Below are 72,089 nucleotides of genomic sequence, written 5' to 3'. Positions count from 1 at the left end.
GCCACACCAAACTCGACCTTCAAGCTGTCCTCAAAGGACATAAACACAGGGGTAAAATACCCAACCTACTGAGGCCTATTAAGTGCGAAAAGGTTAATTACATGGCCTCTAAAATGCCAATTTGAGAGGAGGCGATCTGCACTCCTAATACACTTTGTTTAAAACCTAATCTGGCTCTAGGCCGCTAATGCAAGGGCTAATCCCATACTAAAGAGGTGACTTTAGAAAGAAACAATTTACATTACGTTAAGGAAGAATTGGTTGTGAAAAATAAGTTCACCTCAAAACAATATGAGTGGGAGCTCGAGAGGGTTAAGCACTCTCTATCCCAATATGTAGCTTAAAAGAGAATAGATACTAAGAGTCTTTACATTTTAGGGAAAAGTTACATGGTGGAAAAGCTTCGGACCCGCCCCGAGAGTTAAACTGCTGAGCTAGCAAGAAAAGAAGTTATTAAACGGCCATTACCTTATGGATGAACCGCTGCCCGAAGAAAGAGGCGCTTCCCGCCCCCTGCTATGTATTTTACACACTGAAAGATGTTACAGAAGTGGCGCAGAGACCCTAAAATCAGCAGTTTATATACTCTCGCGGAAAGTTCGAGGCGTTTGAGGAATGAGAACACCCTCCCACAAAAACTTTATTGGCTAGGGTTAAGCAATATATCCCCTTTGGGTAAGATACACCTGATTGGTCATAAATTAATTAAAGAAATTCGGGATTGGCTAAATTCAAAACAAGGGGAAAGAAAGGGTTATACAGCCAACTTAAACAATAACAGAAAGAAATTTAACAAGAAACAAACTTTTGAAATCAAATTTTCACCGAAAAACAGTTCTTTCACTTCGCACTAGGGTGCACCGTTGTAGTTCTTCAGTAGTGTCCTCTAGAAGAGAAGGTTCACACTTCTTACTACAGGAAAAACAAAAATATGTCGAAAACGACCCAGTTCAGAAACTCCAAAATTTCCAAGTAGTGACATCTTCTGAGAAACTTGAAAATTAACACCTTAGATAAAGTTCGGACTTCCTCCAGCAGAGGAGTTTCAACCGGCGCAAAGTTTGAATTAGCGGCGTGGAGGTGTACCGCCCGGTACAGACCTCCCCCCCCCAAAAGTCCTTCCAGGGGTGACACATGAAAATTGTTTGAAAACAAGGTCCAAGTTATGATGTTGATATGGAGATTAATTGCTGAAGTATTTATAAAACTTTTCTAGATTTGGTTTGATTCAGTTTCAGAATTCTTGTAGTAACTGTTTAAGTAATGTCTTTATGTTTGTAGAAGTTGAATTCAGAAGGAAAATTTTAGTTTTTAAAGTTGAGAAAAAAAGTTTCGAAGTCCACCAGATATTGCAGTAAAAATCCAAAAAAGGGCAGTAATTTTGAACTGGAATGTCCATATAGCTGGATATGTTCTTTAAACGTCGATAAGTTTGACGGCCAGACCAGCCGCCGCTGCTTGAGTTCAGAGGAGGCCGCTCGGACCCCTCAAGTACCCTGAGATACTGCTCGCCCGCACTATGAGAGGAGTAGTGGTGTAGAAGCACGCCGCGCCCACGGCGAACATACACAGGCTGCGGGCCAGTAGCAGGTTGTGCGCCGCACATCAGCCTTGGCCGGGAGGAGGGCTCCGGCTCGCCGTGCACAGGTCGACCTCGCTGGAGTAGAGGGGGCCCTTCCTCTAACCCAGTCGCGGCACGGCGCCGCTCGGCTGCGGGGGCACTGAAACATTAAAGCTCGACGGCAGAATTTTGTTTGACCAGAATGATTTTTTTTTGAGGGCACAGGCATTGTGGAGAGGTTGAGGGGCCAGCGGCGTGAAGATATGCATGTCATGTATAAGCCACTGTGTGTTGTGGAGCAGGAGACGGAAGCGTGGTAATGGCCGTGGCAAGGACAGGATGGCAGTTTAACAGTGCGGGGAAGGTTTACAATAAATAACACACAAAGGAAACAGATTCCAAGGGCAGAAGGCCTTAAAAGTGAAACCCCACAAACAAAATATAACCTTCATATTTCCTTCAAGATTATATGAAAGAAGTTAGCACAGAATTTATACAGGTTTCACCTGCGACAGGTGAACCCTAAATATCCTCTCGGTGGCTGGATTGCTTAATAATAATGTGACCGGCGTAAGAAAATCGAGAATTATGCACGGCCCATGAAATCTGGGGGCAAGCTTGCCCGCGGGAACAAAATTTTTGACCATCACCTGGTCACCTATCTTCAAATTGGTGGGTCTCCGTCCACGATCATATCTTTCCCTAACCTTTTCATGAGACACCTTAAGATTGGCTTTAGCCTTCTTCCAAAGATCTTTAATATTATCTGGATCTATTGTCTCGGGTAGAATGTCACTCAGAGACCAAAGGTTAGAGAGCGGCGTGTTGGGAACGAATTTGAACATCAAAGAAGCTGGAGTAAACTTATGAGATTCATGAACCGCCGAATTCAAGGCAAAAGCTAACCAATGCAGGGACGTGTCCCACCTAGAATGATCTTCATGATGATAGGCAATAAGCGCGGACTTGAGATTACGATTAACCCGTTCAGCCAGAGATGGTTGAGGGTAATAAGCAGAAGTTGTCACATGAGAGATGGACAGATCGAAGCAGAATTTACGAAATAAATTAGATGTAAAAGCCTTAGCATTATCAGACACAATATATTGACACGGACCAAAAGAAGCAAAAATTGAATTTAGGCAAGTAATGGTGGACTGAGCGGTAGCCAGCTTAGTCGGAAATAACCAGGAAAATCTTGTAAAACCATCTACACATACAAAGATGAACTTGTTGGCATTTCCCTTCGACTGGGGGAAGGGTCCTACATAATCAATATACAGGCGTTCCATAGGGCACGACGCTTGGTGAGAAGACAACATGCCTACCTTGGTGGACATGGTGGGTTTACTAAGCAAGCATGATTTACAAGCCTTTACTAGTTCACGGATTTCACCGTCCATACCCTTCCAGATGAACCTTTCACGAATCATTTTACGAGTTTTAAAGATCCCTACATGCCCCCCTAATGGGGTCTCATGATAGTACTTGAGGATCACAGATACAAGAACAGCTGGGACGACCACCTTCATCATCTTATCATGCCTCGAAGGGCAACATAAAACACCATTCCTCAAGACATAAGGGACAACATGTTCCCCAGAAGAAAGGGTCTCCATAATCGGAGCCAGCGTCGGATCTTCACGTTGGTATTTCTCGATATCCCTCAAGAGCATGGGAGCATCTGTTAAGATGGCATTAACATCAGATAGCATGGACTCGGGAGGAGATGAACTATCGGCCGGTTCATGGGTCTCAACGTCGTTGGAAAACATACGGCTGAGTCCATCAGCAACAACATTTTCGGTACCTCTGATATGCCTGACATCGAATTGGAAGGCAGAAATTCGGATGGCCCAACGGGCTATACGACCAGTACGACGCGGCCTACCTAAGACCCAGCTTAAGGCTTGATTATCCGTCTCCAGATCGAATTTGACATGTTCCAGATAGAGACGGAACTTTTCTAAGGCAAATAAGACAAACAAACCTTCGAGCTCATAGATGGAATATTTGGCTTCTTGAGCCGACAAAGTTCTAGATGCATAGGCGATGGGTCGCCTCCCTAGTTCAGTCTCTTGAAGAAGGACTGCAGCTACCGCCGACGACGACGCGTCGGTTTGGACGTTGAATTTCTTCGAGAAATCAGGCATAGCAAGGACAGGGGCATTACAGAGAGCTAATTTAAGATCTTCGAAAGCGGCTTGTTGAGAAGGTCCCCACTCGAATTTGATGCCTTTCCTACGAAGAAGGTTCAAGGGCGCCGCACTATTAGCGAAGTTAGGAATAAATTTCCTGAAGAAATTCACCATACCAATGAACCTGGCGATACCTTTGATGTCCTTGGGAGGTTTAAAATCACGGATGGCCTGTGTTCTAGAATGATCGACTGCAACACCATCAGGTGACTCAATGTGCCCTAGGAATGACATGGAGGGCTTAGCAAAGGCAAACTTGGACAACTTAACAGTTAACCCAGCCTTACGAAGGCGATTGAGAACTTCTCGCAGATGATCTAGACGTTCTTCAAAGGTCTCCGAAAATACGACGACATCATCGAGGTAGTGATACAAGAACTCAAATTTGATGTCGGAGAAGACCCTATCTAGCAGTCTAGTGAGTACAGCTGCCCCCGTGGGGAGTCCCAAAAGGCACGCGGTTGTATTCATACAAATTCCAAACCGTGACAAACGCTGTAAGATGTTTAGACTCTTCGGCTAGAGGAATTTGATTGTAGGCCTGATTCAGGTCCAAGATAGTAAAGAACTTGGCCTTACGAAACCATGAAAAGCAAGAATGAAGGTCGGGAAGGGGCACAGATTGTAACACCACCTTCCGATTGAGAGCCCTATAATCAATGACAGGCCTGAAGCCCACTTGGGGTTTCGGGACTAGGAAAATAGGTGAAGAATACGCCGACTTAGAGGGCCTAATAATACCATCCTTCAACATCTGATCGATGATTTCTTTCAGAGCCTTCATTTTAGGTGGAGATAGCCTATATGGTGGAAAACGGACAGGAATCGAATCCGTGACCTCAATTTTGTATTCAATAAGGTTAGTAACACCAAGAGTATCCGAGAACACCCCTGAAAACGACTGACACAGCTTACGAATACTATCAGCCTGCTCCTCAGGTAGATGTCTAAGGTCTAACAACATCTCATCCTGGGTAGGAGAAATAGATGAACATGATGCAGAATTACATTTCAATAATGGAATTTTACAATTAGACGAAAATTTGAAAGTGCACGACCTACTCTGAAGATCGTGCACGAGACCAGTGTGAGAAATGAAGTCAGCTCCCAATATAATGGGGCAAGACAAGTGCTTAGCCACAAACAATTTGATTTACCATGTAAATTTAAAAATACGAATTTTGACATATAACGAACCTAGAATTTCTAATGGAGATGAATTAGCCGAAACATATTGGATTGCAGACAAACAATAGTCAGGAAGCTTACAAACAGATTTCAATTTTGAATACCATTCAGCCGAAATAATAGAACAAACACTGCCTGAATCTAATAGAGCTGTTATAGGCTCATTATTTAACTCAATTTTGAGAAAAGGTACGGGTGCGGGGGTATCCGCCGCAATCCTAAGACATTCTTTGGGGCATTCAAAAGATGAATTTGAAGACTGAACTTTCCCTGAATTTTCGACCTGTTTACCAGGGGCTGAGCCTTGGGAAGCAGAATTAGTCGACTCAGCCGAAGCCACTAGTCACTTTTTATTATTGGCATTGGTGGAATTTGCACCAGAGGTTGAGCAGGAGGGGGTGCTATTTGAATTTGGGCAATTCTTGGCGATATGTGAGAAAGCCCCACATTTAAAACAGCCTTGTGATGAACCAGCTCCATTATTTGCCCTACTAGATTTGATCAATGGACACTTGTTCCGAAGATGGTCAGGCGACCCGCAAGCATAACATTTACGGGGTGTGACAGGTCGGCGAGGTAGAGGCCGAGGATTACTAAAAGAAGGAGGGGGTTCTTTCGCGACACGCAAGGAATCGGCGTATCTAAATCCTTCCGCTGAGACGGCCAATGCTTCAAGTTCAGAGAAGGTTTGCGGGCACGCCGCGAAACACAAATATGAGCTATAGGATGGTGAGATACCTTCCACAATAGCTTGTACAATCTGATCCTCAGGAAAGTGAAGAGCAAACACCCTAGTATAGAACTTAATATTACCGGGCGAGTTGGCCGTGCGCGTAGAGGCGCGCGGCTGTGAGCTTGCATCCGGGAGATAGTAGGTTCGAATCCCACTATCGGCAGCCCTGAAAATGGTTTTCCGTGGTTTCCCATTTTCACACCAGGCAAATGCTGGGGCTGTACCTTAATTAAGGCCACGGCCGCTTCCTTCCAACTCCTAGGCCTTTCCTATCCCATCGTCGCCATAAGACCTATCTGTGTCGGTGCGACGTAAAGCCCCTAGCAAAAAAAAGAACTTAATATCTTGGATGAAGGGATGAAGTCTGTCAAGTTTTCATCCAAGCGCTGTACACGATAATAGTACTTCTGAATAAGGGAGGACCTTGCCCTAGCCGGGATGAAGTTAGCTAGCAAGTGGGCGTGGAAGTCTTCAATCGATGATTGCTCGGCAATGGCTCTTACTATTTTGTCTGAGAGAATGTCAACTGCATAGGGATAGATGATTTGCAAAATCTGACATGGAGAAAGAGAAAAAACAAGAGCATGGTCCTGAAATTCAACTAAAAACCTTAAAAAAGAAATAACTTCACTGGTGGTGTTGACAGAAAACTTCGAGATACCTCGGAGCAACATTGCTAATGGATGAGGCAAGCTGCTGAACCCAGGTGACATAGTAGGTAAAGGTTTAAGTGGCAAAGACGTTAATTCAGAACGTACATTATTCAACGAGGTTCGGCGTTCAGCCTCGTTGTCCAATGGGGCAGAGGTTGTTTGAGCTGCAACGGTTTTCCTATTGACGTCTCCCTTAGGAGGCTCTTCCTCGCTACCTACATTCACCGTGGTGGGTTGATCAGTTTTGGGAGGAACTTCCCCAGTTAACAATTGGGTAACCTTACTGGATAATTCAGAAAGATTTTCAAGAACCATACTAGCTTCCTTCCTCTGAACGTCATTCAACTTCAGAGACAACAGATCGTTAACTCTATTAGAAAAATGAAATAACCTGGTTTGCACACGTTTAATTTGATTAGGAGAAGGATCATTTTCTTCAAAAAAGGTAATTACAGATGCCAGCTCAGTAGTATTGTCCGTGATCGTGGAGAGAGAGTCGTCAATTTCTTTCTCTCCCAAAGTGGGGATGGAAATGGGCAAATCAAGGGACTCTCTAAGCTTATTTGTATCTACCGCAACCGTGCCTCCAGATTGCACATTTCTAATAGTTAACTCATAGATCAACTCCTCCTTGCGCAAATAGTTAAGATGGAGAACATCGCGAGGGCCGGGCATGATGACAGAATAATTTTGAAAAAGGAAAAATCAAAAAAATTCCAGCAACTGAGAAAATTGTTAGAGTTCAGATCAAAGCAATGTTTAGCCGTCAAAAGGGGCTAAATTGAGACCCATTCAACCACGCTCTGCTACCACTTGTTCCGAGGTATCTGTGGAACAGCAGAGGTGAAAGAAGGTGCGGGGGTGAACAGGTCTCAGGCTACGAAATTAAAGTTAATTTAAAATTTGACAAGGTTATATTTTGTTTTCAAAATCAAGAAATAACAAGCATGGCAGGTACAGAGTAGCAAGGCAACGAAAGTACAATTATAGTATTTACAGGATTTGGGCTTCGAGCCCCGAACTCACACTTCTTGGGCAATTAGCCCAACTTTACCCCAAAACAAGTTTTAACAGAGGGGCAGAAAACCCCATTCATGCCCAGGAGCACTTGCTCCAAATTACACAGAAAAGCCTCCTCGAGGCATACAACACTCAATTTTCAAGAAAGAGCCACTCGCTCTCAAAATTTAAGCCTATCAATGGCCACACCAAACTCGACCTTCAAGCTGTCCTCAAAGGACATAAACACAGGGGTAAAATACGCAACCTACTGAGGCCTATTAAGTGAGGAAAGGTTAATTACATGGCCTCTATAATGCCAATTTGAGAGGAGGCGATCTGCACTCCTAATACACTTTGTTTAAAACCTAATCTGGCTCTAGGCCGCTAATGCAAGGGCTAATCCTATACTAAAGAGGTGACTTTAGAAAGAAACAATTTACATTACGTTAAGGAAGAATTGGTTGTGAAAAATAAGTTCACCTCAAAACAATATGAGTGGGAGCTCGAGAGGGTTAAGCACTCTCTATCCCAATATGTAGCTTAAAAGAGAATAGATACTAAGAGTCTTTACATTTTAGGGAAAAGTTACATGGTGGAAAAGCTTCGGACCCGCCCCGAGAGTTAAACTGCTGAGCTAGCAAGAAAATAAGTTATTAAACGGCCATTACCTTATGGATGAACCGCTGCCCGAAGAAAGAGGCGCTTCCTGCCCCCTGCTATGTACTTTACACACTGAAAGATGTTACAGAAGTGGCGCAGAGACCCTAAAATCAGCAGTTTATATACTCTCGCGGAAAGTTCGAGGCGTTTGAGGAATGAGAACACCCTCCCACAAAAACTTTATTGGCTAGGGTTAAGCAATATATCCCCTTTGGGTAAGATACACCTGACTGGTCATAAATTAATTAAATAAATTCGGGATTGGCTAAATTCAAAACAAGGGGAAAGAAAGGGTTATACAGCCAACTTAAACAATAACAGAAACAAATTTAACAAGAAACAAACTTTTGAAATCAAATTTTCTCCAAAAAACAGTTCTTTCACTTCGCACTAGGGTGCACCGTTGTAGTTCTTCAGTAGTGTCCTCTAGAAGAGAAGGTTCACACTTCTTACTACAGGAAAAACAAAAATATGTCGAAAACGACCCAGTTCAGAACTCCAAAATTTCCAAGTAGTGACAACTTCTGAGAAACTTGAAAATTAACACCTTAGATAAAGTTCGGACTTCCTCCAGCAAAGGAGTTTCAACTGGCGCAAAGTTTGAATTAGCGGCGTGGAGGTGTACCGCCCGGTACAATTATTACTATTATTATTATTATCATCGAATACGCCAAGGATCATATTCCCATACCGTGTTAAGGCCCTTCCTGTTTTATTTACAGTGAGTGCTCAGCTGACACATCGATCTTTCGCTGGAGACTTGGATTTTCCGTGGAGTTTAAATTCCAAGCGATCGGCGTAAACACTGTACACAAAAACGCCGATCAGCTGCGCGGTCTTCTTCACGTCTTCCACAGTCCACAGTGGAATCTAATCTCGTAGGCTACTGTAAACGTTTAAAACAATTTGGTTTAGATTTTCTACTTTATTTTTCTCCACTTTTGTTAGCTTTAAAGTATTTCACAGGGGACTCAAGCGTCACAGCATCACACAAGCCTTGCTCACAGCTGGCAGCCATTATGAATACTGAACAGTGAACACGCTGTTGCAGCCAGTATTGCCAACAGTTTTCTTGTATCCATCTTCAACATCACACATATTATGCAAACTTATCAGCAGTGGAATGAACTCGAACAAAGTTACTAAGTACACAGTGCAATAAGATATCAATATCATATTAAATAATTATTATTTTGCTACATACACCACTGAGAACAATAACTATTCATAGCCATCTACGTATGAAACATAAGAGTTGGTAACGAACCCGAATAGCACACAACCTGTGATATATTTTCCATATTTATACAGGGCAAGAATTTTAATTCATCAAGTCAGTTCACCAGAATATCTAACCAAACTGAAGAAAGCTCCTGACTTCAGGAACAGGTAACAAATCTAGGGAACTATTTGGCGCTGCGGAAGCCTTTTCACCGACCAGAAGTCTGACTAACATCAAAGGGACCACTTTCGATACGGAACAGTTGGCAGAAGAGGTACTCTACCTTTATGGAAGTTGATGCAGAAAGTAGCGTAGCATTCCTCCTCCAGAGGAGCGGATGCAAAAGATGTCTGTTCTCCATCTGCGGAGCGGCGTAACTACCTGCTGTCATGAGCTCTAAAATGTTTCCTAACAAGCTGCCCGTAAAATAACACCATCACATCATTATGGCAATGTCTCATGGAATCGGAAACAAAGGTTAGGGCGTCCCCTGGAAGGGGCGCGCGTTGGCAGGGCCCAGTCAGCGTGAAAGGTATGCAAGGGTTACCATCGCACGGGCTGTGACGGCTAAACAAGCGAATTATCCCATCCTGTATCGCATCACTTTACTAAGTCTGGAGAAGCCCTTGAGAGAAGGCATGTAGGCATCTGTAAGGTGCAGAAGAAAAGTTGGAGTGGGGACAAGTTTATAACTTATGTGCAAAAGAACACGAAGAAGTGTGACAATCGCTTGATGTAACTCGTCTACGCTGGGGACAGAAGGAAATTCCAATTTTTCAGTGCAACGCTGCATAAACTGGGCTGAGCACGGAAACCTGATGGACACGTCGGATGGATAAAGGAATACCACACAGCCCATGTAATACTTGGGTATGGACAGAAGAACGACGACGGCCAAAAAATTCCCAATTAAGCAGAAACTAATCATCGCGAACAAATAGTACAAAAAAAAAAGATACATCCTTGTTAGACAGAAGGAATCTCAAAGATGTTCTAGATGTTCCTTACGAAACCGTTATAATGCAACATCGACCAGTCACCTGTAAGCTGCGGGTAGTCACCAAGAGCCCAAAAATTCGCAGGAAATGGACCAAACAATCAAACAGTGGCGCCGGAAGGAGGAGGTGGATGTTGTTGCGAACGTTACAGTGCCACAAATGACCATAGTTGAAGTGAGCCGGACTAAACTGAAAGACACCGCATGCTCTGTTCTTGGAACAACTAAGTCAGGGCGACGACGACGAAGGTTTATCTATGACACGTGGCTTCGGAATGACGATGTTAAGGATGCAGTACGGTTGAAGGAACAGCTGTACCACGCGGTTCTTACTCATTGGAATGCCTACAAAGCAGCCAAAAGTATTGTGAAGGAGGTTATTGCCATAGCAAGAGCACACCGGTATGCAGGTGAAATTTGGTACGCCAGAAGACGAGCGGGATATTTAAAGGCTAGTCAAATCAAAGCAACGAAAAACGGAACCCAACGTTTTTACAGCTTCAAAGAGGAAACAGATGATTTGCTACTCGACTGGAAGGAAGTGCGAGAACGCTTGCGGAACTACTTTGACAAAATTTCCATCTTGGAATTTCAGTATCTACCTATCCAAAACACCTCTGCTGTTGAAGGTCCAACGAAGGATAATGTCATCACTGAGGTCCAGGCTATGCTGAAGAAAATGAAACCAGGTAAAGCCACTGGCACCGATGATCTTCCGGCAGAGTTTTGTTTCTCTCAACTACGGGATGCAGAGTGTGGCTAGAATGAGCTTTTCAACCTGATCATCAAAGAAGGTCGAAAACCTGCAGATGGGTAACGGAATATCGATTCAGAAATAAGTGAAATCCTGCCTATTCTTCTAATCACCACCCGATCAGACTCGTGAGCCACGCAATGACAATTTTCGAACAAATCCTCGACAAAAGGATTGGCGATTTAGCCAAACTCAACACGAGCCAAGCTAGATTGGTGTAACATTTTGGCACAACAGGAGCAATCCACGCTGCAAGGCTCTTAGTTGTTAGACATAGTGAAAAGAATAATAACAATCATCTCGACTTTCTGGACCTTGAGAAGTCCTTCATCAGGTACCTCATGACCTTACCTGGTCAGCGCTACAAGAATATGGCATTCCAGAGCACATTATTAAGGGGGCACAATTGCTTTATATAGAACCAAGGAGTTACGTTCAAGCTGCCGCAGGAGCGTCTGATGACTTCCATAGAACGGTAGGAGTCCACCAAGGCCTTGCCTTATCATCACTGCTGTTCATTCTTGAGATGGACACCATTACATCAGACCTGCACAAGCCAACACCATGGACACTTCTCTAAGTTAATGGCGCCATTTTGTCTGCAGAGAATAAGTTTGATATCTGCGTCAAACAGAAGATTGCAATAATCGACTGGCGCAATATGTCCCGCGCCTCAACAAAAAGAAGACATAGTCGAGAAGATGAAACCGTGCGTGTTGCCGGTGAAAATACAGCACAAGTAGAGAAATTTGGCTCCACAATCTCTGATAATGGCGACTTACTGATGAAGTCACCTTAAGGATATAAAAAGCCAGGCTGAAATGGAGAATAACAACGGGCGCGTTGCGACCGTCAGATGAAGGGCCATCTGAAACCTAAGATCTACAAAACTGTTATTATCTGCCTTGTCGTTTCCTACGGCAATAAATGCTGGCCAGCTACAAAAGAAGTAGATCGCAAATTAAGCGTCATGGATACGAAGATGCTTATTAGGAAGGCTGGCATTACTAGACTGAATCACAGTCCAAATGATGTTATTATGAAATGTTTTGGCGTTGCACCGATCCAGAAGAAAATTGAGAAAAGACATGTGCGCAGGTTTTGGAATGTGTTGCGTGCAGAGGACGATATATAGTTAAAGTCAGCGTATACACAGGAAGTCTGTGAAAAGAAGCGCAAGGCACGAACAAGACAGCAAAGGAAGGATACAGTGCACAACGACCCGAAAGCCGAGACTACATACAGACATGGCCCGAAACCTAACTGGAGACAATGAATCACGACAGCGGATCATCCACCAGGCAGGACTAACACTAAAGAAGCAGAATAACAAAAAGCAGACGTGAGTATTCTACTATGAAAAATGGGATATAATGGATATTTTTCACATCCTAGCATTCAACGTAATATGTTCAAATTCTCTCTCCTAAAGCCTACGTCCAATATTTATAAATGACTTAGTGTTTGAATGACAGAGTACTTCTCGATTTGATGTTTAAGCAACTATATGAAAGCATTTAAAAAAATGAATAACTGAACAAAATAAAAATTTCAGAATGATGTGTGTTAATCGGGCGTGACAGAATAGCCGTGGAGGAGTCAGTCAGTGTATTCTGGGCTGAACGGAAGTTCGTCTTAGACAGCAGACAATCAGATTTATCAACTTGGTATTTTAATACGGTCAAGTCCATAATTATGAAGACCGTGGAGGAGAGGCAAAAATGGCTGGTTCAGGACCATGTGTCTCCAGACATGAGTCTCTTCACTAATTATTTAGCACAGGGCAATGTGTCTCTCCACAAACGGAAGGTAACCTTGTCACTAACTGGTGAGATCACGGCCATGTGTCACTACACAAATTAAAGTTAACCTCATCACTAACTGCTCAGCTCAGAGCTATGCTCTCTCCACAACAGGAAGGTAACCTCATCACTAAGAAGTAAGCTCAAAAATATTTGTCTTTCCACAAGTCAGCAATTAGGAAATTTTATTATCTTCATAACCTTTTCTTATGTAATTCAGTACCAAATTAACATGGCAAACCTTTTAGACATTTAAGTTGCTGCATGATATTTGTAGACTGCTGAAATGAGAGTCAGGACAAGATAGCACCAGAGGTTAGATATAAAAAGTGGGAAGCAGTAGATACAGTAAGGCCGGTCGAATGAATCCTTCAGAAGCATCTAAAACATATGATAAACAACGGACTAAACTACGTGGACAATGGATTATCCTCGGCCTTGTATACCAAGGAAAAAGTATACACACAAAATGCTTGCTGCTTTGCTGGTTGGAGAGTGACCCTGCATGATATATGTTTAGGAAGAATGCTAAATTAATCTTCATCCAAAAATAGAAATATGCATTGTGAAATAATTATTTTGTGTGAAAAGTATTGATAAGCAACATTCTTATTGGTGGCCATATTACAAGATTGTTTTCTAACGTAGCCTACTGTGTCCTGTTACACAAGAATTACTCAGAAACCGGAGAAATTCAACCTCAAAGAGTTGACGTATTTGGGCGTTCCTCAGTTGTGTGCATGGTTCTATTCTGACTAATGAGAGAGTGCACTGGGCAGTTCTCAGGAATGAAATGAATATTTCTTGCCACTGGTTGTGAATGTCAGGATAACACAGCGCCAGATGGGAGATGAGTGGGAAGCAGTCAACGCATCACGTAACAGACGAGGAGACTCTCACTACCCACAAAATCAAATAAGCCTTTCAGACTTCATAGTTTCCATCAATAATCTGGTTTGAAGTCAACCCTTAAGCTATGACTAGCCATTGCAGAGGCTGCCAATACAAGGGCGCGGCTAAGAGCACTAACCCGAGCTTAAACAATCATTTCCCACGGATTATCAAAGATCGTTTCACACAGTAACCAAAAAAGGTGTGACAGCAATAAATGAATTAGCAAGTAGTCCATTGGCACACCTACAGTTCAAGAAACACTACTGCATTAAAGGTTATGTCACTGATAAAAATAATTTTGAAATAAATTTATATCATTAGATTATTTTTTACCTACTTCTTAGGCAACATGCACAAAATATAAATCTTCTATTGTAGCTATCCATTTTATTAGTTTATATTAATTGTGTTAATGTGTTTCCAGTCAACACAGTACAAGCACTTCACTGACAATGAGCACTAAAATGAAAAGTGGGGAAATGGCGACATTCAGCAAGTGTGACTGCAACACTGGAACAAAGATAATTCACTACCACAATATCTTGTTATGCTTAAAACCATGTGGAAGTTTTATTTGAAAACTATGGAATTAAAGATGTTGGACTACTGAACTGAACGTTTCATTTCTACAGCAAATTATCTGCTTTGGTGTTCACAAATGGAGGAATTTGACTTAACACAACAGAACTGGAAAGTTTAAAATATGACATTCTTTGAGTTATTGCACTATTGAACTGAGCCATATATATATTGATTAATGAAGCTATGTTAGTTTGGAATTATTATATTGTTTGCAATGTACATAAAAAAAAACAATCTTGAATTTGTATATTTATTTTATAATCTTCAATTATGCCTCTTTCTGTGCACCACTCTTGATACAAACATACAAAATTACTGAGAATATTTGCAGGTGATAGTTGCAGATGGCATTTCAGATGATAAAAATGTGAACAAATTATTCGGTGACAGTGAAAGAACGAATACAGCTTTCACCCTTGCTTAAAGGTATAAAACTAAGAAACAATTCTAGGTTCTGTTCAACCCAATCAACACACATCACTTTACAAGTGAACTATTTATTTAGGGACATGTTTCGTCTCTAGTTGAGACTTCATCAGCCATTAAATCACATGGTAAATTACAAAACTCAAATTAGACACTCAAAAAATGTTAAAAAATGGAAGAACCCAATATCTTTTTAAGGACTATTTGGGAAATGCAAAATATATAAATATATACTTAAGATGCATTCCATTTTAATTGCGACATGACATTGGAATGAATTCCATTCTAGAGGGACCAGCCATAGGGGGGCCTCAAGATGAGCTAAATACAACTAAATACAACTTTTCATATAAAAGGATTTCTTTCTGTAAAGAAATTTAATCTCTTTTCTTAACCATAAGTGGTTGACCTTGTTTTGAATCGAAAGGTGAAACTAAGATGATATAATTTTTCTTTGGGAAGGTTTTGAGAATTTGGGGATTACTTTGCTTACTAGACATTTCTTTTAAAATGCTATGTCTTTTGAAATTTTTGCTAATCTGATTTTGAGATTCATGAACCTATTTAAATGCTAGGTTTTGGTCCACCCAATCAACACACATCAAGTGAACTATTTATTTAGGAACATATTTCGTCTCTATTTAAGACTTCATCAGCCATTAAATCACGTGGTAGATTACACAGACCTCAATATACAACTTTTCATTTAAAAAGGATTTCATTCTGTAAAGAAATTTAATCTCTTTTCTTACAATTTAAAGAAAGGATTAAACTGATGAAAACGGCCAGTTTTCGGATATAAAACATCCACTACTGAACACAACTCTGAATAGGTACTACATATTCCATACTGTGTAGGGTATGTGGTGTACGTACTTTGTTTCTTCTTTGATGTTTGGTACCAGCTGGTTAATTGAACCCGGATCTGTGAATATTTCCTCCTTAATACCTTCGGAAGGCTATAAGTAAAAAATAAGAAAAGTATAATTAAAAGGGAATAAAAATATATAAGACTAAACATTAAATAGCTGAGAAAATACATTTCATATTCGCACAATAAGAGTCTAATTAATTTATCTTCCAATGTAAAAATATAAGAATGGAAAGGAACAGTGAAATAAAATTGAATCAAATCAAAATCAATTCATTTTTCAAAAGAGATATCTACCGCGATGGCAAATGGTACACAAGAATACATTATTGACAAGCACTAAACTTTAAATTAAGAAAAGAAGACATTTTCCTAAAACACAGTATTATACAATTTACACGAACAATTTTTCTATTAATCACACAGCTCATGCTTAATAAATTTATATTATTTACAAGATTCTACACATAATATCTTCTGTACTTACAAACATAATCAACTCATATATATTATGTGGACTTACTTCAAATAATACTATAAAACTGCTATACGATTGAAATATACACTGCATTTATTTACACTGACTGACAGAGCAAATGCAACACCAACAAGGAGTGGTCAGAACTTTATGCCAATTGCAGGGTAGACTGACGTCACTGAGGTATGCTCATGATGTGAAATGCGCCGCTGTGCTGCGCACGTAGCGAACGATAAATGGGACACGGCGTTGGCGAATGGCCCACTTCGTACCGTGATTTCTCAGCCGACAGTCATTGTAGAACGTGTTGTCGTGTGCCACAGGACACGTGTATAGCTAAGAATGCCAGGCCGCCGTCAACGGAGGCATTTCCAGCAGACAGACGACTTTACGAGGGGTATGGTGATCGGGCTGAGAAGGGCAGGTTGGTCGCTTCGTCAAATCGCAGCCGATACCCATAGGGATGTGTCCACGGTGCAGCGCCTGTGGCGAAGATGGTTGGCGCAGGGACATGTGGCACGTGCGAGGGGTCCAGGCGCAGCCCGAGTGACGTCAGCACGCGAGGATCGGCGCATCCGCCGCCAAGCGGTGGCAGCCCCGCACGCCACGTCAACCGCCATTCTTCAGCATGTGCAAGACAACCTGGCTGTTCCAATATCGACCAGAACAATTTCTCGTCGATTGGTTGAAGGAGGCCTGCACTCCCGGCGTCCGCTCAGAAGACCACCATTGACTCCACAGCATAGACGTGCACGCCTGGCATGATGCCGGGGTAGAGCTACTTGGATGAGGGAATGGCGGAACGTCGTGTTCTCCGATGAGTCACGCTTCTGTTCTGTCAGTGATAGTCACCGCAGACGTGCGTGGCGTCGGCGTGGAGAAATGTCAAATCCGGCAGTAACTGTGGAGCGCCCTACCGCTAGACAACGCGGCATCATGGTTTGGGGCGCTATTGCGTATGATTCCACGTCACCTGTAGTGCGTATTCAAGGCACGTTAAATGCCCACCGCTACGTGCAGCATGTGCTGCGGCCGAAGGCACTCCCGTACCTTCAGGGGCTGCCCAATGCTCTGTTTCAGCAGGATAATGCCCACCCACACACTGCTCGCATCTCCCAACAGGCTCTACGAGGTGTACAGATGCTTCCGTGGCCAGCGTACTCTCCGGATCTCTCACCAATCGAACACGTGTGGGATCTCATTAGACGCCGTTTGCAAACTCTGCCCCAGCCTCGTACGGACGACCAACTGTGGCAAATGGTTGACAGAGAATGGAGAACCATCCCTCAGGAAACCATCCGCACTCTTATTGACTCTGTACCTCGACGTGTTCCTGCGTGCATCGCCGCTCGCGGTGGCCCTACATCCTACTGAGTCGATGCCGTGCGCATTGTGTAACCTGCATATCGGTTTGAAATAAACATCAATTATTCGTCCGTGTCGTCTCTGTTTTTTCCCCAACTTTCATCCCTTTCGAACCACTCCTCCTTGGTATTGCATTGTCACTGTCAGTCAGTATATATGTGGCTTGCCCGCAAATTGCTACGCAAATAAGATATCAATTTTCATTCCATGGTTTCCCATTTCTCTATGTTTTGATTGGGCGCCAGCTTTACAGTTCTTAACAAAAAAACCGCACAGCAAATGTTATATTGAATAGCATAGAGACTTATACTTAAATCACAGGGGTAGGATTTTGAATAATTAACCATTAAGTATCGTTTTGAGAAAGAAAAACGCAATATATAGTCACATTAATTTATTAAACAAAAAATGAGATGAGTCGGAAAAGTTCCTTTTAGCTTGGAGGGAATTAAGAATGTAACGTTACTGCAATTTATTGTTGCTTGCATTATCGAATTGTGGCTCACCAGTTGCAGCTTACGTTGAGGTCATCTGTACTCCGTGGTTACTCCTTCCACTTTTCTCGTTGTAGACTGGTTCCATGGACATCCTTCCTTCCTTCCTTCCTTCTGCGATTTCGTTTGGGCTATCTGGCCTAAAACTCTCTGATTGCCTCGTCCCTAAATTAGACATTGGCCCTATGCTTAGGAAAGTTGATCACAGTTGATCTTAGCTGGAGAAAATGCAGTGTTATAAATTTTTCCATATTATCAGAAATCTCGAACCAACTAAGCCTTTCTCCTGATACAATACAGATTTGTACCAAGTACCGTAGACTTGAACTAACATAGTAAAATGGTGCACGCTGTACAACGCGAGTAAACGTACTTCGCAATTCACCTGCCATATTAGCCAGATAATAATTATTTTAATATTCGTGGGTGTGCTAGTACTTTATTTAAGTGTGAACTTCAAAAGCCGTGAAGTACTATGACGCCGAAGGCCGTAAATGATCGTCTTTCGACGTTCGAGAAGCGAATGGCAGAATTCCAAGCACGCTTGGAGGAAGCCATGGCTGCTGGTGCGACATGTGTTGCCAACCCAGGCGAAACACTAACCGGCCTCGCTTCAGAGTTGCAGGAGTTTCCGGAAATAATTTCAGAGGAATTAAGTGAAATGAAGAAGGAGGTAAGCCATCTACAGGAACGTCTCGACAAGCAGGACATCCTGATTGACGAGGCAGAGCGGAAGGGACTGCCTGCTCCTTCATGGTGTCGGTGAGACCGCCGACGAGGACACATACGCTGTGGCGCTGGGTACGTTAAAAAACAGATTGAACATCGATTTGTCTATAGACAGCATAGATCGATGTCATAGACTCGGCCGTATGAAGAGGTCAGCAGCTGAGATGGTGTCCGCAGGAAATAGGCCGATCATCATTAAATTCCTCAGGTACCATGAAAGAGACCGCATCTGGCGCGGCAAGCAAGCTCTTAAAGGTACTAAATTATTAATCACCGAATCTCTGACTTCCACAAGGAAAGAAGTATTGCGTAAGGCTCGGGACTTTTGGGGTTTGCGACGGGTTTCGACGCAGGACGGCCGAATTATCGTTCATTTAGAAGACGGAATAAAGCTCCACATTAACTCACCTCATGAACTTACATATGAGGCGGTTAGGTAGATCATCAGTGTGATATGACCATTGTGATGTGCATACAAAATATTATTATTATCATTAGGTTTACGCGCGTGTGTGTGTGTGTGTGTGTGTGTGTGGTGCCTTAAGCAATCAGCAGTCCAATTCTTCAGGAAATACAGGTAAGAAATTTTAGGTCTCAGTTAAAGTATGCCCTTTATTCAGGTAGCTACGACATTTCCTCAGGACATCGACCACTCTAAGAATAGCACACCCCTCACTCCTTCCCAGAACATAGATGCCGGCAACCTTTTGAAACAAGAGCTTTCACTATATCCTCATACTCTCCAGTGTTGTCACTTGAGCAGCCTAAGTTTTCCAGCATACATTGACGAAATTCAGCTATATTTAACAAAAATAGCGTCCATTTGATAGCTATTAGTGAAAGGTGGTTATCGCCATCCATTCCGAACAATATGGTTCGCCTTGACGGATATAACTTCTACCGCCATGATCGTACATGTTCTCTGCTGTAGAGATGACGTGAAGAGCCGTATCATTTGTACCTCATCGACCGGTGAACTGCCGAGGACGGAGTTTATGTTCGTCGAAGTAGTTGCTAGTGGACAGAAAATACTTACTGGAGTGGTTTACCGACCACCTAAAGTATCTCATTTGACCGAGTTTGAAACGCACCTACTTAACTTGCTACCAGCGTAGCAACATATCATTATATCAGGGGACTTCAATACTAATCTACTTACGAAGAAATGCGATAGTAAGAAATTGGAAGACTTGTTTTCCTCGTGTGAATTGACTATCCTTCCCTCTGACCCTACAAAACATGTACATACTGCCAACAACATTTTGCGCACCTTAATAGATCTCAAAGTGACTAACAACCCTCACAAAGTGGTAACCCACAGACAAATTTCAGTACCGGCCGTGTCCACCCACGATCTTATATTTCTCGCCTACTCACTTCGCGTACCAAAATACAAACCTAGGTATATGACGTGCAGGAATATGAAAAATATTGACATGTATGAATTAAGACACGATGCCTACAATCTTCCGTGGAATAGCATTTTAAATCTAACAGACATTGATGCAAAAATAAATACATATAATTCGTTAATACACAATCTATACAACAAACATGCACCGAAAAACAGATCAGAATATCCCGCAAACCTAATCCATGGCTAACCTATGCATTTAAAAATATGATGTCTCAACGTGATGCTCTTTACCGACATTACAAGGGTACTCCGGACCCAAATGACTATGAAAACTATAGAATAATTAGGAATAAAGCTAAATAAATCATCCGTAAACTCAATTTTAAATATGTTCGCGAATCAGTAAATAAAAAGCCTAAATACGGCTAGTGTCTGGAGGCATCTCTAAGCCATGGGCATAGGAAAAACACATGAACAGCTTCAGGTAACTGATATTCCTCTCGAAGATTTAAATGAGTATTCCACGGAAGAGAGAGCTCAGTCTAATCCACTTAACAGACCACACGTAAATAACGTCTCAGCACGTGTCCCACAAAATCGCCCCTGCTTCGCCTTTCGTACCGTCAGCACTAATGAAGTTAAGAAAGTCTTGTATTCTATTATATCCAAAGTAAGTGGTGTCGATGAAACTCCTATTACTCTCATACATAACATTATTGGCGCTATTCTACCCATTCTCACCCATATTTTAATTACTGGCTCAAGAACGGCACATTACCGAAAATTTGGAAGTACGCCAATGTAATTCCACTTCCTAGAAACCCAGATTCGAAACTCCCATCCGATTACCGTCCCATTTCGATTCTTTCTGCTCTCTCCAAAGCTTTAGAACGGTTGGCACATGCGCAAATACTGGAATACCTTCAGGCTCAAACTCTTCTTGACCCGCTTCAATCTGGCTTCAAGAAGGGTCATAGCACAGCAACTGCCTTACTCAAAGTCACTGAGGACACCAGACAAGCGAGTGACAACACTCACACTCCTTGACTTCAGCAGTGCTTTTGACACGACAAACATCCAGACATTGCTGATGAAGCTCAAATCGTTTTTCGGTAATGTTGCTTTAAACATTTTCGCCCCATATCTTACAGACCGTATGTAACGTGTTATAGTACAAGATACCGCTGCTCAGTGGCGACTCTGGAAGGCAGGAACCCCCGAGGTTCTGTTCTTGGTCCCGTTTTGTTTGTCCTCTATATTAATGACATCTCCTCCAAAATTAAGTATAATAGATATTACCTCTCTGCCGACGACCTCCATATTTACAGCCACGTTAATATAAATGATATATCGAATGCAATAAGTGATATTAACTCCGACCTTCAACAACTCAGTGTGTACGCCAGTGAAAACTCTCTCCTCCTCAACCCCCCCAAAAAACTCAATCATAATCTGTTCTCAGAAATTATTAAACATCATGTATAAAAATTATGCTTTTACTCCTGTCACATTAAATGCCACCGTAATCCCGTTCAGTAAGGAAGTGAAGAACCTAGGTATGACCCTGACTGAAACTCTTGATTTGCCTGCACGCATAAGAAACACGTGTAGAAAGATGCACGCGACGTTACACCCTATGAAACGACATAAGGACATTTTGCCACAAGACGTTAAGATAAAACTACTCCATACTTTGATACTACCAATACTTGACTACTGTGACATTGTCCTCGTTGATGCGACCCGTGAACAAACTATGAAACATCAACGAGAATTGAACTCTGGTCTTCGATTTGTTTTTAACTTGAGTTACGATGCTCACATAACCCATAGTTACACATTTATTTTCTGGCTGAAACTCGAGAGGCGACGGAAAATCCACGTACTCACGTTGATATATCGAACTCAGAAGGAAAATCTACCCAAATACGTCTCTTCAAAATTCCATTTAATATCCTCATTCCATAATTGTAACACAAGATCTGGCACTTCCCTCGCTATTTCCGTCAACCGCTCTTCAATATATAACAGATCATTCGTTGTGGCTGGGTCACGACTTTGGAATTCACTCCCAGCTGCTGTCAGGAACTCAAACTCAATATCAAAAGTTAGGACTGCATGTAGAGATTACCTGTTGAATACCGCTGATTGTTTCATGTGTATGACGACGTTGTGTGATTGTGGTTATTATTATGACCATTATTATTATTATAGTGTAAAAATACATATTATTATAGTATAATATACATAATATTTAGCTTCTAACTCATGTACATAGATCACTTTTATGGCCATACTTATATTTCCATTTACTTTATTACTTATTGTGTTCTCTTTATGCAATGCTTATTCTTTGAGTTTGTATCTTACTTTTTCATTAAGACATTGTCTCTTTCTTATTGTCTTTACGCTCCGAATTTTTTTCTATTTTATTTGTTGAACTTTGCTTTCTTTCTTCATTATATCTGTAATTTTTAGCTTATCTTTGATTTTATACTAGATTAGTACATTTCCTATATATATGTATTATCTGTAAATTGATTATGTGGTTAAGTGTAAGAGAGGGCCACGAGCCCTAACTTCGCCACTGCTAAAGTCATTAAATAAATAAATAAATAAATAAATAAATAAATAAATAAATAAATAAATCGCACGCAGGGTACAACTCCGACAGCATCACGATATCGATGGTAACTCACTGTACTGTGTGTGTCAGGACTGCTCCGTTCACAATAATATACACGAGACATCCCCACCGTTGGTAACTGCTCTCTTTTCCATCGAAGCACCGGATTCCTTGAACTCATATCAGATCTTTCCCTTTCTTGCTTCTTCACGGGTAACCAGTGGGCGTGTCTACGATGTAGGCACGCAGCTCTAGCCTTGCGCGGGTTGCTGTATAATCAAGTACTCCTGAGTTAAACCCAGTGACTCATCGCAAATTCCCAGCTTCAAGAATAACTTTTCCGTTTACACAAACATGACATGAAATAACACATGTCTCAACATATTGACCACATTACAATACATAATATATCGAGCTCGATAGCTGCAGTCGCCTAAGTGCGGCCAGTATCCAGTAATCGGGAGATAGTGGGTTCGAACCCCACTGTCGGCAGCCCTGAAGATGGGTTTCCGTGGTTTCCCATTTTCACACCAGGCAAATGCTGGGACTGTACCTTAATTAAGGCCACGACCGATTCCTTCACATTACTAGGCATTTCCTATCCCATCGTAATGATAAGACATATCTGTGTCGGTGCGACGTAAAGCAGATAGCAACAACACATAATACATTCCTATCCTGATAACTAAAATAATAAATGATGTTCTAATATAACTAATGTGAATCCAATATAATTCTACTTTACAAATGACTGCAGTTTAATTAACGAATAGTTGCCGATGACGGATAATTGGACTGTAGAATGGCTGGCGGCTACAGTGCGCATGTATGTTGATTGTGCGACATGAAAGCAGCTTGGACCTTCAAAAATTGTATTTATTATTTTTTGCAAACTGGAGTGTAGTTAGTAAGACGTAAAGCGATTATTGTAATTTTCCCACTCAAACGATAGTCGAACTTGAAGTGTTTCAGTTAAACACACAAGCTTTTAATGTAAACCCATTTAGTTAGCATGCTTGTTTCTTGCCCAAGTAAAGGAGCCACCGTTTCGATTCCTTGTCTCATCGGTGATTTTTAATTTATTTTAGCTCGAATGTTGTATGTTTCGAATTTAACGCACATTCCTTTAGTTATTATATTTGTTCAAGGGAAAGTGTGCCGAGTTTGATTCCCATACGGCCTGGGGATTTTATAGCTCCATTGTTAGGTGCCAAGTGATGTAAACTTCACAGCAGGCAATTATTCCTTTAGTAATTTAACACATTTTCCCTTTAGTCCTTCGACCCTTTCGCAGTTTCTCAGCTCCATGAACTAACGTCGCCTTCGAACATTTTGACCAAAATGAATAAAGCATATGTATTTAGCCTTACACTATTTCCCCAGTAATATTAAAAAAATTTGAATAGCCATTATCTTGTTCCAAGATCAGATCCAAAAGCCCCTGGACCATGTCTCAATTGTCTAGTTAGGTTAAGCCTGGGATCGAATCTCAAACAGTAGTTGGTAGTGCCTTTGTAAGGTTACGGTGGGCATCAAATCCATGCTTGTCCCTAATCACATTGGCAGTTGGGTTCAGCTAGCACTCCTGGGCGTCAATCTTGAGCCTGTAAAGCTAACGCCATTGCAAGGTTAAGCCTAGGGTTGAATCCAGGACCTGTGAGGTTAGGCGTCGAGTCGAATCTGTGTTTGTTAAGTTAAGCTTGCACTCTTAGCCAAGAACTATTTTTAAATCCCCCGCCAAGTAAGGTCATGTGAGGTTAAGCATACACTCTTACTGAGCATATTCCGTGAGGCAGAGGAGCATGTGGTGGCGGTGGCTGGCGAACCTGTGAATAGTATCTACTAATATCTTGTTCCTTCAGTGTTACATAAACCACATTCCATACATTCCAAGGACAGTGAATAATATCTCAAAAGTATTATATACTTATACAGTAGAAATTTGTGAGTGTTGATTTAAAATTCAAAAAAGACTTTATTATTGAACATCAAGAGACCTAATTATTGTAATTCTTGTGATTTTTGAGCAGTGATGTAGTCTCCTGTTATACTTTGTGTCATTTGCCAGACGTGTTCCAAGTCCCGTCACATCTAAATATGCCACAAACATTTAAGTGTTGCCAACACAAACAGTCCACCTCTGGGTTCCTTGTCTTCACTAATTAGGTGCAGAGTAGTTTGGGGCAATATATAAACATGCAAGCTATTAAGATAACATTTTATTAGTACAAACAACACAAAGAGTGTTCAAAATCTTTAATTTTGTCACGCTGTGGACAAATGTGTAACAATTACAGGAGTTAGGTGATGTCTAGATGTCTCCACCGAGCACCTTACTGAGTTTTAATATATTTCTTTACAATTTGTTTTACATCGCACCGACACAGATAGATCTTATGGCGACGATGGGTCAGGAAAGGACTAGGGGTGGGAAAGAAGCGGCTGTGGCCTTAAATAAGGTAGAGAACCAGCATTTTCCTGGCGTTAAATTCGGAAACCATGAAAAACCATCTTCAGGGCTGCCGGCATTGGGGCTCCAACCCACTATCTCCCGGATGCAAGCTCACAGAAGCGCACCTCTAATTGGACGGCTAACTCGACCAGTAGTTTCAATACAATCGATATCTTTGATACTCTAGGTTACATTACATTCAAGTACTTGCAGGATTACTCTCTTCAGTCATAATCCTAACAGTTTCCATCGTATTCGGTCTAGTCGCACCAAACCTGTTCCTTGTCAGATGACAACATGGATGGGGATGTCCCTGTATTACCCATTAGTACAGGAATTTCATATAGTAAAGATAACTCCCTCAATTCGTAACAGCAAAGCCTGAAAGAACTTGCACAAAATTCACCCTACTGTCCTAACAAGCAGCTAACATGCCACGGTTTGAAATGGACAATTCCTGCAATATACCGCAAGTAGCAATGATACCAACGTCCACACATTATGTATATGGCAAAGAATCTTGGAACACTATCAGCAGTTGCGTGGCCTTGGAACAAAGCCAGATGTCACACAATACCTAGCAGTGCATTACAGTACTATGTGGAAGACAGAGGAACTACTTGAAGAAAATGAGAATATTCATATAAAAACTACAACATTTCTAAGGAACTTCAGGATTAATGGTTTAAAATAAGGAATGTGGCAGTAGTGGTGAATGATTTTTTACGAGTTAGTACAACTACACAACCATCCTCTCAAAGAGTGGCTGTCTCACGTACATGGACGTGACATATATAAAAGGCTTCTAAGATCTTTAAGACTTACTGGAGGCAAAAATGATAAGCTCCATAAATCCAGTACCAAATAATAATGGAACTGAAGCAAAGTATTACAGTGAAACCTCGTTAGAGCGTTCCTCATTTACACCTTTTCTCACTTAGCACGACGTAAATTCGAAGTCCCAATGCTCATCGTATTAAATCCATATAAAATACGTCACTTAGCACGTCACTAATTTTTGCTATTACTGCTTAGTACGATCATATTTTCCTAGCCCTGAAAATGTTATTTGTCATCCCTTGTGGAAGGAACGTGATTTCGAACTCCGGTAAGAGCCCTGCCCGCAGTTGCGTGATAACTCGACAAGGTCTTGAATTCTTTAAGTTCACAGAATAAATTTCACCTTCAAGGAGCCTCAGAAACGCTCAGTTTTGCTTGCCGGTCGGCAATGAAACTGCTGAATAACACTATCAGCCTGTTTGTGCTTGTATTTCACATTTGATTCAAATTTAGAAATGTATTTCCTGTTTAGTTGCACAATGACGGGTAGCAAATATTTGTCGCGCGGTAGCCTACATCCGCAACATAATCGTGTGAAGTTGACCACCCATTGGTCCGAAATAAAATGTTGTCTCTAGCATTTGTTTTAGAAGGAGTGAGATATGCAATAATACTTCGATGTTTTTATGGTCCAAATTCAAATATTTTCATATTGTTCTTAACACTTTCCGGTGTACAATTTTAATGTTATAAGCCACAGCAGAAAAGGTCTCATATGTGTTCTCTCGTGTTTTTTCACATCACAATAGTCTCTCCTTACAGAGTTTCGCTGTACCCGTGGATATACGACGAGAAATCCGAATATGTCGGAAAATCGTATGTACTGTTTCGATATCCCTGTTGGATAATTTATATACATTTATTCAGTAGTACGTTTTCTCGCTTACCACATTCATTTTCCTTGTCCCCTGCAGAAACGTCTTAACGAGGTTTCACTGTGTTCAAATCAAGAGAATTGGTAAATATGGCAAAGGTCTCGCTTCCAAAAACAAAATTACCAAGTTTCGACGAGACTATATTTCGAGGGCATTTTCGAAAATATGACCACCATAAATTAAAGCCTCATTCGAATACAAAAAATTCAATATATCACCTCATCCATGAAAGTTTAGACAAAGAAAACCATAAAAACATATTGCCATGATCGAATCCAAGGTCACCATACTGTACAACTTAAGTTGATTGCATCGGAGTATGTGAAGCACATTCTTGAATCCACGAATAAGCTGTGCTTAGATAATATTATCATCATCTGGGCATGTTCAGTAAGGCTCGTCTTTACGCTGTTTAACCCTTCTACTCTGAGTGGATCGAATCGAACAAGATTTAATATTCAATTGCGTGTAGCTGATAAAATGTGGACACTATATGCAAAAAGCCTTGTGTATTTGTTCATCTCGTTAGTAGTTATGACATGACTTTAAAATATTTTTCAGTTGATGACTTCTCTACTTGTTCAATAAATTAAATATATGATGAATGGGTTGATGGACCCATCCATTCAATTCAACGCTTCCCTGCATGCTGGTCACCATGGAAACTACCTCCATGACTATGGAGTACTTCAGTAAGGAAAGTAATAATCTGTTCATTGTTTCAATGTTCAAATATGGCAGGTCAGCAGCGGATATGTGAGAAATTATGTATGAAATTAGTGAGAGTGAATATGAAGAGGAAGCTGATGATCATTCGCTGATCCTGATATTTCGTTTCCCAAAAAACTCATGATGAAGATCATGTTTCCCTCGAGGGAGAAGAAAATGATGAGCTCAAAGTATCTGATAATGAAATACAAGATGAGGTTGTCTGTACAACAAGATGGGTACATATCTCGAAATAGGACAGAATGGAGAAAATAACCCTATTGACAATCACGTGTAAGGTACATTCAACATATACAGTAGAACCCCTATGTAATGTTTCTACAGGTACCCGATTCTTTTAACCTTAAATGGGGTATTATAATCATTCATAGGTCGAGAAACATCCAAAGCCTTTAAATTTAGGAACATAAAATTACCGGTTATGTTTTAAAAAACGTGTGTGCTGATACGACTGTATATATCAATAATAATAATAAAATAATAATAAAATTAAATGGGGTATACTTTAAATCGAGATTTCAGTAGGAAGCATACCGTTTCCAGAGATCTTTGCGTGTATTAACATCCATATATTTTTATTTTTCTCAATATTTATTTCAAATAACGAGCTACTTTTATTTTTGAGAGCAGCCATGTTGCACTTCCAGAGCCTTGCTGTCGCGTGGGAACGAACTCACCCGCGGCAAGCTCGTGATATACCGTGAAACCTCGGTGGACTTCGAGTACCCAACAATTCTTCTAATTCACGGAATTCTGCGTAACGACAGATTTTGGCAACACAGTAAATACAGCAATAAATAGTCTAAATTATTCTTAAAACATACTTGGAGACAGAACCCCCAGGGTTAAATATAAATGCAGTTGAGCCTAAGTACAAATCAGCGTCAGATCAGTGGACTAGCTCCACGTGCCAAGGTCAATGGATGAAGAAAACCCGCTAAACGCCCGGGCAGAAATAATTTATTTCACCTGTTGCGAGTGTGGTTAAATTATGAGATTAACATCTAAATAAATCACAAGTCTGTCCGGAATTCTGGAACAAGTTTCATGAAAATCGGTCTCTTGGACGCGATATTAGCAGATTACGTAATCAAGCTTAGTGGTGTGAGTAGCGTCACTCCTACTGTAAGACTATAAAAGAAACCCCCCTCTGCATTTTTCTCAGTGTCGGTCTGGTTTCTGAAGCAGTGGAAGCTTACGCCCGTCGTCAGCAGAAAATTGTATAAGATTGATCTACAAATAGCTTAGTACATGTTCGTGGCTGTGGTCCACATCTTCTGTTAAAACGGGAAGGTGATAGAAATTATCTGAACTTTAGCCGACAAACTGTGAAAGCATAGGCGTCTGTTAAAGTACATAGCAGATGTTATTGTATCACCTCGTGTGTGTTGGAAAGTGTTAAGGGAGTTGGGAAGCTAGTCAGAGTAGTTCTGATTTCGTTATCTGTTGAACACCTGTTGTATTAGGGTGACTGAAAGCCGACTCTGGGGAGAAGGGAGACAGTCGCAGTCGACTGCAGAACGAAGGAGGTGTGCTGTACAAATTATAACGAAGAAAGTGCGTGATTTGTGTTGTCATTTAATAACGCGTGAAAAGGCAGTATTTTGTAAGATTGATATGTTTGAGAAGATGATGTTCTTTGTACCAATGTGCGGCTAAGCATGAGGTCAGCTGGCGAAAATGTAGCCAGAATACTGCAGATGACGTCAATGCAGGTCTGTCTATATTTTGTATTATGTTGTGGTTAAACTTTTTTGTTTGTCCCAACCAATTTTTTAAGACGTGTATCGGGTTGATATTTGTAATTATCAGGCGAGAAGTGTTATAATTTTGGTCATCGCGTGAAAATCTTTAGTTTTGTAAAATTTCAGGTCTAGAAACTGTAAAATGCGACGTTTAAATCTGGTGTAAATGTTCTATGAGATATTGTCCAAATGAGGAAAATTAGGAAAGCGATAATTGTAACGTAGTCGTGGCGAATGTTTTAAATTTCAAGTATCATTTGAATTCAGAAATTTTTGTCGAAATTAATAATATTAATAATATTTGTGCCGTGAAGAACGTTTTCTTTCCACTCCTCGTCTTATTTCATTTGTGTGTAATTGTGCTTGCAAGCTGTTTTAATTCAGGTGTTATTTATACATGTTACATTGTATTATGTTTTCTTTGGATTGCCCTTTTCCTTAAATAAAACGTTGTCCTCATTCCCTCATGGCCCCAGGATAAAGGGAAGTTTCCTCCCGTCCTGGGGTATTTTCCATCTTATGTTGGCTATCGTCCTCTTGCCTTCACGATCTGGTGAGAAAACTCCCCTCCCCTTTGGTTGTGCGCGCGCCTCTCCCTGCTGGGCAGGCGAGCGCTCGCTGGACCTTGCCGTGATTCTGACTGACTTACTCGCTCGCTGCACATTTGCAGCCGGTCCCGCTGCGGCCTCGAACCGAGGACTCACCAGACGTGGAGGTAAGACTTTAGAGAGTTACCCCCTTGTGTAGCGCGTTATGAAAGTTGAGGAAGCGGAACGCAATCTTAAAGAATTTCATGTTAAAGCTCTAGTTTATGTAAGGTTTTAATAGGTTCTCGCCCCGGGCAAGTTTCACTCAAAAACATAGTATGTATGACAGAGGTACTTTAGGGTCTTACGACCTGTGTTTCTTTTAGCCATGTTGTCCTTATGTATGGGACAGATCACCTCTAAACATTGTCTTAAAATTTGTATTTGCGTAAAGCATTTCGGTCTCAGAAGTTTAAAAGAGTTTCTGTAAATGAGTGTAATCACTGAGTTCAAGAAGGTACCAGAAGGTCGGGGTAGATTGAGCAAGTATTATGGTGTTTAAATTCCTTACTGTTATGTGTGTTTACCTTCGAGGTATATGCTTTCGCGCAGTTTTCTAAATTAACGATTTTTCTAGCGTGACCCAGAACCTTTTGGTACTGTTGGCATGTCTGGGATACCAGAAGACCCTAAGTTGGGTAGTTGTAAGTAAACGATGTATTCTGTTTTCAGGGCTAGGCCCGGTTTATAACGAATATTATACTAATTAGCAAATTGTGCTGGTCACATGTATTTATATTGTTTTAGAATGGTGCTTTAAATTGGGACATGTCCCTGGTGTTGTTAAATATTGTATACCGAAGTAACGCAAAGCTTTCCATTTATATAATAAATTGTTATCTGGCAAACTTATCGTGCCTTTACGTCCCATTCCCTCGGCCCGCCACTTCTTTCGGTAAGCGCTACCGGGTATAAAACCCAGTACAAAATCTGGTAGCAGAGTGTGGGTTGAATGGGGCTTATCTTACTTATACTTGTCAGTTAACCTTGTGTAGGGGTGGAGTCTGGAAGTTCTTAAGTCAGAGTATTTCTTGAGTTTTGGCCTTTCTTAAAATGTCTACTCGGGACGTTCCCTACCCGGGGGCGCTCCGAAAGGAGGAGCTACTATATGAGCTAAAAATCCGTAATGTTGAATCCAGAGGTACAGTGAAGGGTGATGAAGCGTTATTAAGGTCAAGCTTAGATAGGGCTATTTCTGTCCCTCAATGTACTGACGACGAGGTCGGGACTGCTGCGGCCCTGATTGACGCGAATCTTTCTGATATTCTTTCAGTAATCGATTTCCTAGAAAGTTATGTCGCTTCACATCATCAGCTTCGAAGAGTTCAAGGTCGCTTGACCCACTATGTCCATCGTATCGGAGACCTTCTCTCCTTGGACTTAGGCGAGGAAATAAGAAGCCAGGTTAAGGGATTGGAGACTAAAGCGCTTAATCTCTTAGAGAAAACTGACCAATGGCTTTCTAATTTAGTAACTAAACCTAAGTCGGTTCCTGCCGGTTCTATTTTACTTGGAGAGGAGCTAAGTAAACCTACGGAGAATGGTGCGTTTACTGAACAGCAATCCGTACGGCCCACTTTACCGTCTTATGTCTCTGCCTTTTCTAGCATTCCCCACCCGCTGACATTAATGTTAAAGGGGGCTCTCCGGTACTCTGTCAATTCGGCTAGTGACGCGGTGTTTTTCTCCGATTTTTCGCTGAATTTCAAGATCATGCCTCAGTTTTCGGGTTATCGCATGATCAAGTTTTACAGATTATATACCCGCATACGGATGGAGTTCTTTCTCAAAAAATCGTCAGTGCTATTGCCGAACAAATGTCCCTTCAGCAGTTTCATGCGTATCTATTGACCCATTATATTCCAGCTAGGGCTCTCAATTCATTTATTCAGAAGTTTTATTTCAGGGTACAACGTATGGAGGAATCATTATCTGCCTTTATCTCTGATATTAGATTTTATGCGAGGGTATTTGCTCTGGATTATTCGGAAGAGCAGATGGTTGCTACGATTGTGGAGGGGATTTCACCCATCTATAGGTCTTGCTTGTGTTTCGTGGCTCACCCCCCACACCTTCGTTGAATTGGAGGCTATGGTCGTCTCGGCCGAAGGGGTTCGCCATGCGGACTCTTTACGTATGGGCAGTGACTCCTTGCCAGCTAATGTTGCTAGTACCCCTATGTTACGAAAGACGGTTACTTCTAGGAAATGTTATGCCTGTGGGTCCGCTGATCATTTACGAACCCGCTGTCCTTCTCGTACGTCGGGCGCGCGGCCACCTCATGTGGCAACTGATGTGAACATTTCCGCTAGTAGTGGCAATGTTATTTGTTTTCGCTGTGGGCTCGCTGGACATATGGCGAGACGTTGTACCGCAAACCCGAGTTCCAGTTGACTAGGACAGGGGGCCAGTGTGGTTTCGTCCACCGATGGCACCCCATTGGATAACCGCAGTAAAGTTCAGCCGGTAAATCAGTGCTCTATTACGTGTCCGGTGGAGTGTTCGCGCATTTCCGCTGATGTTAGAGGATGTGTCCCTTTCATCAAGGTCGAACTTGGCAACGAGCCTGTTTCTGCGCTCTTGGACTCTGGCAGTGTAGTCTCTCTGCTTAGTGAGCAGTGGTATGTCGCTCATAAAACTATTTGTAAGTTTTCCAATTTAGAACCCACTTCCATTACTTGCGTTTCTGCTAATTCCTCTAAAGTTGAGATTATGGGTTTGGTTAAATGTAAAGTCCGTGTCTCCAATTTTACTTGGAGGTTTTCCTTTTATGTTGCAAAAAATTTGTCGTGCCCTGTTATTTTGGGGACGAATTTTTTTTCCTATTCTGGATTAGTATTGGATCACCAGGACCGTTCCCGCTGGTTCAGGTTTTGTGAGACGGTGAAGATTCCGTTAACTTTCGTTAATTCTGCTTCGGTATTTTCTGTCACGCCCCCTCAGTGCGAGATGGTGTGTGATCTTAGCCATCTAACTGAGGAACAGGCGCAGAGTATTAGGGAGATGTGTAATACCTTTTCTGATGTATTCACGGAAAAATTAGGCATGACTAACATCTTAGAATATAAAATTGAGGTCTCGGATTCGATCCCTGTCAGGATTCCCCCTTATCGGCTCTCCCCTCCTAAGATGAAGGCTTTGAAGGAGATTGTCGATAATATGCTTCAGGAGGGAATTATTCGGCCTTCTACGTCTGCCTATTCGTCGCCTATTTTTCTCGTCCCTAAACCTCAAGGTGGGTTTAGGCCTGTCTTGGATTACAGGGTCTTGAATAAGAAGATTGTATTACAGTCGGTTCCTCTCCCGGATTTACACTCGTGCTTTTCCTGGTTTAAGAAGGCCAAGTATTTCACTGTGTTAGACTTAAACCAAGCCTATTAACAAAATCCTCTCGCGGAAGAATCGCGCCATTTGACCGCCTTTGCCACCGATTGGAATTTGTACGAATTTTTCAGCCTGCCTTTCGGAATTTCCACTAGCGCCGCTGTGCTCACGAGGCTCCTGGATAAGCTCTTTTCGGACATCAAGTTCAAGTACCTTTATCACTATTTGGATGATGTAGTTGTGTACTCTGAGACATTTGAAGACCATCTCCTACATCTACGTGAAGTCTTGACTCGTCTTCGCCACGTCGGGTTGACCGTCAAGCTGTCTAAGGTTTTCTTTCGCGAAACCGCAGATGTCCTTCCTTGGGCATATTGTGACGGCCGAGGGCGTGTCTGTGGATCTGTCTCGTACGCAGGCGATTCGTGAGTTCCGTCCTCCGAACGATGTGAAAGGAGTTGCTCGCTTTGTGGGCATGATCAATTTCTTTCGGAAGTTTATCCCGGATCTGGCTAAGCGTGCGGCTCCGCTTAATTTGTTGCGTCGTAAAGGGGTAAACTTTGAGTGGGGTCCGTCCCAACAAGCGGCTTTCGACGACCTCAAGTTAGCCATTTCGAATGCCCCGGTCATGGCGATGCCAGACTTTTCTAAAACCTTTATCGTGCAAACTGATGCCTCTTCATCTGCGGTAGCCGCTGTATTATTGCAAGAGTCAGAGTTTGGGAGACGTCCGATTGCTTATGCGTCTAGGACGCTTTCGCCCCTTGAGTCTAAGTACTCGATTTATGAGCTGAAAGGGTTGGCTGTATTATTCGCTCTTGAAAAATTCCGTATGTACTTGGAGCATGTAAAATTCGAGCTCGAGACGGATAACCAGGCATTGAGCTGGGTGTTAGGTAGGCCAAGGAAAACTGGTCGATTAGCTCGGTGGGCGATTCGAATTTCGGCGTTCCAATTTGACGTCCGTCATATTCGGGGCACCGATAATGTCTTGGCTGACTCCCTGAGTCGTATGTTTGGTCATCCCGAGGTTCAAGACGACGACTCGTCCCTTCCGCTGCTTAATGGTTCACCGACCCTTACGGGCGCGATTTTGTCTGACACCCCGCTTTTGTACCATGATGTTGCCAAGTTTCAAAGCGAAAATCCGGTGTTAGGTCCTATTGTGCGAGATTTGGAGAGTGGGAAACACCTCCCTCCGTATGTTCTGAGAAATGGGGTCCTCTGTTGTCCCGCTAGGCACGACCAAAAGATGAAAGTGGTGGTACCTGCTATATTAGTACCGATGATATTTAAATAGTATCATGAGACTCATCTTGCGGGGCATCTGGGAGTGTTCAAAACGAGGGAGAGAATCAGGGAAAATTTCATTTGGAAGGGTCTAGATGGTGAAGTACGGGAGTTGGTTAAGGCTTGTAAGATCTTTAGAGTTAGTAAGCCAGCGTTGAATACAAAGGTAGGATTTCTCTCCTCTACTCAAGCTACGCGCCCCATGCAGCGTCTTTTCATCGATTTCGTGGGACCCTTACCTAAATCTAAGGGAAATGGGAACAGGTTCGTTTTAGTTTGTGTTGACGGGTTTACTCGTTTTACGTGGCTGTTCCCAACTAAACTCGCTACCGCTGAAACCACCGTAAGGTGCTTGAAGTCCATTTTTTCCGCCTTTGGTCCCTGCCAGGTTTTAGTTTCAGATAACGCTAAGGCTTTTACTTCCAACCTATTTAGGAAGTTTTGTTTTAGTCTTTCCATATCTCATGTTACCACCTCGGCGTACTATCCCAACCCTCGTACGCTGAAAGGGTCAACCGTAATTTGCGTTCTGCCCTCATTGCCTTCCGCCATGAAGATGTTTTGAGGTGGGACACCTCGATTCCCTGGTTGGCTTACGCCTTTAATACGGCTAATCATGAGGCCCATAAGGCGACCCCCTTCTCTTTAATGTTTTCGTTTGTCCCTAATTCTCCCTTATGCAACTTGTGGAGCATTGGTGAACTATTGCCTGAGAACATCGATCCTCCTAACATTAGGGCCACCTGGAAGCGTGCCTTGAATAATCTTAAGAGCTACCGTTTGAAGAAAGAGGAGCGTTATAATCAGGGGCGTAGGCCCTCGAACATCGCCGTCGGCGACAGTGTATTTGTGAAGAATTTCACCCCGTCTGGTAAATTAGCTCTTCGGTTTCGGGGGCCCTGTACGGTAGTGGATTTTCTTACCCCCGTAACTCTACTTCTCAGGGACCCCAAGGACGGAAGAATTTTTAGGGTACACCTCTCGCAGGTTAAGCCTGCCTAAGTTTTCTTTCTGTTTAAAGTGGAAAGAATTTGCCTTGCTTCTTTATTATTCAGTGGGGTTTCTTGGTATTCCTAGGGTAAACTGAGTTTACGTTTATGGGGCGTTAAATTAAATTATTGTTTGAATTTGTTATGCTTCCGCTTCCTCATCCTTTCCTATATCACCCTCCCCCTCCCTATTGGGTTTTGGGTATGGTCCTTACCTCCGCGTCTGTGCTCGGTTATTCCGTGTGCGGTCGCTCTCCCCTCTCTATGCCCGTCCCTCCCTTTGAATTGGGATGTTGGTGAAACATACTGTTGGCTCTGCATTTATTTTCCAGTTGCCCGGAGTTTCTGCCTCGCCGTTTGCCCTCTGAGAGGGCCCCTCAGTTGAGCCTCTTGTCGGCTTCCACGTCTCCGGCAGCCGTTCCTTACGGCTAGTATGGACACTTCTGTATGCATTGAGCCCCAGAGCTGCAATGCTCCCTGGATTGATCTTCACATGGAGGTTGCTTGCCTCTCAGGCTCCTTCCGTCCTGATGAAATTTCCAACTGTGCTATGGTATAAAGCACAATTACATCGCTCAGCGCTGCTGGGCATTGGACTCTACTCTCCAGAGTGCTGGTAACCTTCTTCGTAACATCTAGTGAAATGCTATCCTGGGAGGTGTGACGCGGCCCGAATTGTTGTGTGAGTCTCATGTACGACAACCTTGTTTGGGTCTGGAACTTAGTCCTGAACGACAATCACTTCTACTTAAACCAGGTTTTTCTATGGAACTTTACACCCTGTTTGGAGTTTTGAGGGGGGAGATCTGTGCCGTGGAGAACGTTTTCTTTCCACTCCCCGTCTTATTTCATTTGTGTGTAATTGTGCTTGCAAGCTGTTTTAATTCAGGTGTTATTTATACATGTTACATTGTATTATGTTTTCTTTGGATTGCCCTTTTCCTTAAATAAAACGTTGTCCTCATTCCCTCATGGCCCCAGGATAAAGGGAAGTTTCTTCCCGTCCTGGGGTATTTTCCATCTTATGTTGGCTATCGTCCTCTTGCCTTCACGATCTGGTGAGAAAACTCCCCTCCCCTTTGGGTGTGCGCGCGCCTCTCCCTGCTGGGCAGGCGAGCGCTCGCTGGACCTTGCCGTGATTCTGACTGACTTACTCGCTCGCTGCACATTTGCAGCCGGTCCCGCTGCGGCCTCGAACCGAGGACTCACCTGACGTGGAGAGACTTTAGAGAGTTACCCCCTTGTGTAGCGCGTTATGAAAGTTGAGGAAGCGGATCGCAATCTTAAAGAATTTCATGTTAAAGCTCTAGTTTATGTAAGGTTTTAATACGTTTCTCGCCCCGGGCATGTTTCACTCAAAAACATAGTATGTATGACAGATGTACTTTAGGGTCTTACGACCTGTGTTTCTTTTAGCCATGTTGTCCTTATGTATGGGACAGATCACCTTTAAACATTGTCTTTAAATTTGTATTTGCGTAAAGCATTTCGGTCTCAGAAGTTTAAAAGAGTTTCTGTAAATGAGTGTAATCACTGAGTTCGAGAAGGTACCAGAAGGTCGGGGTAGATTGAGCAAGTATTATGGTGTTTAAATTCCTTACAGTTATGTGTGTTTACCTTCGAGGTATATGCTTTCGCGCAGTTTTCTAAATTAACGATTTTTCTAGCGTGACCCAGAACCTTTTGGTACTGCTGGCATGTCTGGGATACCAGAAGACCCTAAGTTGGGTAGTTGTAAGTAAACGATGTATTCTGTTTTCAGGGCTAGGCCCGGTTTATAACGAATATTATACTAATTAGCAAATTGTGCTGGTCACATGTATTTATATTGTTTTAGAATGGTGCTTTAAATTGGGACATGTCCCTGGTGTTGTTAAATATTGTATACCGAAGTAACGCAAAGCTTTCCATTTATATAATAAATTGTTATCTGGCAAACTTATCGTGCCTTTACGTCCCATTCCCTCGGCCCACCACTTCTTTCGGTAAGCGCTACCGGGTATAAAACCCAGTACAATATTAATAATAATAATAATAATAATAATAATAATAATAATAATAATAATGTCTACCGCGGGATAAAAATTTTCCTATGTTAAAAGTGCATTTAACAAGTATGTTTTACAAGGATCGCAGGCATTTCGAAAATTCCAGTGAAATTCGATAGTTATGTTTTATTCATGGGAAGTAAAATTTTGTGAATCGTGTATGTCGATGATACGGAAAATCGCGGTGTGTTCTTGTATTCTCGAGGTCCGAAAGTTGTAGTAACAGTAAAATAAAGAGGTGTATTTTATAACGGTTATTGCTTTTTACAAGAGGATCGAAATGTGAAATGGTTCTTGGAAATATAAGAAAAGTGGATTGAGAGTGAAGAATTTATACATGTGGGGATGAGAGTGATAGGAATACTGAAGGTGAAAGGGAGCCTGGATTTTAAGTAATACCGCTGGGATAAGGCGAGGAGAATGAGTTTTGAGACAGGCTATGTTTGCCGAGGAAGGATTTGTGAGACAGGCTGTATTGTGGCAGACTGCAGTGTATTCCGCTAACAATCCGAAATTTGAGACGACTACTGTGTGAGGCACCGTAGATTTCTAGTAAGATCCCAAGTGAAAAACGATTCTGGTGAAGATTAAAAATCTTGGTAGTAAAAGTCAACTGACTAGTTACGTAAAGTCAGTATGAAGAGCAGGATAATGTGACCTCAAGGATAAAAGAGCATTTAGAATACACGGTTGGTGATGTGTGACCGTATACATTTATTGAATTTCGTTTCACTGGATAGTTATAGATATCAATATTTGAAATTGACGGTAGACGATCTGAGGGTTTCCAATGCGGTAGTGATGATTATTATTTTTGGACAACATCCACTAAATGGTAGACGGGTGTTGGGATAATATTTTTTCTTCCCTAAAAATTCATTGCGCATGCTGAGATCGTGTTTGATTTGGGGGATTGTTCGTCACGTATATTAATTTTCGAGTTCACGTTTTGTAACGGGATAGAGACTTACTGCATTTTCCGACTTGCGTTTCTTTAATAGTAAGAGACGTTGTTCCGTTGTGTGTTATTAGTTTGACCAGGTTATTACTGAAATGTCAGAGTTTGTTTGAAATTGCTGGTTCGCCTGATATGCCAGGGGAAGCATAATATGACCCATTTTCCGCCCGACAATAGATTTAGGACGTCACATGTTATCCTTGGAGTATACTGATGATGAGACGTCCTAGTTCACGCTCGACGATAGAATTAGGAAGGTATCGTGTACATAGAGATTAGTGTTAGAATGTACAGATTTTAAGTTAGCCCGACGATAGGTGTGGGATGTCAGCTGTACATACTCAAGTCTCAGATTAGATGTTTTTTTGTTTTAGCGAAGTGACCTGGGCGAAGGTAGCATCTACAGTAAAATACGAAATATGAAGAGGGTTAGATCGGTAATAATGAGGCCAACTTGTGCGCAGCTCCAACAGCTGGAAGGTGCTCCCTAGGATATGGGACCGTTATCGGCGAATGAGGGTTGCCCAACATTGGATATCGACCTGATGGTGATTAAATATTTTACTGTAATTCTCCATGCGTGTTGAGTTAAAATAACTTTGATATTTTATTTTATTTTACGGACTTAATTCTTTTGTCGTTCTGACGTCCGTTTCGTTTTGATAGTGTGTATATTGACACTCAATGTATTAGTGTGAGACTTGAGTTGCGAATGTGGTTTCGATTCGTCTGCCAGTAATATTATTTCATTTTCAATCTTTGTCGTTCTTTCATCTTTATACGTAGTTGAGTTCGATTAAGTGCTAACTTTGTAGGTAGTGTGTTGGGACAAACAATAAGTAGATGGATCTGTAATGATAGTCATTGTTTAAAAAGGAAAGAATTCCTTAAGTTTGTTGTATTTTTCAATGTGGACTGGTAATTTTATTAAGCGTAACATAATCATTTCTAACCTGAAAATCGGTTCAATAATAATACTTTTCAAGTGATTTACCACTTTTTAATTAACTTCAGTGTTTGGCATTTCCTCCAAATGCGTGATGAATAAGTGTTTCCTGCATTTCGCAGTTTTGTTCCTTCAGAATGACGTAACGTAAGATCCTCGCGGATCATGTTGTTGGTTCCTTCCGAACAGCTGTTTGGGTGATGCACATTTAGCATCGGGATTATTTTATCACTTAAGGGTGTCATGAATGACAAATACATGGTGCAATTTTATTTCAATTGTGAATGATGCTGTTAACTCGTAGTGAACACCATGCTTTCCCATAATATTTCGCAACCTATCCAAAGCAACTGATAGTCAATTTGGTTCGATTAAGGGTCCATTCGGCGGGTGTTCCGTATCCGCAAGGGTATTCGACTGGTGGATAACCTTAATTGAGAGGAAATCAGGCCTTCTGCTTGTTGAAAGTGAGATTTTCCACGGATCGTGTGGATTAATTCTCAGTTCTCGTTTGGAGTAATAGGTGCCCGGTTTTCAGGTCTTTCCTTTTCCAGTTTTTCAGTTTCGCTGTCCACTAATTTATTACTTTCTCCGAAGCAACTCATCGATAATTGTGAGAAATAAATCAACGCTATGCAATGTGACTGCGTTTGAAACTTCAATAATAAATGATTTATAATTTTTTATTTCATTGATTTATATTAAAATAACAATGTTGTCGTGCCATTTCGAATTTAATAAAAGTCAGTAAGCACATATTTGCTCCTCATTTCAAGTAGTTAGGCTCTCTTCTGAATCCCATCGTTTGGTTAAGATCGTGACCGAATTTCTTCTCGCAACGACCCATGATTTAAGAGTTATATATTGGTCTACTGTAGCAGCTGTGGCCGACCAACGATGGAATGGTACGTTCAAGGGTTCAATACATTACTTGCACAATGAGAGCAATAAAAGGAGGAGATAATTATATATTCTACACACTGTGTTGTAGTTACAGTCTGTGCTTCATTTCACAAATTTTTGTCAGGAAATGCAAATCGGTTCAGTTAAACGTTTTCCTTATAGCGTTATACATGATTTTCCATAAAAGAAGGGAAATATACTGTACCGGGAACGCCGCTACGAGAGAAGTCCGAAGTATGTTTGTTGAACTTCGCGCGAGGTGAAAGGTAGGCAGCCCGCCGAACGCAGCGACGTACCCAGCGAGTGTCGTGGCCGTCGTAGGCCAGCTATCCGCAACCATATATGGTAATGTTCCAGCTTACCCTCAAAAGTACATATTGCGCTACTTTATCGCTATTTCGACACTGCCATCTTAAAAACCATTACAATGACATCATCTGTCAAGATTACAAGAAAATCCACCGAGTATTATAGAAGTTATAAGGGCAGATAATACCCGGGTTCTAGACACTTCCATGCGAACGTGTGTAAAAGGAGGACCACCCGACCTACGAATTCAGTATCTGTCACTCCGCCGTCTCTGTGACACGGCTGACAGGAGGAGTATTGTGTGTGTCGAACTTCTAGTTGACAGTCTTCGAAATCCAAGTATTGGAACTTCGGTATTTTCTCTAAGTTTGTATCGGGACTTTATCATATTCTTGAAGGGCCTCAATGGGACTTTGTTATTTTCTGCGAGCATCGTATTGGAACTTTGTCATATTGACACATTGGAAATTTGTTATTTTTCGTGTGTCGTGATTGGACTTTGATATTTTCTTAAAGTGCCATATAGGAACTTTGTTATTTTTCTGAAGCGTCTCATTGGAACTTAGTTATTTCCGCCAAGTGTCACGGTAAGACTTTATGATTTTCTTAAGGTGACATACTGGAACATTGTCGTCGGAACTTTATTTTCTTCGAGTGTCGTGGTGGGACTTTAATATTTTGACACATCGGAACTTTATTTTCTTCGAGTGTCGTGTTGGGACTTTAATATTTTGACACATCGGAACTTTGTTATTTCTACACATTGGAACTTTGTTATTTTTTGAAGTGCCACATAGGGACTTAGTATTCGACGAGGATTGAAAGGACTTTGAATTTTCACGAGTGTTGTGTAACACATTGAACTTGCGTTTCGAACTTATTCGAACTTGTATTTTGTGAATCAATTTCTGGAACATTGACATTTTCCGAGCGTGTAGGATGAACTTGTGCCCTACCAACATAAACTTTCGTGTGAACGATATGACTTGTTTTCCCAAGTGCCTCATTGAATTTACGTCTTGTAAAGACTGTGAAACTTAGGGGACGTTCAACATTACGTTTAATTGTGAAATATGCAATACTTTCCAAGTGCTGCACTGGGACTTGTGTTTTGATTCTTATCCTCATTAAAGACTGTGACAATTCAGAATAAGCATGTCGCGTTCCCAGAAAGCCTAGAACTCTCCAGTATTTTGAGTGAATCCATAATTTATGAAATCAGACTTTTTCTTTCAAATAAGAGTTTCTTTAATGGCTATTCACTTCGCCTATTGACGGAACAAGACAGTTTCCGAGTGCTATTTATTCAGTTCATTGCCAATGTGTTTTAAATCTTCAGAAACTATGCATTAAGAACTATGGTGACTATAATCCTCTAGAATATTCCAATTTACAGTAAGCTTGCATTATGAACTTGCATTTCTACCGGTACGAAGTCGAAATCATCTTGTCCTTCGAGTGATTATTCCAGAACGTTTCGACTTAATATCTAGAGTGCAGTGACCATAATTAAAAGGTCATATCTGTTCAGACAGTGCCATGAATGTGTGGAGTGCCGTGCAGAAAACTCAAGTGTGAATTACGTCTCAAATCGAACCCAGGAACGTGTGCCAATCTTCGAGACATTCCAGAACCTCGAGACATTCCCGAACTCCTCATCCGAGCAGGCGTGGTCCCTGCCCAGGCGATGTCCAACGCCATGCCAGGACTTGGAGGTACCAAGCCGCCACGACACTTCCATGCTGCTGTACGAAGGTGATATGAACTTGCTTTTGATGATCAATAAACTCAATTTATCAAAAGAATCTCTAAAATTGATAACAATACCCCTCTCTGTACCAACTCCAATGATAAAGTCACTCCCTAGGTTAAGAACCAATATCAAGCGCCTTAAAGATATGAACACATTTTAAGGGTACACTTGCAAAAAACACATTAACATTGGTATGAAACAGCAATGGGTTTGTTTAGACATATTCGCAGATGTCTTTCTAGTAGCAGCTTATTCATTGGCACGTATTTTCAAATTAAAATAGTCTGAACACACATATTCCATTACATTCTTAAGAATTGTAATAGTACCAATCCAGAGGATTGTGGCAAATATTTCCATTCTCTTATTCCAAACGGCGTCACCTAACATAGGGTTACCGCACACATATTATGAAAACATATTTCAAGCTCCCTGTAGAATAATGATACAATTTTTAATACTAATTTACATGGAAACAGCCTTTCTGAAATTTAACAAGATGCATAAGAACATAACCTAACCTATGAAATTAGTTATACACAACACTGTATCTTCAGAAGGAGAAGTATCATATTCTTATTTTATTTCAGTACATGGTATTACAATTAAGAAATCATTTACTTACGCGTTTATTTCTAAGGAGTTAACAACTGCTGTCATTGCAGTTATTGCAAGAACATGTTATCCCGAGATGTATAGTACACCAGTCGCAGTTGTGAGAAGATCGATTCGCTCGCACGTAGCGAGGAATCGATACGGGAGATGATTGATCACATTTAATATAAACGCTGGAGTAGAGTGTACGAATACTGATAACGGATAAAAACTAACATGCCCGAATTTGCCCGTAATAATGGATGAATGAGTAAAAGGGTCCTCATTGTAACCGGCAGATATTGCACAGAATAATATAGGAACTTTTGAAGGTTATAATAACACTGTTATTAAAACGGGGGTTCTCTTCTTTTACAACGGCCGCGGTTTGATGGGTATTGGAGTCCAACATCTCACTTCAGCCCTAAGTGCCCGTCTCTAAATTCCTCTTCTTGCTTGAACCATGCTTAGCAAGCTTATAGCGTCTTTTGCACAGGTTCTTAATTTCCCATAACTAAAATGAATAGAAATAAATATTTGAGAATTTTAGCATTTACTGAACGCTAAAAGCGAGTTTTGCCCATTTTGAATGACATGAAATCGAATATAAAATTATATTGCGCTTAAGGAATAATTTTCAGTACTGGAAATTTCTTCTGTTAAATGCAGGTTTATGCTAAATCTAGGTCACGCAAAATCGGCATTCGACAGTAATATGGACTATGTTATTGCTTCGTTTACATTATGTACAACCTATATCTATAGGCCTATAAGCTCATCAAGATTTCAGTAGGTTATATTTATAACACTTCAGAGAAACGTACATTTCAATTATGTGTATTCCAGATTGGGTAACATAATGAGAACTGCCCCTGGACCCACGAGATATGCTCTTCAGAGGACAGGTGATTCCCAGATGTTGGCAGTGAAGTTACTCGTCCTTCATAAAATGCTGGAAAATACATGAGTGGAAATATATTGTCAAATGGAGAGGTTTTTTGTAGATAAAGGAAAACCTATAGGCCCATTCCTTTGATAGAGCTTGAAGCATATTTAGGTACGTATGATTTACATTATTTAATAACAATATCAGTTCCTGTCTTCATTGCTGACTATTAATAATCACAACCAGTTGCATAGAAAATCAATACTGGCGCGCGGAGCTTCCGGCTAGCCACTGAATTGTGCTTCAGCCGAGCTCCATGATGGACGGCCCATGTCGTGTTTGCTGGAAGACATATTGGAGTATCTGGGGAATGGATTTAAATACTCCAGGTTAATGTGCTTGAAGATTAAGGCTACGCCTTAATTTTTTTTTTATTTCCAGTTATTACCATTCAATTTTTATTTTATTTAAAGCCATGTGAGCACTAAATTGCTGTCTGTGTGTACCTTTGAATGAGACCAGAATACGTTAATTTTGGATAACATTATTTTGGACAGTCTACAGTAAAAATGTAAGTAATTTGACTTCCCAAACTCATGCTGAATATCTGCTGCCATGGATTAGTTGAAGTTATTACCATAAATTGAAGTAACAAGCCATCGATCATCATGTGACGTTAATATTAGGCCTACTGATAGTAGGAAATTTCGGCAACAACTTTTACGTCCACCTAATGAATAATCTTCTCAACAAACTATTGTAATTAGGTTAAAAATATCATATTAACATGTCTATATTTTTATCAAAACCAAGCCAAGAGGTAATTTGTGCCTATGAGTGTTAATGTCATTCTAATTGTTTCATTGAGATTATTGTTTGTGTAAAATTTTCGCCTCCATATTTTTCCTTGGTTTTGATTATTATTATTATTATTATTATTATTATTATTATTATTATTACTATTATTATATTTATTAAATTTTGGCCGGTGTATTTCATTCTATTTTCCCTTGTTTTTGTTATGTGATCTCTAATCGTGCTGTAAATTTGTGTTTTGCCCTGTGTTGGTTTATTTATCATTATGGGATCATTCTTTTCGCTGTTCTGGGGTCTAATTTTGATTATCCCTCATATACACATCATGGTGTTTCCAAAGCCCCTCACTTTAAATGTTATAACAATTTTGATCACCTGTTAAATACTCTGTTAATCCAACTATCATTCAATGTATTAATAATTATTTTTATTTATCTTCTGTAACTAGGCCATTCTAGGGAACTGAAATTTGTTTCTCCTGTTCTTTATTCTCCTTTGGTTCATGGTCACATGTCTTATTCACATCCGTGTTTTGTTTTTTTACCTTCCATTATTTACTTGTTGTGTCACTAAGTTCTTATCCCTTATCTTGTGGATGCTTTAATTTTGGCAGGCCTTGCCTGTTAATGATTAATGATAGATTGGCTCGGGTAGCTGTATGCTTCAGTTCGTGTTACATTGTTCTGTTAATTGTGGACCATTAATATGTTTTTCCTTTGTAATATTGTAATTGGTTTGGGAAATTTTTCTACCATTTATTATTGTCATTTCAATTTCTTTATTTATACATGTGATTTTATTTGCTGTTCGAGTCACATTTTGAGTTTGCTTGTGTCTGTGTTTCCGTAATTGCTTAAACATTCATGTAAGAATGAATTGAAACAAAGTTCAATTTAATCAGATTAATACTTAGTTACTGGCCAGTATTCTATTTTTTTTAGAAAGGTATATCTTAAAATTAAATATTAATTTTTTAAATGGTCTCAGGTTCATAGTAATAATCTAGGAAGGAATCGACCTTTCAGTATCCTTATTGTTTTATAGAATTGGTTAACTTTTATATTATTTAGTAACTTATTTAAAGTTATTAGTTATCAAATTTCTTGTAATTTTATCCATTTAAAATGGTAATTCATTGTAGATATTCATGAAATTTAAATCTTTATTCATTAAGTAAATATTTAACTCCAATTCTAATTGTGTCTCTTCATTTGCTAGTGCTGGCTACTTCGACTTGGCAACTAGTTAAGTGGTAATTTAAGATCTTGCCCTCTTAACTGTCTATTATCCTGGGCCCCTTCCATGCTTTATGTTCATATGCTGCTGCTCCAAATAAGTAATTTTGTGCTTTGATGTTGTTTCTTGTTGTTTTACTGTATTCATATTTGTGTCCTTGGCCTATTGCAAAATGGACATTGAAATACCCCATAACAACATAGTCATACTGAAAGAAGACGACACAAATGCTATGCAGTGGACGATTGCAGTGATCAAATGGGTATCATGGTAGTGACGGATTCATTAATATAACAAATGGTCACGTGAGTAACGGTCAACATACAAGGACTATTCACAAACACTATCCATTATGAAGTATGAAACAGAAAGGCTCTCATTCATAAATCGTTTATTTATTCATTGCAAGTTTAAGTAATACTATAAGTCACAATACACTAGTAACACCACAGACCATATTAGGAAGAATAAGAATATTTTTTGCTTGCCACGAGATGGCTACAATATGTGTAGTATAAAAGTGATAGCTCATAGTAAGCAAACATATCCCATGCCACTTATACCTACAAATAATTGTATTATCTAGAAATCAATAATTAATATAATCAATAAGATTACAAAGGTGTTTCATTTGGATGCAACAAGTAAAGTATCCAGTAAGAGTAAAAAAATGTATCTTATAGCAACTCTGTGTTCGAAAATATTTACGAAGTCAAAAGTATTAGTAAGAATGATACCAGGTCACAAGTGATAACACGGTACTGGTCTTTCGGGTAATCCTAACTGCTACACAATTCATAATGCCAGATCGTGGAACAACTTGAAGGAAAGGTGAAAATTAGCAAAGTAAACAGTCAATCTCATAAAAAAGTATATTTTCCATAGGACTATCAATCGTATGCATTGAAATGAAGGGTTAACAACTGATATCTGTTGAGCCATTTTTAAACTATTTTCATTACCTGTAGATGGATTATCAAATTATGTACATTACCTCAAGAGTATTTTCCTGTGTTGACCCTGGCTCTGTTAACTCTGATTTAACTTCATTTTTCAGAACTACCATATCTGATACATGTTCAATATTTTCCTGTGGAAAATAAGGCATATTAGGTATGCATATAACACGTATCTACAAATACAGTCACCAACAAATGAACATGATAATTCATTACCTGCCAGTGTTACAGTTACTTTCAAAATTTCACTAATGTTTAGGAAAGATTTCTAGCGGCAGAAGATTGTTAATACCAAAGTCTGTACTGAGAATGGGCTCACTATCCTTCCTCGCTCCTTATGTCAGAGAAAGAATGGGACTGAAAACCAAATATAAAATCAGATATATTTTCTAGTCATATCAGAAGATATCCTAGAAGAGATGGAATTGGGGCCATCTCGCACAGAATTTGGAAGGATGCTGCCATAGTCATTAACACTAAATCGTATGTACTGTATCGGGAAAATATACGGAATAAGGAATAAGGGCTTGAGATTCAACAAAGGGGTGAACGGATCTTATGGAGCAGGTACAGAGAGATGTATTCGCTGATCGACATAATAGCTGATTTTGAAGATAAAATTTATTCATTTCATTGAGTAGGACTTGCATTTTCCCTGTTATTTGCTTCATCAAAAATACTTTAATAAACGGACTCAATTTCGTCTTGAAGTTTTAATATCAAATTAATTGTGGCAAATGTCTGTCATTCCTAAATGAATTTCATTTCAAAGTACAACCTCTTCCTTTAAAAGTTCTTAAAATTCTTTCTTGAACTCGTTTGAATTATGGAAAAAGAGAAAATTATTGAATTTAAATTAAGTTTCCTTCACTTGACAATATGGAAAATTTCCCTACAGTGTTTTCTAAATGATTAACACTTAAAATTGTGCAAGTCTCCACTAGACTCTCTTTAAACATTTAACACTTAAAAGGATATCGCAAAGAGATTCGTCTTACAAAGTTCGATCTTATAATTTCTTTACGAATAGAAGTTTAATAAATATTCTGATAATACTGTTGGAATATTATGATTTCCAGTAAGAGTGAATAAACTGTTTGTTGAAATGCTATCTAAACCACTGATTCTAATATTCCACCAATGAAAAGATAGTCTTGTGGAATTCAAAAAGAGTCCGAAAAACACTCATATCAACAATAATCTGGAATTCAGGAATGGTTTGTGAAGATATGCGGTTCAGCGAATAGCATGTTTGACAGCCGGTGTCGTGATGTCATCACCCATGGTACCACGTTAAACTCCCTAGTTGAGACCACGTCCCATGTCCCATGTCATCAATCCCACACTGACAGGTAGACATGAATATAATTGACACTCAGGTTTTAACGCGTTTTTGGCTGGATATAAAACACGAAAGAGTTCAACTGACTAGTAAGAATTACCGAGCGTCTTATCTGACCTGCTTCAGACTACGAACACAGTATCGTCTTAAGTGCACACCAGCAGTAAATTATTGTTCTGAAAATCGTCGTTTAAAATAGCAGTGGGAGGATATGTACAAGTGTTTTCACACTGAGATCACAGTCTATTCAAATGACGGAATGTTGTATCTCGCGATTGTTTACAAGTCCTGATTGCGGTACTACATCACGCACTCGCGACGAAAGATTCAATACGTTGATAGTTCAAAATTGTCATTAGACGTGTATATTAAAGCACTATTATGAAATAGCCTGCTTTAGTAAACGAGACATTATTTTACAAGAAAATGTCCTTAACTTGCACACGTTTATCAGATGTAAATGTTTTAAGTTATTCTGTCTAGAAGAAAATTATAAGTTTTACATAGTCCAGTTCACTCGAGTTAAAGTCCAAAATGTAAGGTAAGTTACTATCACTAGCACTGTTAAACACTTTAAAAATGATGAGATTACCAAGTTGTAGTAATAATTTAAAAAATTCTAAGTCCGACACTGTTCACTGGACTACAAGTCCGAAGATAATTGAAGCAGAGTACGTGATTGCTGTTCTTTTATATCGTGCAGCTGTGTTAGCTTTCCTCCCCTTCTGATAAAATTCAATTTTTTACTGTGGAATAACTTTTAAATCCGTGGGCAAATTTTAATAAAATTTTCACATGTTGATGTTTAAATCATGGACTACAAGATCGTGTATGTCATTATTTGATATCTCCGTGGGATAAAATGTTAGTGAAAGTACTTCTCGTATGTTCTAAAGCAATCATGCGTTGCTCACGTGATCATGACGTCAATCTCCAACGTGGAAGTTCTGACGTTAATAGCTCGCTGTTTGCCTGCCTGAGCCGTGCCGTTGCAGTTCTTCGCACGTCGGGCCGTATCGTTGCAGTTAATTGACATTACACAATAATGTTCCAGGCCGTTAATGCTTCCTAGTACATATTCCTCCCTCAGTGGCTAAAGCAAACTCGAAGGATTTCCTTTTGCTCGTTTTTGTTTCTGGACATATATCTTGAGGTTGGAGACCTTGTATATATCCCCTAGGGTAACATCCATCCTTGCTATCGTCTGATGATGTCTTTCAATAGAGGAGGACGATCATATTCGAGAACCCATATCTCGTTGAAGACGCGAGCCTCAAGATATAACCTAATACGAACGTTAGACTTGCGAACAATTGCCAGTGGATTGATATAAGGCGTAACGCAAGGCGAAATGTTGTCATCTTCCTTCATTTGCTGGATAAGGACTTTAGCTTCGTCTCTAAACTTGTTCGGAATCGGATACGGCTTTCTATTATAAGGGGAACGATCAGTTACAATAAGGTGATATACGAAACCCTTAATTTCAACGAGTTGGTCATCAAATACACTTCGATAGATACTGAATACCTCTTGTCCAGCTTTCCCTAATCCGGCTACGAGTTCTGGGTCTTCAGCCAAACTGGATAAGGATATAAAATTCTAGGGACCGACTATGGAGTTTTCGTCAAGTACGGACTCTTCTTTGTCCTATTCTGGTTCACCCTTCGTAACAACCATTGCTTCGGCTAGTGTATCCTCGCATTCAGCGGGTAATACATAGTCACGACTGACCTCTCCGGCAGGGGTTCCAATCTCTTCAGTCTCTATGTCCCCATGATCCACCAGCTGTAGCTCTAGAGAATCAGCATTGCTCAAACTTACAAGATTGGCGTCGTAATTTATGGTTCCTCTATATTTTATCATAAAGTCTGACCCTAAAGTAATATTATAGTTGATACGTGCTATTACAAGAAAAATATGCTCAAATGACTTTCCACTGACGTAAAATTCTACGAAAGCTTGCATCCTACACTTGATATTTTATCTGGAATTATTCCTTGGACCTTCAGTTATGCAACTGGCATTAGCAAAATGTCGTTATTATTCTTCAAAGATTCAATCAGTTTGTCAGATATATGTGAGGATTGCGCTCCAGAGTCAATTAAAGTGATTACATTTAATATCATGACTAGACTTCTCTTGTGCTCTGCTATGCTGCTGGTATTCCAACGAAGTTGCTCCAGGGTCATCGTTAGGTTTGATTCTTTCTCTGGCGTATTCTCTCGTTTCTTTCCACCTGCATTCTAGGTCTTCTCTTCTATAATACTTTTTTTCTTCTGGAGCTTCCTCCTGTTTTCTCCAAGAAGGTCTGTTCCTATAGGGAACTTCACCACGATTCTGGCGTCTTGGAAATCCACGATACCTACTGAGAGAGGTTGTGTTATTCCGCCTCTCTTCTCTCGGTTTTACGTTCTCTCAATCAGGCGTCCTAATCTCGGCAGAATTGGTAGAAATATCTTTAGTCCTGCCCCCTTTAGGAGTTAACGGGTTGTTAGCAGTATCAGGTCTCCTTCTTGTGGCATATAAGTGTTCTATGGTCCGAATGTTAGCAGTTACAAGTATCTCCTGTACATGGGACGGGAATTGCAAAGTCATGATCTGGATAAGCTCTTTATCCGGCAGTGGAGCATCCAGAAATTGCATTTTCTTAAGTTGTATGAGAAGATAATCACAGTATCGGGACGTATTGACTGAAGAATTATACTTTCTGGAGTATAATTGCACTTTTACAAGATGTTGGGTTCCCGTATCCAAAAAAACAGTTTAGAACAGCTTTCTTAAAATCCTCGTAGGTATCAAAACTACTCTTAAATGCGATGAACCACGAGAGAACTCTGCCTTCCAGTAACTTAGAGACTGTAAATAATCTTCAAAGTTTCGTAAAATTTAATGGGCTGTGTACTCAACTCGTCCGGAAAATTTAGTTGGTTTGTCGTCTTGGATCTTAATAAGAGTTGTTGTATATGACATATCCTTTTAAGTAGCACGGCTTGATGAAAATGATAGGTTTTCCTTTTGCTTAATTTGTGTCATCTCTTCAGATAGACTGAAATACAGTGTCTCAGGTTTTGATTTCAGCTTGTAGAGATCATTAACCTTTCTGTTATTTGTGTTTTCTAACTGTCCAGTGAAACGCTTATCAAATTCTCCTTCTCGTATTTCGTTATTGATTTTACTAATATCATACTTAAATGATTCACTGAATTTTTCCTGAATTTGGGCCATTTTAATCTGACCTTGCAATATGTGGCTGTGTGATTCTTGAAATTCTGATATGAGTTCCTTTCATTCGGAGGCGAACGATTGAACTGATAGAAGAACTGTTCTAATGTCACAATCTACAGACTCTATTGATTTATTGACTGGTTTTATATGGCGTGGCTCAGGCTATGAAGCCTGCGGTTATGCCAGACCATCTTATATGCGCTACATCCTGTGCTCTAATTTCTTCCTTGAGAATTTCAAGATTCTGAAGAAATAGGGTTTTAATTCACTGAGTTTGGCTTCTACTTTACCACTGGAGTCAGAATATCTCGTCTCAATTCATGTACCTGCTTCCTTGAATCTTTGCTCTAAGTTGGTATTTGATTCATTGAGCATATTTTTAATGGTATTGTCTGCTTCAGCAAACCTCCTCTCTAGAGCGGATTGACCTTCCACAAACCTAGGATCCATCTTTTCACTGGTGTTAATTTCTTGGATAGCTAATTCTTCCATCTCAGCATTGGATTGATCAATTTTAATATTTAACTGTGTGCTGGACACCACCATCTGAGTGTTAATTCTATCTTGGAATTTTGGTCAATAATACTCAGCCTAAGTGCTCCAATGGCTGCAAACAAAGCGAAGTGATTAACCACTTTAAAATATTTAAAGTTTGATGAAGCTCCAATAGCACGAAGTACTAAAGGTGTAATCAATTTTGTGCTCGAGTGTTGGAACAAAATCTGTCCATGTTGATGTTACTTCGTGTTCATAGTTATTCATGTAACTCCACTTAATACCTGCATTACTTTGCATGTCGCAGCTCCAAATCAAGATTGTGTGCCATCTATACATCAATACAAATCGAGGCCACTCACTGGGAGCTGACTATATCCTTCCCTCTCTGTACCAGGAAAAGATATGGAATAAGGAAGAAGGGCATGAGATTCCACAATGGGTTAACGGTCCGTATGGAGCAGGTACAGAGAGAGGTATACGGTGATCGAAATAATCGAAATAATAGCTGATTTCTAAGACAAAATTTATTCATTTCATTGAGTAAGACTTGCATTTTCCCTATTAATTGCTTGATGAAAAATATGTTAACAAATGGACTCACTTTCGTTTTGAAGTTTTAATATCAAATTAATTGTGGCGAATGTCTGTGATTCCAAAATGAATTTCATTTGAAAGTACAATCTCTTCCTTCCTTCAAAAGTTCTTAAAATTCTTTTTGAACTCATTTGAATTACGGGAAAAGAGAAAATTATTCAATTTAAATTAAGTTCCCTTCACTTGACAATATGGAAACTTTCCCTACAGTGTTTTCTAAATATTGTGGTTTTCCTGAGATCACAGGGGCTACATGCTGCATTGATACAATTCTGTTTCAAACAGCATATTTCAATGCTTGCAAGTGTGAAAATAAAAAACGAACATGCAAGAAGAACGTTCATCACAGTCATATAGCAGGGAAAGATGTGACATAGCCCAAACTCAAAGCAACTACAAATGAAACATTTTACTACTTCAAGTATGGTATGCAGTGTTCTGTGAAGAACTGTGGGAAAGAGAACACCATCAGCAGTGTTGTAGTGTACATCTGCAATTTCAGATCTTCCATGAACTCTCACGAGACCTTTTAATCTCACATGGATTCATAAAACCTCGTCGGTATGAAAGGAGGTGGGGGAGGGAGTGTCATCAAAAGCTTACATTCTAATATAAGTTAATTTATTAATAAAAGTGTATTCAACTATAAAATTCTAGAATACACTGACTTAACCTATTTAATATAGAAGAAAGAGAACAGTAGGTGATGTAAATAAAGGATGAAAAACATGCACAAAGTAGGGAGGAAAATAACTACAAAGAGGAAAGAAAAGTTATTTTAATGTGCCAGAAATCCTCAAAGAGTTGGAGCCCACTATGAAGGGTCACAGTAAATTGAATTTTCCCAGATATCATATATTCTAGATCCCTTCGACATGGTTCTCTATGTAACATAGACACAGACATGTATTTGAGAAATAAAATGAGCTAATTACTATTCTGCCTTTCTAAATGAATTCAATGTCTAAGAAAAATACTTATTTTGAAAGAAATCACATTCAGATTTTAACTCTCATATGCCATAGGCAAATCTCCTTTTTCCTTAACACAAATATATTCCAGCAGTTTGTAGATGTGAGGGTAACCCAGAGTAATCATACCTGTGTTGACATTCTGTTTAGCAGATTGATGTATCCAGTCTCAAAAACACTGACGAAAGATATGTGATTCAACTTCTACACTAATTAAGACAGGAGTAATGATTTTTACCATGTGGTGATAATGGTGGAGCAGTAGTATTGCAGGATATTATTTTTAAAAAGTAAACTGGGCCAACCATCCTCTATTTTAATCAGAGAGGAAAAATAGTAGAGGTGTGACCCCTAAACCAAAGTACATTTGATACAGACAGAAAAAATACAGACTAATCCAACCCAAACATTAACACACTCACCAAGAGTTTCCGATAATAACACATTTTCTTTAACATCATTTTGAGATCTGTACAACTTAGAAGCAGTATCATTTAAAAAAATATCAAACCTAGAGTTCTTCATCAGGAGTGTGCTCATATGCCAGGTTCAAGTTTGACACAGAACATAACAAAGCAAAATGCTCACATCCTTGATATTTTCACACCTTTACCTTCTGTAATGCCTGTAAATTAGAACTCAACAAACACACATTTATTCTGAGAATAGCGTGCATTAACTGCAGAAATTTAATTTTAATTATTACCGTCAAGTCACAGTTATTTACTGAACATCTCTCTTCCAACTTTCAAGGTTTTCGAAGACTCGGAGGTGCCAGAATGATGCACAGGAATTCACTTTCATGCTAGTACAACTACAGGCATGTGCTGTGATAATACAGCTTCTTCACATACCTCTAGACAGAACCCAAATCACACTCGCCAACACGAAATTAGCATGTCATCAGTTTACCATCTGAGCTATCAGATGAAGAGCCAATGAACTGAAATCCACACTCAGAGGATAGCAATGGACTGTGATTAGAGTAGCAACAGACAAAGCAAGGAATGATGATGAAAATATCTTGCTTCTTCTCAAAACAATTCGACGGCATCTCCGCCTTTATCAGCGTGTTTCCTTTAGACGAGCTATACTCACAGCAAACTGCCACGGCAGAATTTACTACATGCTCACCCAACATTAGTGACATTGTACAGAAGTTTCAATGATGCAAATCTTACCTGGAGTTTTTTTGGAGGAAAATTATGTTCACCATGCGAGCCAGGGACCTACTGTGCATAACCTAATTCAATCTAGCACTCACCATTTTCCATCACTTCAGCACCTACTAGCACTGCAATTGGCTGACATATGACAGGAAATGATGTCAATCCCACAAAGATTTCATAAAGATACCATGCAGAATAAATTCATAACCACACACACCTCAGAAATCAATTTCAATAACCAACAGAGGTAAACAATTAAACAACACAGAGTCAGTCAATGGGTACTTAACACATGAAATGCCCTGAAGACTCGATCTTGAGACAATGCCTATCACAAATTTGTCACTACCTGGACCTAACCTAGGCTCCTTCACTATCAAGCCCACAACAATAATTCAGCTTTTTGCCACTATCAAACAAAGAATGCACTGCCGTCCACTAGTAAATGCTAGAGGCCAAATGTCCACCCAACGGCTCTAATCTGGGGGCTTATGCCACGACTACTGTTGTTTGTAATTCCTAAGAGTTGACCAAATTTATTAATAAGAATTTATTGCAGCCAGATGGCCATATAATGGGATACAACAATAGGTTTCAAGGTTACAAAGTAAGCATGAAACATTGTCACAAAACATACTGCGATTTACAGATGCTTGAGGCAGTTTAGTCTTTGCTATAGTCAACTATGCTCTTTTCCCTTTTACTACACAGTGTTATGTGGTACCAAATTTATTCAGCTACTAAGGGTTAAATTCTGATCTCTATAAATTTATCTGGAATGGGACTTACAAGTGATGCATTTCTTGTTCCTTCAAGCCAGGCTGGTTCCTCTTTGATGTTTACTTCCAGCTCCATTTTACACTGCCACTGAAGTAGTTAGAAGGTACTGGGGATCGTTGATTACTTTCAATGACCTTACACTGAAACACAGGCCAGAAAAATATATTTCCTAATTGCTGTCATTGCTACTGTCGATATCGAGATCATAGTACCCTGGTTTTACTTTAAAACTTTTCTTATTTATAGCTATATAATATACAGTTTCATATGGAACTGAAACCACAGCATGTTGACTTTTCTTTCTAAAAATCCAACATACGATGATTGTGATTGAAATTCACAAAATATCTTGAAGAATTCAGTGACTAATTCGTTTGCATATCACTCTGATCTCCTTGGTCCATATCTTGGAAACTTCCTACCATTTTTATCCTCTGAACTGTGCTCCAGTGCCTTGAGATTTGTTCTATCAAACCTTTCTTTCTTAGGATCAAATTTCACTCAAACCATTCTCCTCTCATCAAGCTGATTCACTAACTCTTTATTTGAGACGTGTTCTATTCATGTGATCTTCAACAACTTGCGATAACACGGCATTTCATAGGCTTCCACACTGTTTTTCTCGGCACCATTTATTTTCCATGTTTCACCTTCACCTCAGTGCAAACATAATTATTAAGGTTTTCGTTCCGTTTAATCCAAAGAACGTGATGTAGAAAAGATGCGAGTTTAGGCAGGATTTAGTGATGACATTTACAGATATTGAGGAGGCATATGGCTGTGTACCACAAGTTGTCTTCGATGCACTATTAAAAAAGAAAGCAGGGAGAGGAGAACTAATTATAAAAGCCAAAAATGAAAAATGAGAAATCAATATGAAGACAACTATAGGACAAACAAAATGGTTGAAAGTAGAAACACGACTTCAACAAGGATGTGTATTGTCCCCTCTACACTTCATTACAGTCATGGATGAAATCCACAAGTGGGAACCAATGAGGCAAAGGCCTCACTCTTTACAGATGACTTTGTAATATGGGGAGGAGATGAAATGGAATTCGAACCCATGCAATCTCACCGCCACTCACCCCTGAAGAAGATATTTTACACACCAATAATTATCAGGAAATATGTTTAGAAGGAGAGGCATTCTACTGATAAATAAAACACAAGGACTAATTACTGGATACAGCTGTGTTGTGGAGTAATGATGTGATACAGAAGAATCTCCATAACAACACTTACCGGTATATACCAAGAATTCTACATATTCAGATACTATTCCAGATATCCTAAACAGAACAAATCTCAAGATTTCGAACCCTACTACCATCTTTCGCAGCCGACAGTGTAAAGTAAAACTCAAATCGCACACAGAGGTAAATAACACATTAACACAAAAATTAAAATTATACACTACATCTGGTAATTTCTTTCTGAAACTATCATCCGCGTAGCTCTTCAGAAAAATTCCTCATTTCTCTAAATTTAATTGCACGGTACACTGTTACAACACATGACTTGCCGGCACTTGTAGGGCAAAGGCCAGGAGTTTTCAAGAAGAAAGCTAGTTATAGAAGTATACACTTTTAATGCTTAAGTAAGCGTAAAATTTAAGAAAAATTAAAAGTATTAAATATAAAAATATGTAGGCTGGAATGCTGAAACAGAAAGATTAGTATTAACTTATTACGGTTCTCAACTGAGATCTGTATGTTCGGCAAAAGTAAATTATTGAAACTTCAACATTACCGACAATACGTTAGACGTTGGGAACACAGTGTAAAATGATAGAAATTACGATTCCTCAATAAAGAAAATATAACACAATGAACGGAATAAGCTGTACAACTGACCAATACGCGTCTCATATAACAACTTACCTCACACTTCGAAACAAAACCGATAATTTTAATGTAGTACAAATTTGATTTCTATCATTCAGGACAATAGGCTGAATTTACAAAAGGATGTATTACCGCTAACAACTTCCAAGTACTGGGTATAATGTCCGGCTATATTTAGCCCACAGAGGATCTATAATAGATAATTAACCTCTCCGTGTATAAACAGACCACAATACACAAATTCGTCATTAGTTGCTGCAGGGGAGAAAAATAATACGACAGCCGGTCCATAACTCGTAACGTATGTGGACAGCCATCGAAGGAGGGATCAACTGGCTGAATTTAAAGATCCAATTCGTCGTATAATAGAAATTAAACCGTACAATTATTATTATTATTATTATTATTATTATTATTATTATTATTATTATTATTATTATTATTATTATTATTATTATTATTATTATTATTATTATTATTATTATTATTATTATTATTATTATTATTATTATTATTATTATTATTATTATTATTATTTTATATAGGCCTATATATAATTCGCTGGGGCCATCAAGGACCACGTTAAGTCTTGTTGCATTTGACACTGAACTTGGCCTTCTTTAGAGCCCAAATTTCCCTCATTCTTTGTGAGTGGGCCTGCTTACGCTCCTCTGTCCAAGGGGCACCGTGTCTTCTCTTCGGTTGCTCGTCTCGGTTTAGCCCGTTCGTCAATATTTTCTTGCGGAAGAGCTCTCTGTTAAAGGCGTCTTCAGCTGAGATATGTAGCATTTTCAGGTCATCTTTGGTATTTCTAAACCAGGGAATTGTGGTTTTGGGGTTTGAATCAAAAAAGTGAAAGATTTTTTAGTTAACTTTCTTCTGTCATTCTTTTCAGATGACCGTAAAATCGTGCCCGTCTTTTCCTGATTGTGTCGGTAATTTTCTCTATTTTGCTGTAGACTTCCTTGTTGGATCTCTTTTGATGGATTCCATTTCTGTACTTTGATCCCAAGATTCCTCTCACAATTTTGCGTTCTCTTTTCTCCAGTTCTTCAAGTAGTCCTTTGTTGGCATTTAGAGACAGGGTTTCGGCTGCATATAGAACTACTGGCTTCAGAACTGTTTCATAGTGACGTATCTTGGTGTTTTGGGAAAGGCATTTTTTGTTGTAGATTGTGCGGAATGTTTGGTAGGCTATTTCCAGTTTGCGTAATCGCTCCTGAAGTGCTTCTTTGTCCAGTCTATTTTTCATGATGATCTCACCCAGGTATTTGAATTTGTCTACTCGGGTGATGTCCCCGTATTTAGTATGGAGTTTTGGTGGAGCCTCTTAGATGTTAGTCATTACTTCTGTTTTCTCAAACGATATCTGCAAACCAGTTTGTTCGGCAATTTCCTTTAAAATTTCAACTTGAGCTCTAGCGGTTTCTATGTCGGTTGAGAGAACAGCAATATCATCGGCAAATGCTAAGCAGTCTGTTGAGATCCCCTTGGATTTGGTTCCTATACTCAATGGACTGTAGTTGGTTTCCTGTAATCTCACCCGGCAGGTTCTGATGATCTTTTCAAGAACACAGTTGAAGAGTATCGGGGATAGCCCATCACCTTGTCGGACTCCTGTTTTGATGTCAAAGGAATGCGAGAGACAACCGTGGAACTTCAGCTTGGATTTTGTATCGGTCAGGGTGGCTCTAATTAATGCCAGCAGTTTCAAATCAACTCCAAATTAATTTAAGATGTTTAGCAGGACTTCCCGGTCAATGGAGTCGTACGCTTTCTTAAAGTCCACAAAGACAGACACATACTGCTTGGATCTTAGTGTACAATATCTGATGATCGTTTTCAGATTTTGGATCTGTTCAGCTGTTGAGCGACCTTTTCTGAACCCTCCTTGGTATTCATCTTATTTGAGTCATCAGTCCATAAACTGGTTTGATGCAGCGCTCCATGCCATCCTATCCTGTGCTAACCTTTTCATTTCTACGTAAGTACTGCATCCTCCATCTGCTCAAATCTGCTTGTCATATTCATACCTTGGTCTACCCCTATCGTTCTTACCACCTACACTTCCTTCAAAAACCAACTGCACAAGTCTTGGGTATCTTAAGATGTGTCCTATCATTCTATCTCTTCTTCTCGTCAAATTTTGCCAAATCGATCTCCTCTCACCAATTCGATTCAGTACCTCTTCATTCGTGATTCGATCTACCAGAATGTCTGTAGTGAAGTAAATACCAGCTTTAGCATCTACTACCAGAATGTCTGTAGTGAGGTAAATACCAGCCTTAGCATCTACTACCAGAATGTCTGTAGTGAGGTAAATACCAGCCTTAGCATCTACAACCAGAATGTCTGTCGTGAGGTAAATACCAGCCTTAGCATCTACTACCAGAATGTCTGTAGTGAGGTAAATACCAGCCTTAGCATCTACAACCAGAAGGTCTGTAGTGAGGTAAATACCAGTCTTAGCATCTACTACCAGAATGTCTGTAGTGAGGTAAATACCAGCCTTAGCATATACTACCAGAATGTCTGTAGTGAGGTAAATACCAGCCTTAGCATCTACTACCAGAATGTCTGTAGTGAGGTAAATACCAGCCTTAACATCTACTACCAGAATGTCTGTAGTGAGGTAAATACCAGCCTTAGCATCTACTACCAGAATGTCTGTAGTGAGGTAAATACCAGCCTTAGCATCTTCTACAAGAAGGTAGAAGAATTTATTTCAGTGAGCTAATTTCCTTGTCTCCATTAATCATCATAGAGAGTAGCCGCCTCGATTTTGATTGGCAATTGATAAATTTCAAAATCTTTGAGGATGTCTGATAATACACCCCTCAACAGACCCGACATAATCCCTATACTTTCTCCCCTGCGTTTCTTTGTATTCCCTTCTTAGCGTCGCGAATTCGATGTAATCTGGGAGAAGTGAAGACCTTGCAGCTTGTTCCTTTGCTCTTTCCTTTGCCCGCATTTTGTCTGTAAGTTCGGAATTATACCAAGAGGGAAGATGCCTAGTCTTCATTATGCGGGAATGTACGGCGTCCTGAAGAGCGCTGTGCAGTATGTTATAAAACAAGTCAACTGCAGCATCAAGAGATGGACAGGATTCGAGCAAGTTCCACGGACAGCGGGATAAGATATTTCGTAGATGAGAAAAGTCTGCTTTTGTCCATACGAATAATGCTTTTGAAGTCTGCGGTAAACGAGGAAGACGGGAAATATGAAGTCTGAGCTCAAGCGCGGAATGATCTGATTGTACTAATTGTTTTGTAGCTTCACACAGGGGATTATTAATAACTTTTTCAGACACGAAAGCCAGGTCCAATAAGTTATTTACTTGTGTTGAAAAACTGCAAACTTGTCATTTTGTTTTGCTACGCGATTGATTCGAGCTACAGTTTCTCGGAAGTCTGTCAGCCGTACTTTCACCTCGTCCGTGGGCAGGTAACAGCAGACTATGTAAAGCGCTCGCCCAGGGGAAGGGGTTGGCTTTCACAACAACAAACTCCCAGTTTCCCGCTAGGTCGGATCGTTGCACTGGCCCATAAGCACAGTTCACCTCTATTAAAACCCAACCTCTCTTGCTCCCACTAGTAATGATATTTTGCTTATCTTGGCGGAAAGTAACATAATTGTGGTGCAGTATTTCATTATTGTCGATTGAAGAGTCGAGCAGTCGTAATGCATGTCACTCAGAGCGACGTTAAAGTCCACGAGTGATTTGTTAAGACGACAGACATTCTGGTAGTATATGATAAGGCTGGTATTTACCTCACGACAGACATTCTGGTAGTATATGATAAGGCTGGTATTTACCTCACGACAGACATTCTGGTAGTATATGATAAGGCTGGTATTTACCTCACGACAGACATTCTGGTAGTAGATGCTAAGGCTGGTATTTACCTCACTGCAGACATTCTGGTAGTAGATGCTAAGGCTGGTATTTACCTCACGACAGACATTCTGGTTGTAGATGCTAAGGCTGGTATTTACCTCACTACAGACATTCTGGTAGTAGATGCTAAGGCTGGTATTTACCTCACTACAGACATTCTGGTAGTAGATGCTATACCTCACTGCAGCCATTCTGGTAGTAGATGCTAAGGCTGGTATTTACCTCACTGCAGACATTCTGGTAGTAGATGCTAAGGCTGGTACTTACCTCACTACAGACATTCTGGTCGTAGATGCTAAGGCTGGTATTTACCTCACGACAGACATTCTGGTAGTAGATGCTAAGGCTGGTACTTACCTCACTACAGACATTCTGGTAGTAGATGCTAAGGCTGGTATTTAGCTCACTACAGACATTCTGGTAGTAGAAGCTAAGGCTGGTACTTACTTCACTACAGACATTCTGGTAGTAGATGCTAAGGCTGGTATTTACCTCACTACAGACATTCTGGTAGTAGATGCTAAGGCTGGTACTTACCTCACTACAGACATTCTGGTAGTAGATGCTAAGGCTGGTATTTACCTCACTGCAGACATTCTGGTAGTAGATGCTAAGGCTGGTATTTACCTCACTACAGACATGCTGGCGGTAGCGGCTTTTCAGGTGCATCAGGTACAGCCCGGCTGCACTAACATTTCTCAAAACAATTGTCTATCATTTTCTGCATCCCTACATTTTCTGTTTAAAACATATTCGTTGAGAAAACCGAAGAGTGCGCTCTATATGTTGTGATTACTCAACATGCGTTACGCTCATAGTTAAGCAAGCACCGCTGTTCGCTTCACTTACGAGTGCATCCCTCTCATTGCTCAAAGCAGTGCGGGCTGACTTGTGACGTGTAACACAACGGTTGCCATGACAACGCTCAAGACTGTCATGAGTAGGCATACGGTTGTATTTTGCGTGGTGCAGCCCAGCGAATCTCTGGGATATTCGGCTGCTTGGCCCGAGCTGGGACGATATTATCCGAACCCAACCGAACGTGTAACCCGCCCTCTCTGCTTAGGTTGAACACATGCGGGCTCCTACAGCATTGCTGCCAATATTTTTACCTCAATCTCACGCTAAAACTCAATCAAACAAAGACACATTTACTAGTATATTTTGTCGCGAGAGTTGTGGCTACTGTTACACCAGCTGTAACAAAAAGCTTGTTATAAATTTGAACGTGTGGTGCACGGAGTATTCTTTCATAGTGAAAATAAATGTCCGTTGTTATAATGTGAATCGTGGCCGTGTGGCGGATTAATTGTGAGTGAACTGTAAATAACATAAGCGCATTTGAAGAGCATTTAGTAGCACAGCTCACACGTTGATCTTTTGGCGTTTTCATAGTTACTATGTGAAGCGTAGAATAATTATTGTCGTATGGATGTTTGGAGAGGAAGTGCATTTGAAATTCATTAAGGATATAAATATGTAGTATTATAGTATTTAAATCTTTTCTTATAGTGTGAAAGAATAGTGTTCCCTCCAAAGCGTGCTTAACATGGAATCCTCTGTGGATTTAGTTTGTATTTTAAGAGAAACTCCGTTTTCGAAATGGAAGGAGGAGGATAACAGAGAAATTTTATCAGTCAATCGTCTCCAGCCAGATTTGACATATCAGAAAATAACGGGTACTGCCTCCGGAAAGATGCACACACGAACTTTCCAAGTACCTTGGTATAGTAGTTATCCGTGGTTATGCGGTAGTCATTATTTGCAGAAACACTTTTGTTGGCCTTGTCTTATTGTTGGAGTGAAACAGGGAGTCTGGAATCACACAGGATTTGAAAATATGTCCTGTGCTACAAGGTCTTTCCAAAAGCACGAAGGTTCCCCGGAGCATATAAAAATGCCGTGGGATTTAAAGAACTTGAGAAGAATCAGAATCAAATTGCTGGTGCTTTAAGAAAAATGCTCGTCTATACATCACAAAATTTAATGAGAATGTGAGGCTTAACAGACTTTTCATGCGATTGCAAATCGATGCAATTTTATTTCTTTCTAAGCAGGAAATGACATTTAGAGGCCATGATGAGAGCGGTGACTCCTTAAATAGAGGGAATTTCAAAGAACTGTTGAAACTTCTAGTTTCCAACAGCTCATTTGAAATGCAGGAGCATTATGCTTCTATAAAGAAAGTTTTTAGCGCAGAATCGAAAACTATACAATGTGAGTTGATAGACTGCATCTATACCTTCATTAGGGATGCTGTGAAAGAAGAAATTTTAGAAACCTCTTTCGTTTCACAGTTCAGGTCGACGATACAACTGATATCACAAAGAAATCGCAGTGTTCGGTGATACTTCGGTATATTATCCACTTTCTTGGTTTTTTGAAGTTAGTTCAAACCGTACGGCGATTACTTTATTCAGCTTGCTGCAGACTGTATTGAGTGAAATTTCCTACGAAACTAAATTGATTGCTCAGTGTTATGACGGAACTAGGGTCATGGCAGGTCATCTGAATGGTCTTCAAACTTAGGTCAAGGAGGATGCCCCTCAAGCATTATTTGTACATTGTTCGGCACACTGATTAAATCTAGTGGTACAGCAGAGTATTACCAACATATCAGAGTGCCGTATTTTTTTGTTTTTGCGAGACTTGGTGGTATTCTTTCATTTATTAATTTATCAGCCAAAAGAACTTTCGTCGCTGATTCAGTAATTGCGAAGCGAATACCATCTCGTGTGGATACACGTTGGTCATCACATGGGAAACTTTTGAGCGTGGTTGTCGAGGAGTGGGAGGGATTGAAATAAATTTTTGAAAGACTCATGTACGATCCTCAGTCAGACGAAGAAACCATTCGCCAATCAGAGGGGTTGTTTAATAACTTTAATAGCTTCCAGTTCACATTTTTATCAATAGTATTCAATGACATTTTGAGCTTGCTAATATATTATTTAACGTGATCCAAAAGAAGTCTCTGGACGTTTAGTTCTGCCTCTCAAAAGTAAGACCCACACGGCAACTGATACTAGGTAAAAGGAATGAAGAAACATATAATACCAGTTTTCGTACGGCTGGGAAGGAAACCAAAATTGAACTAAAAAGACATTGTGGTTTAAAAACAGAAAGTGAAATTTTTCTAAACTATCGAGTACTTTATTTTCAAATACTGGAATTAGTCTCCGTAGAGACTGATACAAGATTTCAAGATATGCAGAAGCTCCAATTAAGGGATAGCTCTAAGTTTGAAGAATTTTCTAAAATCCTCCCTCTTGATGGTCTAGAGAACTTAAAAATGTCTTATACCACGACATTTGACAAACAAAGGTTAAAAAATGAACTTCAGTTTATCTATTCTGATTTAACCTACAAAAAATACCAGTTTGGAGGAGATAATTCTGTCGCTCAATAAAAATGAACTCACGGACGTTTTCAAAGAAGCGTATTAATTATTAATTAATACTTACCATACCGTCTACCAGCTCCTCAGTAGAAAGAAGCTTTTCGTGCCTTAAGCGGATAAAAACCTCCTTAAGGAATTCAACATCGCAGGAGAGGTTGACTGCGCTGGCAACCATATCCCTGGAGAAGTCACTGCTCAGCTACTTGATGGATACAATGCCCTTTTACGATGATATCATTGATCTAGGCGGCTACTCTCTATGATGATTAATGGAGACAAGGAAATTAGCTCACTGAAATAAATTCTAGATAATTTTGCTGACACTTTCAAAACATTCCATACTTCCAGTGTTCCCTGTAATTCTCACACCAAACAATTCGGGGAAATTAACTTATCATCAGTGGTAACTTCGGCACTGGAACTCTGCAACATCTTGAAGTCGATACATACGAGAAGGCATGTGGTCCTGATCACATTCCAGGAATTGTGTTACATAAGTGTGCTGAGGAGCTGGCAACCCCACTAGCCACGATAATCAACCGGTCCCTTCGTACAGGCAATTTCCTGTCCGAATGGAAGAAAGGATATGTTATTCCAGTCCTTAAGAAAGGTGACAGACCTGTATTTGTCAATTACAGAACAGTAGTTCTTCATTCACTCATTTCCAAAGTAGCGGAAGTCAAGTACAAATCCTTGTACAGTGCAGTCAGCAGTTTAACTAATATTAACCAGCACGGTTCTGTCCAGAAACGCTCAACTACCACCAATCTTGCTGCGTATTCCCACTTCATATCTAGCGCTCTGGACAATTGAAAGCAGGTTGATGCCTTGTACATGGACTTTTCGAAGGCTTTCGACTCTGTGAAGCATAATGCTCTTCTGACTAAGTTGTCAGGATATGGCATTCATGGAAGCAAGGCTGGGACAGGAGGCAGAGCCAACTAAGCAGAGTCAGGTGCGGAACGTCGGGCACTCCCACGCACCAACCCAGCACGGATCATCAGAGGATGTCCGCCGGTCCATCACGACAGACGACATTGTCCTAAAAAGTCATAAAGAAGCGACAGATCTCCAAGGACAGAACTCCAGCAGCCTCCTCATCAACAGTAGTACCATCTCAACTTACTGTAACACCTCTTCTCATCAGAAGGAACACTAACATGGCGGACGGACAACAGCCAGCACCTTAAAGATAGTTTAACTATAGTTAAGTAAAGTATTCAGTATACAGGAAGTATTCAGTAAAATACGAGGGTATCATTTCTCGTCATTATCAGCGCATGTATGGCGTTCCGTAAGGTTCACTCCTGGGCCCTTAGAGTTTCCTTCTATTTGTTAATGATCTGCCATGACAAATCCATTCCAGCAGCTACCTGCTCTATACTGATGACCTTAAACTTTACAGAGTAATTGAAAAGATGTGTGACTGTGCATTGTTACAGTCTGATATAAATAATATTAGTGATTGGTGCAAAAAGTGGCATTTAATAAATATTTCAAAGTGCAGTGCGATATCCTTGACCAGAAAAACGCAAGTCAATGTGTTCAATTATCATATAAAAGATCAAGAAGTGAAGCGTGTTAATAAAATTAACGATCTTGCTATTATTTTTAGCAATCAAAATGATCTATATGTCAATGCGCATGTGTTAAATACCGTTAACAAGGCATTTAAAATGTTAGGCTTCCTCAAAAGGAATTGCAGGAGTTTTAAATGTTGTCCCTTTGAAAACCCTGTATTTCTCGCTTATACGACCTAGTCTCGAGTACTGCGCTGAAGTGTGGATGCCCTCACAACAATACTTAGTTAATGCCTTAGAGCGAGTACAGATCAGATTCTCAAAATGGATCCGTAAAAGTATTTGTGTATCACGCTGTCATCGACAAAAATGTGTATTGAGTCTCTTAGAACTAAGTGCAGGTATGTGAACGCACACAAATGTACCAGTAATTTCCTTGACTGTCGCAATTTACTCCAGTTGCTACCAATTCATGTTCCCGCAACACCCGACAGGCTCTCGCCCCTCACTTACCCAGGTGCAGAACGGAATCACACAGGAACTCTTGGTTTATGCAGGCCCTAAGTTCCCTGAATGAAATCAACGGGATGGTGGATGTATTTCACTCGTCAGCTAGTGAAATTCGCAGACATCTTATGTATCTTGTTCTGTGCATTTGGTAAGTGAAAGTTATACTTCCATCGGTCATTTCAAATGTATAAACACACTTCTGTTTTCAGTTCTTCCTTATGTGTTTTGTAAATATATACATTACACCCGTCCATTGCCCGGGGATATAGAAGGTTCGTAGGTTTTTGTGATAAGCCTCGGCTAGAGTCAGTCGTGACGCATAATTCTCCACCCAGGGCATGGACATTCAACTACTGTTTATGCAGTTTGACTAGCATTTAACGCAAGAGGTTCATGATCATGGTAATAATAGTATTCAATAAACTACGCAAGGCTAAATATATCTCATTAAAATAAGAAAAACGGATGTTAGTTTCTTGGAAGGAACTTTTTCCAATTTAATGAAATCAAAACCTAACTTAATACAATAATAATACATTGTATGATGATTGGATAATAGCTAGATGGACGAAAGAAAGTCTCTGTTGGCTAAATACTTAAAAACCATCATTATTTAAATCTTGATTGAAAATACTAATTTGATGGAAACGAATATAGAACTTGCTGAAGGCAAATCATCATTATTTATCATTAATTGTCCGCCCGCAATAAATAATAGGATCGAATAAAATTTCATTCAAAATTTTTTTAAATACTACACTTGCTTTTATCTTCACTTATCCAAGATTTCATCTTAAAATACCCTACATTTTATCCATTATCTCAGAAATTACCTAATTGCTAACCAACTTGAATTCTCTAATGGTGACCAGTTTCAATATAAGTATCCATAAAGTGCACACAGTGTAAAAAAAACCCCACATAATAATTGAATCTCATAACGACATAACTCAATCAACAAGAGCATGTCCCAGGAATCCGCATCAGCCAGCTAAATAGAACACAATATCTAGCCGCTACAAAATCATTAATGATCCAAAAGAATGATTAACAGTAACTGCTTCCATCGGCACTGCCCTGCTGAAAGAAACTCTTGAAGGCGCACTATCTACAGGAAACATACTATAAGCAACTACGCAAGAATACAATCTACTACCAGGTGACAATAATTCAATAAATCCGACCTTCCACTTCACACATATATGCTTATTATATGTTGAAGACGTCTAATTAGTGACCATTTCCTCAAATTAAATGGTATCTGCATCGTATCTCGTCGCGAAACAGTGTTTCGAGGATCATATTGTACCGGTAACGGCGGTACAAACTAATCCCCGTCATAAAATCTTAAAACTTACGTGTTATGCTCCGGACCGCTTACGAAGAACTGCTAGGCAGCGAGCAACAGCTGTGCGCGTGTGACGTAGTGAGCGGGCGACGTCACAGCATGCCTCGCCGCACTACAGAGCCTGGACTGATGTAGAATGTTCTACGAGATTCGACGGGTAATAACTTTTCCCACGATAATAATTTAATAAATTGAACTACATCACCATATAACTTAATCCTTTAGCTATGTTCCTGCCGAATTTCACGTGAATCTGGCTTGGGACTATAAAGTTATGGAACAAGAGGTGGAGGCCCGGATCAGATATAACTACGTACTGCTTCTGCTCAGCAGACCAGTGTGTGTTCCAGCAGGTTACAGTATGTTGCCTGAGTGTGATACCAGTGTGTGGCCGGAATATCTATGTGCACACTAGACTGTAGTATTCGCACAGTCAGTTCGCGGGTACCGTGATCGAGCGTGAAGCCGCTATTAAGTTTCAAGTTCGTGGACTTTAATCTAATTGTGTTGGATATGGACTTATGCAGATTTCTTTATACTGTGACAACTTTTTACTCCGATAGGACGTGAGGTGAATTGTGTATCGTCTGGACATTATCTATTGACTGTTACTCTATACGAGTGTCCAAACGTTTTCGAGTGCCCGAAATTGAAATTTTATGTCATGGACAGGACTTAGAACTGATTGCTCCTTGCCGAGTACTAAACACTTCGAGTTATAAAACTGTGTTTGAATGCAAATTTAATTTACCATTCCATAAACTGTGTCGACATTTTAGGTCGTGAACTGTGAACTGTGCATGTGTGAACATTTAGTTTACGAACAGTCGAACCAACGACTGTCAGTATTCGATTAATTTCGTCTTTTGATTTCATGTTATTTTCAATACGTGAATGAGTTCTGATTCACGAGTGGAACATCTTTTTTTTTCAATTAAATTATATCGAACAGTGCTTCAAAGAAATAAGTCATGCGACATTACTTTACGTTGTACTAGGTGCACAAACTTTAAGTGACTCTGTTAAACTCGACAATCAGTTCCGAGTGGACTTTATTTTATGAGTATCTCTTTCACTTGACACGGGACAAAATTAAGTGTCATTTCACCGTGATAAAGAGACATTTTGTGTTTAAACTTTGTTAAAAGCATTTATAAACGCTCCTCTCATCTGTGCAGAAGCAGCCTTTGCATTAACTCGCCCCAGAGCTTAACGATGTTCATTCATGTTCACCATTTACAAGGACTACCTCAACGCCATGGATCTTCAAGACACCGAATAGATCTTCTAGAACTTCCATCGGGGGACGAATGGTGGTTCGCTGCTATGGAAAATGGAGCTGCCGGAATCCAAGGACATCGCCAGCCATAGGACGAGGAACATTTTCGACTGTATACGCTGTACAGAGGTGATATTAATTTCAATTTTTTAATAAACTCTGAAAAAAGAAGTTTTTAGGATTTCTTTTAAACAAACCCTCTCCCTCTGTATGCACTTCAGCGACTGGTACACGCCCTGCGTCTCATCTCTACCGAAGTACCAAATTTACTGTTACAATATGACAACCCTACTCTCGACCTTCGGACATCTTACACTGCAAAAATAACAACGACACAATTGCTTGCCTATTTTGGGTTCTTAATTGTATGACGAGCGTTTAAATCCATCGCTAAATCTCAATAATTATTTATCACACTCACATTATCTATTTTTCAACGAACCACTTACCATAACAACATTAATTCATCATAAACACTTCATGGACGACCCTGTCCTTATTATTCACCATATTCAAGCACATCATACATATTCACACTTACTTACCCAAGAGAATTCACAAGCATTCCCAAAGAATCTCTTTTATCATCACCAATGTATCGCAATCAACGCAACACTAATTCCACGAAACATTCGCCACTACGCAATCAACACGTATTGTATTATCATGCATAAGACCTTCTACAAATAAATATTAAAATAAAGTCACCTCACGAAGTATTCGTGCAATACAATTATGGTTCACTAATGAAGACACTGCATTCCTCCATTCACCGTAAACGTGAAGAAAATTCCGAGTAACTCGCGGTAAGACACGTATTTATAAGCTAAATCATACGTATAATAGATGATCTTAATATTATAACCTCGGACATAACCGTAATCACAAGTAACCGGGCACTAAATGATAGTCGCATTAGGTCACTCAAGTTGTTTAAATTTACGTCACTTCATTATGAAAGGAACAATACATTCTACTCTACAGCTATGCCACTACAAGAAATGGCCATTCAATTATACATATATGTAAGAACATTATGTATCTTAATAAAATATACTTCCCTAGTCTGTTAAGATGGCTGCCAAACGCAGGATCGTGTGTGATGTTAGTGCATCATGTATCCATTTATGAGGGGGAGCTGTGCTTAGTTAGCGGCTTCCTGGTAGTGTTTGTGACACTGTGGCATATATTGAGTGTGTGTTGATGTTGTCTTCTGAATTTGTGATCTATTTATATTGGTTTATAACATAAGTCTATGTGCCTTTTATGACGTAGGCGTTAGTCATCTTGTTTTGTCTCCATTCCATAGAATACACTACTAAGAGGGACACTCGATATATTTATTTACAGTATTTGCATTTGCCCTAAGTGCTACCATTTTGTTTTATTTGCCATCAATGCCATGGAAACAATGACAAAGACGGGCACTCTGCATGCTCTCACCAGCATTGCCTAGGAAGTGGAGTCTGCACTTGTTGGCGCCATTACAATGGACGTGAACATCTTCGATCACAATGGGATAATTACCCATTAGGTTGGGCAGCTTCTTGCCTATGTGGAAAGTAACGGGATGCTACCACATTATAATTCCCAGGAAACACATGGTATAGCTCGTTGTGTAAATGATTCAAGAAGTAAAACGTCACCTCTATCGGATCTACGAGAGGGGATAACAATGGGACAAACGAAAGATAAATTGAAGGAAGATGAGAAAGGAAGATCAAAGCAGGTTAGGTAGAAGGAAGGGAAGATAAGGATTGGAACATAGAATGTTCTAACACTGCTAAAAGGTGGCAAGCTCGAAAATGTGAAACAGGATATGAAGAAAAATCGACTGGACGCCTTAGGAACGTGTGAAGTAAGATGGAGAAGCTGTAGTGAGGTAGAAAGTGGAGACTACAGGTTGTTTTTTTTTTCAGGAAATGAAACTGGTGGTAGTAATGGCGTGGCAATTATGATAGGAAATCGGCTGAAGAACAACATATTAAAGGTGGATTATAACTTATAGATGATAGATTGATGATGATTAGATTAAAGGGTGACGAGGAGGATGTAGTTCTAATACAAGTTTACATGCCAACAAGCCAACACAAGGATGAGGAAGTAGAAGAATACTATGAAAAGATTGAAGAACTTATGGTAAAAGAGAAGGGAAGTGTCTGCATTATTGTAATGAGGGATTGTAATGCTGTGGTTGGTGAATGAAGAAAAGAAGAAGTAGTTGGAAAATTCGGACTGGGTACCAGGAAAAACAGGGAAGAAATGTTGGTTAATTTCTGCAAAGAAAACTCACTTGTGATTGGAAACACCTTGTTCGAACGTCACAAGAGACGGCGTTACACATGGACATCCAAGCTGAATGGTGAGTGGTATCAAATTGATTATATTATGATACAGAACATGTACAGAAACTGTCTAAAGAATGCAAAGCATACCCCGGAGCAGATATAGATTTAGACCACAACTTGGTGCTGGAAGATTTGCAAGTGCGGTTGAAAAAAGTGAGAAAGGGTAAACCAAGAGAATATTTTGACCTAGAAATTCTAAAGGAATGTGGTAAAGATAAGGAGGTGGAAGACATATTTATGTCAAAATGGAATAGAGGTTCTATTGAAGAAAGTGCAAAAGAGACATGGAAGATGATGAGAGAAATCCTCACGGATTCTGCAGAAGAAGTATTTGGGGAAAGGACATCTGCAAGAATAAGGAAAGAATGGGTCACAAATACAATGCTGAGCAAGATGGAGGAAAGAAGGAAATGGAAGAATGTAGGATCTGAGGAAGGGAAACGAATGTACAGAAAACTGAACAACGAATTAAGGAGAGAAACAGATCAAGCAAGGAAGACATGGATGAAAGAGAGATGTAAGGAAA

The 72,089-nt window shown here is 40.1% G+C and overlaps 1 long non-coding RNA gene across 1 annotated transcript; it reads right to left on the bottom strand.

Moving 5' to 3' along the window:
- Nucleotides 1-17,998: 17,998 nt before the first annotated feature.
- Nucleotides 17,999-55,551, bottom strand: LOC136882162 (uncharacterized). The gene is made up of 3 exons (XR_011018774.1): nt 55,420-55,551; nt 46,867-46,962; nt 17,999-18,045 (listed from the first exon to the last, which is right to left on the bottom strand). It is a non-coding gene; the product is annotated as an uncharacterized lncRNA (long non-coding RNA).
- Between the last annotated feature and the right edge of the window lie 16,538 nt (nt 55,552-72,089).

This window comes from Anabrus simplex, chromosome 10 (assembly GCF_040414725.1).
Source record: "Anabrus simplex isolate iqAnaSimp1 chromosome 10, ASM4041472v1, whole genome shotgun sequence".
Taxonomy (NCBI): domain Eukaryota; kingdom Metazoa; phylum Arthropoda; class Insecta; order Orthoptera; family Tettigoniidae; genus Anabrus; species Anabrus simplex.
Note: the sequence above shows the minus strand (reverse complement) of the source record. Positions and strands in the feature narration are given on the sequence as shown.